This window comes from Candoia aspera, chromosome 5, assembly GCF_035149785.1.
Source record: "Candoia aspera isolate rCanAsp1 chromosome 5, rCanAsp1.hap2, whole genome shotgun sequence".
NCBI lineage: Eukaryota > Metazoa > Chordata > Lepidosauria > Squamata > Boidae > Candoia > Candoia aspera.
Window position 1 is genome coordinate 93300454 of NC_086157.1, and position 72089 is coordinate 93372542.

Sequence of the window (72089 nt, forward strand, 5' to 3'; positions counted from 1 at the left end):
CATAAATGTTATCTTGGGGGGGGGGGCGGAATTGATTAGGAGGTGTGTGTGTATGAGTGTGTGTGTGTATATGTGTGTGTGTGCATATATATATTGTGTGTGTGTGTGTGTATGTATGCATGTGTGTGTGTATTCTTTTAATATAAGGAGAGGGAGCAACTGTATTTAGTGATTTTTATAATGTGCCAGTGGAGTGATTTATAGAAATAATGTGATTTTGGTTTAATATAGAGTAAGGGATTGATTATGGAATATTGTTTTATATCCTTGCTGTTAAAAGTCCGAAGTCGCCTCTTTTTGTAATTTTGAAAAAATTTCTCTTATGTTTCTACACTTTTTAATTTTTTTTCTTTGTAGTTTTTTTTTCTGTAGCTTTTATCTTTGCTTGAAACTTAATAAAATTCTTATACAAAAAGAAACGATTGTTGTTGTTTTAAAATTGCTTAGCAATTAGTGAATACATTTAGTGCCTTACCTCAGTCATTTCAGTAACAGCATATAGCAGTCTGCCTTGCTGAATCAATAAGGCTTTTCAGAGGAAGAGATGCTCTTGCATAAGAACAGAAATGGTCTTGGCAGTAGGCAGGAAGCTATAATGGCTGGTTTACCTCCTGCGAAGTCCTTTGTACCTAATTTGGGAAGGTCAACTCATAAAAGGAGCAGAAGATGTAGATTCAAGTCTCATCTGAGGGGATTAAATGTGGCTGCCTCAAAGCAAGGCTTATCATCTTCCATTCAAAATTAATGTTGCCATCCTAGCTGCCCAGCTAAAGCAGGGAGGGCCCTTGCTAAAGGAGGATGAGCTAAAGGCAGATGATCACTTTGGTGACAAGAGCAAAGGCATCATTTCAAACTGTGTGGGGGAAGGCAATGATAAATCACTCCTGTATTTTACCAAGAAAACCACATGGAGAGAAAACATAAAATGTTCCATGATAAGGTGTTGAATGATAGACCCCTGAAGTTGAATGGCGCTCAACATGCTACTGAGGGAGAGCTAAGGAATACTAATGGTGTTTATGACATGGCTGGAGTAATGCCTTTGGCACATCTAGTTATTGATGGAAAAGAAAATCTAAAGCTGCAAAGACAAAATTACAATGGGAATATGGAACATAAAGAAGCATGAACACGGGAAAGCTTATTACAATAAAAGATGAAATGAATCAACTGCACATTGACATCTTAGGCACCAGCAAATTGAAATGGACTGGAATTGAACACTTTCTGTTAGAAGATCACACTGTTTACTACTCAGGATGTGAAAAAGAAAGAAGTAACTTTGTTGTTTCATAGTCAGGAAGGATATAGCAAATACAGTACAGAACCTGGATTCAATGCAGTCAATGGCTGAACAATATATTAGACTTCACACAACCATTTAATATGGTTATCCAAGTTTATGCTCCAACCACTGACACATAAGAAGAGTTTGATGAGTTATATGGTTAAATGCAATCTGAAATTGACAGAATATGTAAACAAGTTGTGCTGGTTGAGGTTGGATACTAAAATGCCAAAGATGGGGGGGGGGAAGTAATTGCACTTTATGGCTTAAGAAACAGAAAAGAAGCATGCCTCTTCTGTGAACTCTAGGACTTAAGGGAAGTCTTATTACACAATTACTTAAGGGAAGTCATGTTTACACTCTAGGACTTAAGGGAAGTCATATTCTCTTTTATTGGAATCGTATTACACACTCCACACATATGAGAATAGTGCTTACCTACTTTCACAGGGTTAACATCTGTGAATGGTTTTTTAAAATACACACGTGTGCGCACACACACACATATACAAGCCTGTGGACATAGCACTCTTTCTGTTCCATTTATGACTGGTAGCTTTCTTATGCTACAGTGACCACTCTGCTTCTGAAGGTTATTTTTTTTAGTCAGTTCATTCTTGACAGCTTTTTAAAATTCCACCGGTTTGTGGGTCCCAGCCAGCTTCTTTTTGCAGGTCAACATTGTAAACAAAACCAGAGGTCTTTGTGTGCAGTGTATCTCTAGATCTATTACACAAGAGAATGGTTTAGTTATTCAAGGACAAGTGAGTTCCATCCTCCACGGTGACCCTGAATTTGGCATCCACCTCCTGAGGGTGAGGTTCCTTCCACCATGTCATGTTGACTGCAGATATTTCACAACCGAAGCAGGAGCCGATTGTATAGCACCCAGGCACAGAGGCCGCCAACAAATGCAGGGCGTCCTTGTCAAAAACTAGTCAGCCTGGGTGCTTCGATCTGATCAATCGGCAGACGATTAGTGGTTAAGAAGTTTTCAATGCCCTCTCCCAAAAGCAAACAAATGAAGATAAGCTATCTATATTTGCATGGCTATTATTTACTCTCGCCACATACTTCAGGCAACTAATTGGGAATCGACGAGCCACTCAATCTTATCGGCGGACTGGCTTTGGTAATCACGAACCTCTCACTTTTATAGCCTTCTGCCCACAAACTTGGTCGTCCTCTCAGTTGAACTGATACTGACCCGGGGTAGTCACCTAATCCCGAATATTTTGATTTTTCCGATTGCCTGAAACGGTTATCGCCTCGTTTTGTAGCTCCTTGACCCTGGTCGTCAATGAAACGTTTCTTTTTCGCATGTGCTGTATATGTCAGGTTCCGGATGGGAGAGAAAGGGAAAGTGTTTTAGCCCTACGACTGAAAACCGCCAAATCAAATCTCAGCCCCGTCAGATAATGCGCTTTTGATTTTAGCAGCAGGGAATTTCCAAGCCCTTAGCGACGGCTGCCGAAGGCGTAGCTGCCACAACAGCCAACAGCGGCCAAAGCCAAAGTTGCATCACGAGGAGAACGCGGCCAGATTTCAAAACTACAATTCCTAGGATGCTGCGCGAGCGGCATGCGCTGCTCACGTCTATAATGAGTGGGCGGGGCCGCGCTTGATGCGTCTCCGAATAGCGATCTGGAGGCGGAGCCAAAGAGGCGTGGGGGATGGGGGCGTCGGGTCAGTCTTTTCCGTGCTGTGTCCCCTTTTCTCCGCTCGGCGCAGACGCCATGTTGGCTGGAAGGGAAGATGACAAGAGGTGGCTGCAGGAGTAGCGGCGGCGGCGGCAGGCGGTGAAGGGTACAGAGGAGCAGCCTGCATTGGGGAAAGCTCTTCCCAGCCCTTTTTCATTCAACGGGCTCTCTGGTCGGCGGGAGGAGAAGGAGCTGCTCCTCCGCCTCAGCTGCGGGGGGCTTCCGTTAACCATCTGCTGCTGAGGGAGACCCCGGAGGAGGAGGAGGAGGAGGAGGAAGAGGCGGAGAAGCGACTGTGGAGAAACGAGCCGGCGGCGGCGATGAAAGCCGAGACCTGAGGCGGAGGGGGCGGCGAGGGCTGCTGCTCCTGCTGCGAGAGGCAACTGCAGTTTAAATCCCCCCTTGAGCTGCTGCTGCTGCAGTTTGAGGGGGGAGGGTAACATTTCTTTGTCCCTTCCCCTCCCTCTTTCCCAGCTCATTTTAATGCATATATTTTAACTCAATATTATAAATGCTGTAGGAAGCACCTTTCCAAGGAAGAGAATCCCCCACCCCACTTTCACTTCGTGAGAATCGGGCGAGATCACCCGCCCCCCAAAGAACTTTGGCCTCAGGGAAAGAGGACGGTCGCTTGCTTTACTTCATTGAGTGCCTGTCGCTTTTTTTCTTCTTCTTCGTTTTAATGAGGAGGTGACTCCGACCCAGAACTATCCTCTGAATCATCTTCGTCATTCATTATTGGTCTAGGCTGGAGAGGAAGAGCAAGAGAGACGAAGAAAAGCGCTCGTACACAATTCATGTTGTTGTATGTTTTTGCCTGGTCTGTCTGGCACAACTGGTATTCGTGCTGCTGCTGACAGGAATCCGTTTCTCTCTCTGGTTTCCCTGTGGTTTCCTCTCTGATCCAGCCTTTTAACACCAACTGGATTCTTTTTCAACCCCAATTGTCAGTTTCCTTGCTCTGGGTCAGGTGTTTTTACTGGAGGAAGCAAAGGCACAGAACTTACCAGGAACAAACCAAAGATTGGTTAGCTGGAAGATCTTTTTCCTGTGTTGTCTTGGCTGGCTTTTACATTTATTTTCTTCTGTGTTTCTTGAAACCAACAGCATAATATCAAGATGTCTAGCAGTGTTCCGTCTGATATGGTAAGTTCAAATTTGACTTTATTTCCAGAAATACAAGGAGCTGACTTCCAAAATGGGGGGGGGCAATTAGTTTGGGTTGCAGCAAGAAGTGTTTTGGTATGCCAAAGGCCAGATTATTATGGTATAAGCTTTTGTAGGCTAGAATCCACTTATTAATAATATTTATTAAGTTTATTCACAGCCTTTTCTCCAGGAGCTCAAGATTGCTTACACAGGGGTTTCCCTTCATTTTATTTTCATTTATTCCTACAACAACAGTCCTGTGACGTAGGTTGGGCTGAGAGTGAATAACTGGCCCAAAGTTACCCAGTGAATTCCTTTTGGTGAGGGTGGACTTGAATCACCCCAGTTCTGTACTACATTGATTCTTCCTAACAGACCTGAAAGGAAAAAACATCCTACTTTTAAGTGTAGTAGAATTAATTATCTGCTTTGTTTTATTTAACTTTTTATAAATATTTGAGATTTAACTTGAGCAGAAGTATAAATGAAACAAAATTATATTTTCATTAGACTTGTTTTGTCTGAATTAATCAACATTTTATTACCTTTCTGTCCTGTTACAATTTTATTATTTGAATCCAATTAAAGAGTGCTTAATAACCTCAAATGGTCTAGAAGGCTATAATTTAATACATTATATTGGGTGCAACATAAACATCTAGACACTCTTCTCTTGAGCCACATCTTTCTGGGATAATGTTAGAAATGTCATGCTAGTAAAGTGCTGAATTAGTGATCAGAGTATATTTTAAAGTCTGGACAAAAGGAAGCAAAATCATATGCTTGAGAGAGTACCACCTACAGGTATTCTTATGAACAAACATGTCTGAATCTGAATTATTTCTAAACTTTGAGATATAATTAACTTGGTTCCTTTTTGGCACTAAATAAATATGTTTGGTTTTCATATTTAAAAACTGCTTATGTGGTTCTATTTAAAAATAAATGGCAATTGCTTTGTGGCATTAGTATGGTGTTCCTGCTTTGTACATGTGTACAAATCGAATCTCAGCTTTCAAAGCTGCAGTTTATGCTTGTAGGAGATTGTTTTTGGCTTTCCATAACAGGAAAACAGTAACTTGTGACCAAGTCACTACTGTAATAAACGTTGCACCACAGCTTCAAACTTTTGCTCACAGTGACTGGGCAAAGAATTAGAGAAAAAGGACAGAAAACAGTGTTGATTTCAACTTCAAATTTTTACTTGATTTTCTTTGTAATGCTGTGGCATCTTCTCATCTTTCATTATAGTATTCTACATTTTTTCTAACAACCTTCTTGAAACTATGAGCTGTTTTTGAAAAATACCCCCTACAGTAAGTTAGTAATAAAATAGATAGCAGTAAACTCTCAGCATTATCCACTGGTAGTTCAGTACTTTTGAGATTGTATTATGCTGGAATTTAATTCTGAATGGACGTCAATTATTGTATGAGAAGCACCATTTAATAGAATAAATAAAGCATATCCTTCTGTACAAAGTCCTGGGGGTGGGCACAGAAAGGTAAACAGTGTTTCGTTTCAAACCCAAAGCAAACACCTCATATTCTGGGTGCTTTGGCGAACCTTTATGGATTGGCTGCTGTCTGGCAGAAACAAAACTTGGAATGTTTTTGTTCTGTGTTTCAACTGAAACCAGTCCTACAGCAATCCCAGAGTGATTTTTGCTGGGTGGATAGAGCAAAGCTGGTGTCCGTTGGCCCCTTTCTCCCCTCCTCCTGAAACAAGGATACATTGTGTCACTCTTGCCTCCTCCACATGGCCTGTACACCCACTCCCAAATAGTCTCAGTTCCCATAGGCCTGCCTGCTCACCCTTGCTCTTCCTGATAACTTTTTCTTTCCTGCCCTCCTCTCTCAGCTGCTGTCACTAAACAAACCCCTCAGCGTTGGCATTTCCCCCCACATTTCCCCCACTGAAATTCTTTTGGGGAAAAAAAAGCATTTCAGTCTGTATCTGGAACAAAACAGCCCTGCTTCATTCCATATCCATGTTTTATATTGGATATAAGCCAGCCAAAATCAGCTGTTCTGTGCATGAAACTGTACATGTTTTTGCATATTCTTAAATGTTGTAATTGAAATTTGGAACTTAAAAGTGCTTCACTCTGAATGAACCTTCATTAAAATATATTAGAAATATATTCTGCTTTGTTGTCTTTTGCTGCCTGCTCTGAGCATCCCAGATGGGCTTTATATAAAGCAAATCAATGGCCATGTTGGCCATTGCAGTGAGTGCTACAAATTGCTTATGTGAATATATTGCGTGTTTTGGTTTTCTGCATAAAATGCTTTCTGTTTTTGAAGTAGTTATGTTTGACTTCTGCAATTATATTTATAACTATGTAGTGGTGCACATAACTGGCTCTTAAAATTACAAGTATAAGGCTACAGAATGCTTAGGAATTGTCCAGAAATGATTTGGAAAGAATATTCATTGCCCATTGTAATTTAAATTATAAAAAACCTTAATAGGAGAAGTTCATACTGAAACAATTGGTTCTTAAGCTGATTGCTTCTAAGAATTATATTTATTCAGGTATAAGTGATATTTCTGTACTTCATTCTGTGGGACACCGTCATCTTACCTTCAGAGAACTAGTTCTACAAAATGTTACTATTTTTCTTATACTAACAAAGTTTGCTTACACAATACATTTTGCAAAATAGCAACTGCACTTTTTTTTTAAAGTTTTCCAGGCCTGTGTAAGAGACTTGAATATAATCTTGTTAACAGCATGGTATGCTAATGCCATGGAGTAAATGGAGTAAAGCATGGTATGCTAATGCCAACATGCTAATAATCATGGTATCATGGAACTGGAAGCTCTTGAAGAAGTTGGAATCAGGGCAACTAAGACTAGCAGCTGATTCTACCTACTTCTAAACTTATCTCTTAATTAGAATAAAACTTGTCTTATCAGAGCAGTGGGATGAGGGGGTACCCATTACCCACAAATGTCCATTAAATTTGAGAGTAAATCATTTGCAGTCATTTAGTCTTTATGTAATGATGCCATTATGCAAATGATAACATAAACTGACACATAACACATAGATATAACAAAATAATGTAAATTAAAATGCTTTATCTAGATTTCTTCAGATGCAGTGGATTTGTTATTTTGTATGTTATAAGGATGTCTGGATGAAAATTTTGTCCATTGCATCCAAAGTTTACTAAATGGGGGTGGAGGGGTTACAGTAGTCCTCCGTTTACAACGATACTTGAGATCAGAGTGATGTGGTTGTAAAATGTGACATCACATGATGTCAGGTCTGGCAGTTCCTGTTTCTGTCGTTAAGCGAGGACCACACAGGTCATTAAGCAAGGGCCTCATGTGATCTCAACTTCCAATTTCCTGCTGGCTTTCCATTGACTTTGCTTGAGGGAAGCTGACAGGGAATGTCTGAAATTACGATCATGTGACCATGGCTTACTGTGGTGATGTAATCATGAGCCAGGCACCGAGCACTCAGATTGTGATCATGTAACCACAGGGATGCAGCAATTGCTGGAACTCTGAGGACCAGTCATAACAACCACTTGTTCAACACTGTCATAAGTTTGAACGGTTTCTGGACAAGTGGTCTTTAAACATGGACCACCTGTAAATAATTTTTTTCTGTATTATGAAACTACGGTAATCGACTGTATAAATATGTTTAAAATACCTTCATTATGTTGAAAGGTTTGATATTTACATGTGTCTGGCTACTTGAGCTGCATAATTTATCTGCTAAATAATTTAGTTAAAGGTATTAACAATTGTTCTCCATCATTTCCATTTCACTAATATAATCAGGTTTTCTACACATTCCAGACATACCAAGCTTGTGGTGTATAGCTGATGAAGCAAAATTGTTAAAGATTAAGGCCTAATCAGTCTGATGAATTGTTTCAGTTTTGTTTTAAGTGATCTTCATTATGGTGTCTGCACTTATTGATCAAGACAGTTACATTTTCTTCACCTAAGCATATTTCCAGGCACTGAATAAAATTGTCAACATTCCATGGAAAATACGGTTTTTTTAGAATTTAAAAATGTGTGGAACTAAAGAACAAGTTTTAATTTAGTAGTGTACAAAAATGAGAAGATTGGTAATAGGAAGAAATGTTTCTCCCTCCCTCTCCCTCTCAATTCCAAATTCTGTGTAATACTACTGCTGCAATATTTAGGTATTCTGTGCATAAAAAGGCTGCCATCTTCTTCATAATTGAATAAGAGAATGGTCAGTTGCTATTTGGATATATGGTGTATTACATTTTTTCTCATATATTTTCGAATGAATGAAACCCATGAGCATGGAATTTACAGTCTCTAGATTATAAATATTTGAAAATAAACAGAAATTGCATCTTAGTCAATTACAGCTAGATATACAGTACTAAAGATGTATCTAGATTTACATCATAGCACATACCTTAAATTTACAGAGTCATTACTGGAGAGGAAGCAATGAAGGAAGCTTCTTTTAGTTAAGAGTCACTCATATGAAATATTTGTAACAGTGGCTCCTCCAGTTATGGATGAACTTGAAATGAGTTTTAGCAGTCCAGACTATTTATGCTACTTTTTCACATGAATTAATCTTCTGAGTTTATATAAGGAGATAGAAATATATTAGGTAATATAAGCTTAAATAAAATCAGGTCTTTCTCAATTCTGAACTTCATTCCTGGTAACTACATAGATATGTCCCATGTTGTTTTCTTGGCAACTGCTGCTGTGGCAGTGCAAGCTTATGCATGGGACTGGGCTATTTCAGGGACAGCATCTATCTACCGGTCCCATTAGATCTGGCAGAAGACACATGCTCTGGGTCCTGTCAGGGAATGTCATCTGGTGGGGCCCAGGGTGAGAGCCTTTTCGGTCATGGTGCTCTCCCTTTGGAACATCATCCCCCCGGAGATTAGATTGACTCTGGCCCTCTTAGCTTTTTGCAAGGCCTTAAAGACATGGTTCTGCCACCGGGCTTGGGATCCAGATGCGTGGTGGAGCCTGTACAGTGGTTATATTGATTGCTGTTAGTTTCTTATAACTTGGCTGTTGATCCTGTTGCATGGTTTTTTTATATGGTTTATATTGCTTTCTGTTCTTTTATATAATTTTTTAAATTGTTGTAAATCATGTATTTGAGATGGGTGGCCGTATAAATTGAAATAATAAATTAATAATTAATTGGATTAGTTGAAGTGATGCTTGTTAAAGAACTAAATTCAGTGCATTTAAATAACAGTTAAAACTGAAAGTCTGATATATGTCACTGTTTACTAATCCCAGGTGAAATGAATTTAAAAAGTATGATTTCATCAGAAGCTTCAAAGTATTTTTGTAGTATTAGATATTCCTAAAATATGCAGTAAATTTAGAGCAAACCATTATATTATGAATATATAGTTGAAGTGTAAGAAAATGTATTTGTAAATAAGAAACTCTGTTAGTTCAAGCCAAGGATCCGTTTAGTTTCACAACATATTTTGTGATGGCCGACAAGATTTGTTTGTGGTACATTAGAAGCAACTGTTACACAGTGACATTACCCTAGAACCTAAAGTTCCTATTTAGCTATCATTATTAATAATTGCAACTCCTTTTAAACCTATCTGAGGTAGTGGAAACATTTAGGTTACCTTGGGTAACCTTGAGAAAAACAGCACGGTTGAATTAGATTAATTCCTGGATAAGAGATTCCAAGGACATCCCACAGCTATAGGCTAAGCTGAGAAGTTGAAAAAAATGACTTGGAAGAAGCAATAGCAAACCATTTCTGTAATAATAATAATAAGAACAAAAAATTTATATGCTGCCCAACTTCCAGCAACTCTGGGCAGTTTACAATGGTTACAACATTTAAAAAACAAGAGAACAATACAGAAAACACAAAAACAACACAAGGCAAAGGGACAACGATGGCAGAGGGGATTGGAAAGGAAGAAGGGGACATCAGTTGTCTTCTCCAAAGGCCTGGGTGAAGAGCCAGGTTTTTAAGGCCCTTCAAAATCCCAGTAGGATTGGAGCTGTTTGAATTTCAGGGGGAACCTTATTCCACAGGGCAGGCACTGCTATAGAGAAGGCACACTTCCAGGGAACCAAGAGGTGAGATTGTTTAATCGATGGAACCTGGAGCGTACCAACCCTGCTAGATCAAACCGGTTGGGCAGATACTATGGGAGACAGGTGGTCCCTCAAGTAACCAGGCCCTGTACCATGTAGGGCTTTATACGTAGCAACCAGCACCTTGAATTGGACCCAGAAGCAAACTGGCAACCAGTGCAGCTCTTAAAATTAGCAGAGGTGTTACATGGGCATATCGAGGCATGCCCATCATTGCCTGCACCACTGCATTCTGGACCAGCTGAATGTCAGGAAAATCACCGGGAGATTAATTTGACTTGTGGCAGTCTCTTAATATCTTATCTAGTGGCTTCTTATGGCAGTACAGGTAGTCCTCAACTTACGACCACAATTGGGACAGGAATTTACATTGAAAGTTATTGTGGTCATAAGTCACCACATGACCGGACCTGATTTTATGACCAATTTTACGGTGCTCGTTAAGCAAATCATCATTGTCATTAAGCAAATCCAGCTTCCCCAATGGGCGTTTTTTGCTGGAAAATGGTAAAAAAGCCGCAAAACGCGATCACATGACCACAGGACACTGCAACTGGTTGTAAATGTGAGCTGGTTGCCAAGCACCCAAAATACAATCATGTGATTGTGGGGGGTGCAATGTTTTACGATGCTCAGAAGTGCTTATAGGCTGTAAAGCACCCATTCCAAAGCTGTTGTAACTTCAGACTCATTAAATTAATGGTCGTAAGTCGAGGACTACCTGTAAATTCTGTCAACTGATACATGAATTTCTTAACAATTTGAATAGTTGCCCCTAATTATAGAAAATATCCTTCTGCCCCTTTATGTCATACTCATTCAAGTCCAATCCTTAATTTTCCATTTCCATACTTGCTATCACTGTAAATCGTTGGATACATCTTCCTTTTCCTGTTTTTGTGGTCAGCCCCCAAATGTGCAAATATGCTACTGTCAAAATGTGACTAAGCCACTGGAATTGCAGAACTGCTACTGTTTCCTAAGTAGAAATACCATGAATGAGAAAATCATTTGGCGATATAGGTAAATTAGAAGATTGACTTTAAAATGAGAGAATAATGCTGATGATACTGTATTTATTGTATGCAGACCTCAGTTTGAACAGTGCCAGTTGGTACTGGAAAAAGAAAATATCAACAGTGACATAATCAGATATTGCCTTGGGCTCTCTGGGAAGTGAGGAAAGAATGAGCGGCCCCATTGCATCAGCTATAGGGAGTTCTGTTAACTGTGTGCTGCTGAGAGATGTTCTGCTAATGATTTAGCAAATTATGTCAGATATACTGATGCATGAACATAATCTTTAAATAGACATGTTTGTGTTTTTGGGGGGTCATCGATGGGAAAAGAAAGGCGTAAACTACATGTGTTCCATCTAGGCTGGTTTCTTCCTGTTGTGTTAATAGTGAAGAAACTGCTAGGTGCCATTCAGTGACAGCTAAACTCTATTGAATTCTCATTGCAAATGTTATTTCTGCAAGTAAGCTCACTGAGACACACCTATATAAAACAACTATCAACAAGTAGTTCAGGATATCTTGGCTTTCAAATGAATTTGGGCCTTCTGGAGTCCTGCTGCTTTTGCATTTAAATTCTTTTAGGCTTGTGGTAGGAGCTACACTGGAGCCTCTTTCTTTGCAAAGGCACAGCCATGCCTGATTTTTTAAAAGTTAGAGTTGGGGGAAAACAAGCTCAGCTCAGATTAAACCCAAGGAAGACAAAGTTGCTGTTCATCCTGGTTTCCTAGAAACATCAGTTCTGGTATTAGCTCTAGATGGTGCCAGGTCTCCCAGAAGAGCAGGCCTGTGACATTGGGGCCTCCTGGAATTGTGGATCCTTCTTGAGCAGCAAATAGAGGCCATAAACAAGGATGGAGGGTTCGAGGATTGCTTAGCTTTGGCTAATCATGCAGTTGTAGTTTTGTCTGAATCAGGAGGTCTTGGCAACAGTGATTACGCCTATATCGGCACTTGGTTGATGTGCAGTGTGTTATATGTGGGATTGTCTTTGAAGATGACCCAGAAACTACAGCTGGCATGGAGTGCAGCAGCCTGACTGCTAGCAGACGGCACCTGCTACTGTAGAATAATGCCTGCTTTAGGGTTGCTTTTATCAATAGGTTTCTGGGCACAAATTGCTGGTTTTCACTTACGAAGTTTTACCCTCAGTGGTGCCAGGTTCTTGTTGCCTGACTTGTTCTAGATGAATACATTCATCCTATCTAGTCACCTACAGAGGACTTGCTCAAAGTTCCAACTCAGCAAGAAGTAAAACATGCTAAGCCAGAGGACGTTATTGTCCCAACATTCTGCTGTCCCCAACAATATGCTTGGCCTCTTTGCTCTTGGCATTCAGGGAAACACTTAGAACATTTCGTTTTAGGTAGGCTTTTGATGCATTTTGACGCGGTGGCGCTGCGGGTTAAACCGCTGAGCTGCCGATCGGAAGGTCGGCGGTTCGAAACCGCGCGGCGGGGTGAGCTCCCGTTGCTAGTCCCAGCTCCTGCTCACCTAGCAGTTCAAAAACATGCAAATGTGAGTAGATCAATAGGTACCGCTTCGGCGGGAAGGTAACGACGTTCCGAGTCGTCATGCTGGACTTTACGTCGAGGGAAACCTTTACCTTTTTTGATGCATTATGCCTAGCTGATGGTGTTGAATGACAATCTTTTTCATGTATTTCATGTATTATGTTGGTAGGTTGTTTTATTGGTAGGGTAGGACATTTGTCATGGCAAAATTGCTTTATTTTGATGTTTCTACCATCCAGAGTCATGTGATTGTGGCCCTCTAAAAAGTCTGTTAAGTAAATAATAATATGGCACCTGTCAGTGAATATAGCATAGTAATCTGCTGTGTTGAAACAGAGTGGAATGCTACACACTAGTACATTGTAGAACAATGACAGGAAAATGGTGTTTGAAGGGTCATATGTATTTTATCTGTCAAATGTGAGCATTGCAGTTACAGAAGTGAAATGATGCTGCTGTTCCAAGTTAGTTTTTTTTAAGAAGTCTGATGACTGCATATGCACCTATGCAGTTCTCTAGGAATGCAAGTAAAAAATAAGGTCAAGGAGATGGTAGGAAAAATGGTTGTAAAACAAGTTCTGTTCTCTCTGAGAAGAGTTACAGTGTTGTGAGACTAGAATATACAATTCAGTAGTTGACAGAAATCATGGTCTTCTTGTGCTACCCCTCTCCCTCCTTCCTTCTCAGCATTAAGGTAATTTGGGAGGAAAATAGAAAATATAAGAAAGTTTTAACAGAACGAGGTGGGTGAATATATACATTTTTTTTGAGTGAACATTATAGTACTATGTTAAAATACTAGCATAGAGGAACCATTGTTTGTTTGTTTGTTTGATTTGTATAGCCACCCATCTCATCTGAGTGACTCTGGGTGGCTCACAGTTAAAAATAACAAACAAATTAGATATGCAGATGTATTTAAACCACTAATAAACATTAAAATAAAAACTAATCATAATCAGCAGCAAAGCTCATCAGTACATCATATTCAACACAGCCAATGTAAAAGCTCTCCCCTGCTACTAGACCCCCAAGCTCAATGGCAAAGCCATGTCTTCAGGGCCTTCCTAAAGGCCATCAGGGTGAGTCTAAGGTTCGGGGAGTGATATTCTAAAGGGTGCCACAGCATAAAAGGTTTTCTTCCTGGGTCCCTCCAGATGACACACTTTTGTAGGTGGGACCTGTACATGGCTCTCCTCCTGGATCTGATGAGATGGGAAGATATAGCTGGGGAGAGGCAGTCCCTCAGATTACCCAGTCCCGTGCCATGTAGTGCTTTATAGGTCATTTCCAGGACCTTGAATGGAACCTGGAAGCATACTAGCAGCCAGTGTACCTTGCAGAGTACATGGGTAATATGCGCTGATCAAGGAGCACACATTTTGCATCTTCTACAGCTTCTGAATGCTCTTCAAGGGCAGCCCCGTGTAGAGTGCATTACAGGGATACATTTGAGAGATGACCAGGGCATGAGTGAGTGAGAGCAGAGCCTTCCTGTCGAGGAATGGGTGCAACTGGTGCACAACATGAAGTTGTGCGAAGGGCCTCCTGTCCATGGCTGCCACCTGCTCTTTGAGCAGGAGTCATGAGTCTAGGAGAAGCCCCAGATTGTGCACTGGGTCTGTTTGGGGCAGTGCCCCCTCTCCAGAACCAAAGATAATAAATCCCTGGAACTGGCAGGCCCCAAAACCCAGAGCCCCTCAGTCTTGCTAGGGTTGAGCTGAAGCCTGTTGTTCCCCGTCCAAACCTTTAACAGCCTCCAGACACCGGGACAGGACCTCGATAGCATCACTCGTTTCACCAGGGGCGGAGACACAAAGCTATGTAGCATCAGCATATCATCCCATGGCAAATTATTATTATTAATTAATATTATTGAAATAGTGTACACTACTTTGATTACAGCCAATATAGAAGGAGTAGGTCTTAAAGAAGTAATAGTCAATGGCACTATCTTTCTGGGCTTTGAATTCTTGGTAGTATACGGAGAGTAGCTATCTTTAAAAAATCATTTTAGATGGGCTTGTTTTATTTCCTCCTCTTTATTTACTGGGAAGAACCTTTATTTTTTTCATAAAAGGACTGTTTGATACCTATTTGCTCTTCACTATAGATATTTTAGCAAAGGTTTTTTCTTACTTTAAGTAAATGTTCAAATTCATGTGATGCCAGAAATAAATATGGCCTTGGTAATTCTATGAGGTGGAAATTACTTTGGTCGTTTGAACTCAATTTAGGTAGCAGTAAAAAGAATCTTCATTAAGATTGGTGTTTAATCCAATTTCTAAATATGGCTTTCCATATTTGATTAAATATGACTTTCCAGATAGTGTTGGTCACATGAGTAGAGTTGTGAAGCCTGGGGAGAACACCAGAAAAATGGATGAAGGTCTGTGGGGGAGGGTTGTTTTTCCCTGTTTACTTTTTTGTCTTTTGTTGTTGTTACGGTTTTTTCCAAAGAATTTGGAAAAATACAAAAGGTTTATGGAATACTTGCATTAAAAAATGCTGAAGGCATGGTAATAACATATTGAAGCAGTTTATTCCTTCAAAATGATCTATAAAACTATGCAAGAGGAAGATTTTTCTACATGGGATCGTTATAACGTCTAAACTAAAGAGAGTATTTATAAGAGCAGCATTTATTACTGCCTTAGCCATGGGGGTTGGGGAGGAGACCTTAGCCATTTTCACAAGAAAAGGAAGAGTCATGTGATGCTTTCTTAACTTGTGTGCTCTCTTGTTTGTTTGATGGGATAAGTAACTGGACTGGGCAGCATTCCATATATTGCTATAGAGACTAAATTGGAAACATGGAACTGATTGACCTGCTGGCTACAAGTTTTGGAGTTGGAGGGAACTCCTCCTGGTCTTGTAAGTCTGCCCATGAAATCCACAAAATGCTGAAAGTAAACACTGTAGGCTACTTCACTGAAAATTGAATTCTGAATTAATTATATTAGACCTCTATTTAACCAGGGAAATCAATTAATATAATCTATGTGAGCTGTGATGGACAAGAATTCAATTTTATATTTTGTGACAAAATTACTAATTAAGCCACAGTTTAAATGTTGGAATCAACCAAACTTTTAAACTTAATACTCAAGCATTATTTTATTATACGAAGTATAATATGCATCCGAAGTTATATATAACACATTTTGAATGTATGTGCAAGTTACACTAAGCCATGAAGCTTAATTAGCAAAAATGCACTAGCTTGTGATTGTTTTTAATGTCACCTGGGTGATATGGCTAGCAAAAAATCAATTCGTGGTTTGTTTAGAGATAAGGATTTTGTTCCAGATGTGGCCAGAACAAAACTTAAATAAGCCATTGCTGCATTCTCTGGTTAAATCTCAATGCTTGGAGCTTGCTTACTGTGTTTGAACAACATACTTATTGTAAATAAATCGTTGAGGGCTGTTAGTTTATGGATTAGCATGATGTCTAAGCTGGTTTTTATGTATCTGATGTACCTGTAAAAGGTACTAAAAATACTACATTTTTTCCCAAGTTTCCTTTTACTTAAAATACTTTTTCAAAAACTTCTGGAAATTTTACATTTCTAATTGAAGACAAGAAACATTTTGTTATAATATACATAAAATCAGAACTAATTAGAAAGAAACATGATATTTAAAACTAAGTGATATTTCCTCCCTTTGGTAATTGATAATCTGTAAGATTAAAATTTGCCCTAATTTTGTGTATGGGTTTATGACTTCTGACTTATTTTTTCTATAAACCTGTTGTCATACTACCTTCCTTCCATGCTCTTACCCAATCTATTTGAACATATCCCTGATAAGCCATTTATCAATAAAACACTTTATAACCCATAATATATGCAAGAATCATCTAAGATTTTGTTGACAAATATGCTTACATTTTAATGTCCTTTTTAAAAAATCAAGGTCTGAGATAAGGAAATAAAATTACAAATGGGTCTCTGTGAAAGCACTAGGTTTAGAAAGTTATTTTAATGCAATGTTTTCATTTCATTTTTTCACTCTAAACTCATAGTTTGATTCTAAAGGTATTGTTGTCCAGAGCAAATACACATCAGATTGTACAAAGGGAGGTGGGTCTTATCTGCTTGTTTCCTTTGTTTCCCTATTTATTATTTTAAAATATTTGTCTTTCAGAAAGTGTCCAATTTTTTAGAATGAATTTGCAAAGATATGTAAGGAGCTGTTAATAATAGAAGAGACAGAAAAGATAAATTCTATTAACAGAATAGTTGTTGGAGTCCATGCCTTGGATATCTTAAATAGAATTCTATTTAAGTTTTCCAGAGGTGTTATTTTTGGTGGAGGGGCCAAACCTCGCGTTGGAGATTTGTCTCTCTCCAACATTGTCTGCTTTCTGGAAAAAGCTGAGGGCAGAGGTTTTCTACAGGGCTTTTGGGGCTCTTTGCACTGCATTTGAGGTTTTATTTGAAGTTTATATTTTGTATGTTGTTGTATATTTTTATTTTGAAAGCCACTTGGAATCCTGTGACTGTGGTGGGATATGCTTGATTAATAAATAAATAATACTGTACATAAATTCTAAATTACTTCTGTATTTCTGTTTGGAACGTGAAAGGATAATTTTCAGAATATTTGTTAGTGATACCAAATAATTGCTTAAAGCAGTTATCTATAATATAAATGGAACAAATCCTGGTATTCTCTCACCTTGCTTAGTTTTTTTGTGGCCTCTTTCATTTTGTGACTATAATGTTTCTACTCAGAATGTTGGTGGATTTGTGGGTAATTGATACTGAATTTGAGCACTTGTGATCTGCAGCCAAAGAAAATTGATTTTTAAGGCTGTAATCCTAAATACTTGACAGTAAGACACATTAATCTTAGTAGTATTTCCTTCTGGATAGACATGCAATAGATTGTAACAATAAATTAATGCTGTGTTTCAGTTGAGAATTCAATTTGATTATTTAAATTGGTTCCTGTTAGTAATATGAATTTCCTAACAGCTAAAATAATTACAAAAATATTTTCAAAAAATTAAGAACATGCAGTATTTGGGAAATATATCAAAATTGCTACATTTTACTAATTTATACAAAAGTTAAATGCTACACTCCTTGATTAGTGGGTAAACTTGCTCATTATGAATATCAAGCTGCAGTGATTAAGAGTGTTCTTGCTTATTTATTAACTTATTTTAAAATATAAATATTTATTTATTTATTTACTACAAATATTTCTCTACTGCCCTATTTCACAATTCTAGAAAACTTACGTTTGTAATACATCTCTAATATATATCTCTGACATACTTGCCTCAATATCTACTAAATATCTTTTTCCTCTTCTTCTTGGATTCCTTTACTTCTATTCAGAGACTGGAATTAAAATATAAGCCTTTCTGTGTGGAGCACAGGAAACTTTTGGAAACCAAACACTATTAGTTACTGGGCAAGAAAAAGAAACATCTGTAGAGGACAAATGCTCATTATTTGAACAATTAAAAAGGATGAAGCAATTAGTTGCACCATCAACTTAATTAATTAATTATTTAAAAGATTTGTATGGCCTCCCATCTTAAACACAACTCTGGGCAGTTTATAGCAATAAAATTAATAACTATAAAATCGTAAACCATAAAATACAAAAACCAAAACCTGGCATCTCAGTTATCCACTTTAGATTCCCCACAACCAGCTCCAGATATCCTCATTCTGTCCCAGTGCCTGCGTAAAAAGCCAGGTCTTGATGGCCTTCCCAAAGGCTAAAAGGATGGGGGCCTGCTGAATCACTGGGGGGAGGGTATTCCATAAGGTAGGGGCAGCCACAGAAAAGGCATCCTTCTGAGGTCCCTCTAGATGACAAGATTCAGGGAAGGGACCTGGAGCACGCCTATGGTAGCATGGGCAGATACTCTCAGGGAGAGGCAGTCCCACAAGTAACATGGTTCCGTGCCATGTAGGGCTTTAAGGGTGATAAGTAGCACCTCGAATTGCACCTGGAAGGAAGCTGGGAGCCAGTGCAGCTTGCGCAACAGAGGTATAATGTGGGTGAACCTAGAATCACCCAATGCTGTGCATGCCGCTGCATTCTGGACCAGTTGCAGCTTCCAAGTAGTCTTCAAGGGCAGTCCCATGTAAAGCACATTGCAGTAATCCACACGGGAAGTGACTAAGGCATAAGTGGCCATGAGCAAGGCCTATATAATATTAAAATTAGCATATGTACATTTCCTATAATTTCCCATATTTTCTTATAATTCTAGCCATACTGGCTGAATATTGCACTAGATGGAACCTAACATACTTCAAGGCTAGCATGTTGAGGAGAACTATACTATAGGAAGGTAACAGACAATGATCAAAATTTGCCATTTCTGATTCTCACTATTAATCCCATAACTTGGTGGTAACCAACAATTGTGCTCTGTTTGTATTATTAGTTGCTTTTAATGCAGTGTATTAATGCAAAGCAGTTGAGTTTTAAGAGTAACTTTGCCTGCCTGCTATGCAGATTAACATTAGATCAAACTATTTTAAAGAAAGAAACAGTTTTTAAAAAAATCCTAAGGTCAACGTTAAAGTTCATAGACACCCAGAATAGATAGATTATCTTGACAGGACTTCTGTAAAACACATATGTTTATGTCTGAGAAGTTACGAATTGTGGACACGGTTGGATAACAAAGAAAAAAACAACATCGAAGAAAAACTAATTATACTGATCTAAACCTCTCTACCTTGCACCACCATTTAATTCATGGGGCTTTGCCAAGCTTTGCAACCTGACCTGGACCAGAAGTCTAGTAATGGTAACTCATGCCCTCATCACAGCTAGGATAGCTCACAGCAATGTGTTCTACACAGCGCTGACTTTGAAGACTACTTAGGAACTGCAGTTGATACAGAATATGGCTGTCCATGTGCTGAAGCATGAAAGTTATTACAACCATTTTTTAAATGTATGTACATATGTATGTATGTATGTATGTATGTATATTGCCACCACTGTGTTGGCTTCCAATAGGTATAATTTAAAAAGTTGGTTTTAATCTTTAAAGACTTGGATCCTCAGTACTTGTAGGACTGCCTGCTAAAGATACAGCTATCCAGTTTGCTAGTCTTAGTTGAGGATGTTGAGGGTCCCCAATCTACAAGAGGTGAGGTCTGTGGGAGTTCAGAAGTGGTTGGTTTCCGTGATGGCCTCCATATTATGGAACAGACTTCCCCCAGATGTCAGGATGGCATTAATTCTGATGACCTTTTGTAAAGCTGCCAAGATAGAATTTTGCGTAGGACTTTTGAGAATTAATGTTGTCCATTATAGGTTGACGCCATTTTTTGTTTATTATTGTTCATTTTAATTGGTATGTTGAATTTATCTTGTTCTTTTAAAACTTTATTTACTTACTTACTTCCTTACTTCCTTACAGGTCTTATATGGCCGCCTATCTCATATAATGATTCTAGGTGACTCATGCCAATCCATAAAAACATGGCTAAAATAAAGTACCCTTCCCCCCAGTCATCAGACCAAATATCCTCCCAGTTTAATCCCCATCCTAGCCCAATGCTTACCATGAGTGAGTAAACTGTTTGTCCCTCTACACATCAAAAGCAATGTGATTGTGCTGGCAGCTGTGGGTGTGCTATGCAAACAGTTTACAGTAGTCTCTTTAAATCTTTTTCTCTCTAATCTCTCTGTTCTGTAGTAGGGGGAGAGAAAAAAGCAAGTGATTTCTGTGGGCAGTCTCTCCTTTGCCTGATCCTTTCCTGCTGCCAGTGTGGTCGCATTGCTCTCACTGTGTAGAAGAGCAAACAGCTTACTCTCTTGAAATCTCTTTATCTCCAATCTTTCTGCTCTGTGAGGGGGGGGAGAAACAAAAGCAAGCAGTTTCTGTAGGCAGTCTCTCCTTTTCCTGATCCTTCTGTGCTGGCTGCGGGAAAGGGTCAGGCAAAGGAGAGATTGCCTACAGAAATTGCTTGCTTCCCCCTTCCCCCCTGCAGAGCGGAGAGATTGGAGACAAAGGGATTCCAAGAGAGTAAGCTGTTTGTGTAGCATGACCGCGGCTCTCAGCTTTGGGCTTCAGCGCCATTGCATTGCTTTTGGTGTATATAGGACAGTAAGCAGGCACTTGAGCATTCCAAAGGGCAGGAGAGTGGTTCCGAGGCAAACAAAAGTGAAGGTGTGAAACTGAGTAGTCTTGTCTCTTTCTAGCCGGAAAGCACAGTCACAGTCACATGATTTCCCACGTATATAATGAAAGTTATACTTTCAATGGGAGTAAGGTTGGGCAAGAAATAAATAAACCACTTGATTCTCAAACTTTGCAGTATTTCAGTTGCCGCTGCGGGATCATGCAGGCAAAGCATTGAGTGAGTTTTGATAGTACTCTCTTTTTGTCTAATGTTTTACTGCTCCTCTAATAAGATCAATTTAGTAGAATGATATACTGAGTCAGTTCCTGGCCTATTTAGACAACATTTTTTACACTGGTAGTGGTCCCCAAGATTCCAAACGGAAGTATTTCCTGGTTCTGTTACTTAAAATCCCTTAACTGCAGTAATGTAAGTTGAATGTGGAATCTGTGCTCTAACACTGAACTATGGAATTTCTCTGAACTTTAGAAAGGGCTAATTAATTCATTTTAGATTAATGTCTGCTGGCAACCATGTGGATGTTATTTTTTTTAAGGCCACATTCTGTTGAATAACTGTTAACACATTAAGAAGCATAAAATTATCTTATTTTAAAATTACTTCTTTTATTAAAATAATTATTTGATACATTATTAAACAGTTATTAAGTAATTATCAAATTAATTATTGAGTTGATAATTACTCTTTTCAAATATTCTTTTAGCAATTTTGGAAACAATTTATATGTATAAAATAGTTTATATTAAGAGAAACTGTTCTTTTATATTGGGTCAGTATTGTGTATTTCAAATCATAGTTGCTGTTTATATAGGAAGGGAAGTATACATTTGTAAATGAAACTGTAACCATGTGAGCTATTGTACTGTACATCTGAGAAATAATGTAGATATTATGTGTTTAAGATTTACTGTGTAAAAGAAGGAGAATTAGGACAGTTATAAAAAGTTGATTTCTCATTTCTTATAGTCCAATACAATCAAGTTAAAGTGAAACTATGAAACTTGCAAAAAAATTGTTCCTGAAGTTACAAGAAACATTTTGTCCTAAAATTTGAAATTTGAGTTATGAATTGAACTTAAAGTCATTCTTTTTTTTCACCCCTCCACCAAAAAAGAGGAGAAATCTTCTGAACATCTTATAAGGACAGATCAAGCTCTGGGCATCAATAAGTGTGACCAATGCCGTTTCCGTCCCATATCCTGGCCTGAAGCCTGACTGAAAGGGGTCTAGATAATCTGTTTCTTCCAGAATTCTCTGGAGCTGTAATGCCACCACTTTCTCAACCACTTTCCCCAAAAAGGGGAGGTGGGAGACTGGACAAAAATTATACAGTATAGTAGGGGGTCCAGCGATGGTTTCTTGAGGAGAGGGTGTACCAGCACCTCCTTAAAGGCAGTTGAAAACACCCCCTCCCTCAAGGATGTATTGTCCATCGCCTGGACCCAGCCACATGTCACCTCCTGGGAAGCTTTCACCAGCCAGGAGGAGCATGGGTCTAGATGATAGGTGGTGGCATTTACTGTCCGGAGGATCCTGTCCACTTCCTCGGGTCCAACAGGATCAAACTGTTCCCAGATAACATGGTAAGTACGATCCCTGGGTATCTCCACAGACCGTGCCTCACGCTTGGAATCTAACGGACAGATCCGAGTGATTTTGTCTTGCAGATGCTCCGAAAACTCCTCTACACGGCTCTGTAGGTGGGTCACTGTGCCCACCTTCCCCAACAGAGATTGCGTGATTTTAAACAGGGCCGTTGGGTGGCATTCTGCAGACGCAATAAGGGCGGAGAAGTATTGACGCTTTGCCGCCCTTATCACCACCAGGTAGGCCTTAATAGCGGCTCTAACCAGTGTTTGGTTGGATTTGGTCTTTGTCTTCCTCCAGCGGCACTCTAGAAGTCTCTTAATCCTCTTCAGAACCCTCAGCTCCTCCATAAACCACGGGGAGCATCGGGTACAATGAGGTAAGAGAGGTTGCACAGGCGCGATTCTGTCCAAGGCCCCAGCCACCTCTCTATTCCAGGCGGCGGCTAGGACCTTCGCTGGACTGTGCAGCAGATCCTCAGGAATAATCCCCAGCTCCCTCTGAAACCCTACCTGGTAGTTTAGTTAGTATAGCTCAGTTATATAGTTATATTTAAATACTAACTTTAAAATTAGCATCCCTTAAGGATTAATTTTGTTTTTTCTGTCCAGAAGTGGTTCTTCAGCAACTGCTTTATAATGATTGGTGCCAAATATTTAGCTCCCTGTCCTGTTTTAGAAATTCAGTTTGGTGTAGTAGATGAAACAGTCTGGATATGGATGCCCAGGACTGAGGTTCCTGAATGACACTGAGGTTCTCTGGATGGCCTTGTAATTACCTGACTAAATTATATTGTGTTTATTTAAAGCTTTGATATTTGGTAATTAGTAATAAAACAATTATGCATTTGGCAAAACAGATAGACTGATTGGCCCAGTGAGTTAACTCTGTTTAAAGGTCTTTCTTTTGTGGTGCATAGTTTATGAATCATGCATGGAAGGCAAGATAATTACAGTGCTTTATGCATAACTGTGAAAAAGCTTTATCAAAGTTCATTATTACAGGGTCATTCCAGGGAATCAGTAGCACTACCTTTTATCTTCAACTTACATATGGTTGATTTGTGAACATTGTGAATATTCACAAACTTATTGAGAGAGAACTTCTTTGGTTTTTGTTTCATTCATATCTGGGCTACTACTACTGCTAAAGTAGAACCAGCTTTTTACTTCTTATGTGCACAGAAATAAGGCAAACCATACTTTTACTCACAGAGTTTGTTTTTGTGATATAAATATTTGAAAAATTTGACTAATTAACAAGTTACTGCTTGTTACAAATGCTATTCATCTTGCATTGTACACAAATGTTTACATGAATTCAAGCAATACCTAGGGATGGGTCCTTAGAGATTGAAGAAGATTGGATTGATAGGGGTCTGAGGGTTGGGGAGGAGAAACATTATGATGGTGACAAGCAGAGGGAGATATGATGAAAGCAGAAGACAGGATGTTCATGGGGAAAGGGGATTTGGTATCTTCTGCAATTCCCACTATGCTCATTCTAGTACCAGGTCATGAGATTCTCAGTGGCCATGGTTGCCTGGCTGTTGTTTGTTGCCTGTAAGAAGTCCTTTTTCATGCACAAACTCCTGGATGAGAGGCAAACCTGGTGTGTATCACTATGATCTTTGGAATTCCCCTCAAAGTACTGCCCATCTGGGATATGGGTGTGACGGCTTGGTGTTATTGTTGGGCTGCTCTGGAGTTTCGTAGGCTGATAGTTCTGGGAAATGTTAATCTGCCTTCTCTTGGAGTAGGGCATGAAGCAGCTTGGAAGTTTATGTTGTCATGACCACCATGTATCTGGCCAGGTTGTTGAAGGCCCAACCGACACAGGTGGTCAAATATTCTAACTTTTTTTTAGGGGCAGATGAGACATGATCTGAGGGTAAGGGATATTAACATATCTCCTTATAATAGTCAAATCAGTTTCTGGGTGCTGTGGTGATATCTGGTGAGACATCCTGCCTCTCCCACCCCCTGCAGGAAGGATAGGTCTATTTGATCTGCCCCAGGAACCTGATAGAACAGTTTGATTTCCAGAGAGTGCTTGAGAGTTTCCTGAGTCCCTGGTGGAAGCTCAGCTGAGATCTTAGTTGCCTCCTGGATCAAAGGGGTGGAAGGGTTGGATAGGACTGCTCATAAACAGCCTCTCTGTAAAATTATCCTGAGGCGGAAGAGGGGTAGTTCTGGTTCTCTGAGGAGTTCTGAGAGATGATAGATATATGAGGCCATATTAGAGCTTATGTTGTATGCAAAGGGCAGGAAAGTGTAATTATCTATCTATTCTGGAGAATGTTGACCAGCTTTTTAAAGGAAATCTGGATCGTTTAGGGAAGGAGGAATCTCCGAAGTGCTTCTGTGAGAAATATTCTAGGTATTAGATAAAATCACTTGGCTCTGTTCTGAATTGAATTCTGGCTGGGCAGGTTCTATGGAATCAGCTGAGGCAAGGTCTTGCCATGCTATATAAGAAGAGTTTGAATCTATGAGTCTTGAGGAAGTAGATGCCCTTGGAGGGTTTAGCACAGCCATCTAACTGCACCTTAATTCATGTCCCTTCTGACTGGTTAAGGTCCTGGGAGATGACTAGAGGCTGGGTTCAAGTGGTAGTAAATTTATCCTTGAATGAGGGTTGTTTCCACCTGCCTTCAAGGAGGTAGTGGTATGTTCCCTCATTAAGAAGCCATCTCTGGACTCATTGGTATTGAATAATTTTTACCTGTCTCTAATTTTCCCATTTGTGATATAGTGCTGGTGAAGGTGGTGGGCTGCAACTCCAGAGGAAGAATATGTAAAGATTATTGATAATACATTACATGGTAGAAGTTCTTGATTTAGCCGTCTATAGCAATTTATAATAACTGAGCAAAATGGCTTTACTTCTGAAACTAATAAGGGAATTCCCAGAGTGATTGGGCAGCTCAACAATTCCTTTTATGAAACATTTGATGTTTAATAAGTCAGGAAACTATATGGATAGACAAGATAGCAAAGTTGTATAAACAGAAAAGAGAAAGCTTTGGATCTGGAAGTGTGCTTCTAGCCCCAGAGTAGAGGATACTGTAATGCCAAGAATGGATCACAAGCTATTGGCAGTGTGGGAGAAACACAGAATGAACTGTGCAGCAAATTATCTTTGCAACAGCCCAAAGGCTACATCTGGTTCCCTAAGTCCTGTGTTTTGTATTCCTTAGAGTCTCCAGAAATTGTTCTGTTCCAATTTGGCAGGTAATTATAAATAAAAGAGGTGAGATTTCCCACTGATCTGCAGTGACAAAAAACAACACAAAAAGTCTGTGCTGGCCATTGGTTTAATACATTTTAAAAAGTAATTAATTTTTTTTTCCAGAGTACCAAGTCCATCCACATGTACAGTTTGATATTATTGTGCCACTTCCTTAAACACTGTCAGCCCTTCCTGGTAAACCAGATAGGAAACACGAGTAGATGAACTAATTCTACTTTATTGTAAGGCTACATTAAAAGAATCTTGAAAGTCTGAAAGTACAAATCTCCCACCCTCCCTATTTATCACTTGAATGTTCAGGGTGGGTGTTTCCTAAGTTTCTTCTTTAGACTGTTACCTTGTTCCCTAGGCAGCATCTCTTCGCTCTGTTCCCCAAGGTCGCCCTCACATTCCATCACACTATGATCCTTGGCTGCCCAACTGTTGTTTTTTTTAAAATACCATAAAGATATGGTAGCACTGGTTGCTGAAAAATTGCCTGTCCCTGGTATATACTGTGCCTTGCAATCTTATTAAATGGCTGAACTCAAGATTAGGTATAGAATATAAGACACAAAAAATTATTCTGCTGACTTTGGCTGGAATTAAACAAATATGCAACAGCATGCTTCTTGGAATTAATAGAACACTCTCTTGATTTTATGGCTGTTTCTTTTTCCATTCAATCGTGTTTGATTCTCAGAGACTGCCTGGACAAGTCCCTGCAGTTTTCTTAGCAAGGTTTTTCGGAAGTGGTTTGCCATTGCCTTCTTCTTATGGCTGATTATTATTTTATGATTTATTTTATTTTATTTTATATAATTATTTTATGATTAGGAACAAGCAATAACCACTTCCTTAATGTCCATGGATAGCACTGTAACCTAAAAATTTAACTGGAGATAAAATGCTTCAGAATTAGGAGATACTTTTTATCAGGACTTTGAATTGGCAGCTCAAGTTTGAACTGAATTATCATGATTATGACTTAGTAGTTAAAAAGGTATCTGCATATATTACAAGTTGCCATGCTTTATATACTTCCATGAGAACAACTATTGATTAAATACAGTAAAGAACTTATAGGTTAAGAACTTAAGTATGCTTGATGCTAGTAACATGCAGCCAACTGCCTGGAACATTCTGCTCCTAGCTTGAGTATTGCTCAGTTTGCTTCCCAGAACAACATAAATAATTAGCTAATATTTTCACTACAGTAAAATACAATTCTGATTTCAACAGGAGAATATTTGTATCTTTTAGTATAATACTGTGTCTATATCTTCTTGGAATATAGGCAGTATTGTTAAGGTTACTTTAATTCAGATAGCACCTGAGATTTTGGGCATACCAAACCTTTCAAAAGAAAATTAGAAATGTGTTGTATTTGCCATGCAAAAGCACATTCTCCATAATTTGGACAGCAGATTGCCTGTATCCTTTTCTCCCCGCTCCCCAATATTGTGCATTTGAACAGGGTTTACATTTAACATTATATCTGGAGCAGAGAATGTTTTCTTAGTCTTCCTAATGAAATAATCTGTGTCTTCTGCTTTATTGTGGTAAAATTCATCTTTTTGACCTTATGAACATTCTTGGCTACTTTTACTACAAAAACTATTACTAAGTTAATGTTATGAGAGGTGGGGTTATGGTTTAAGTCAGTAAAATTAGTATAGGAATGAAATTATTTATAACCTATAAACAGCCAGCTTGATTTTATGAACAGGGAAAATGTAATTTCCCACACAAATGCATTTTCAGTAGTGGCAACCAATCCACCTTTATTTGTGGTTGGCAGCATAGGCTCATTTTTCCCAAAAGTGTTAAATCATAACATGGTGCTGTTATTGTTATTTTTATATCATACATTTATACCTGTTCTTTATTCTGAAGACCTCAAAATGGTTTATTTTTGTTTTATAGTTACAAGAACAATTCCATTTGGTTGGTTGGGCTGAGAGACAGTAACTGGCCTAAAGTCAGTGAGCCCTGTAAATGAGGAGGAACTTAAACCTGGGTCTTCCTCATTCAAGCCCAGCACTTTACTATATCTCAATTTACCTGCCCTCTGTTTGGTGAAGTATTCTCTCCAATTAAACTTGGGCTTTTCTTCAGATTATTTCCATTGATAAAGGGAGCAAACCAGAGAGCTGGGAAGGGATGCCATTTAAAAAGAGGTTATAAGGTAAAAGTCCAGATAATAAAACCACAAAAAGCATGAAATGATGATAAAACTAAAATCCAAATAGCTCTTTCTATTATATGATTTTTTGTGCTATTTAAGTTTACATGATTAAAAAAAATCCTTATAAACAGTAATTGGGATCAATGGCAAGATAGAACTGTGTGGAAAAAAATCTTTGGTTTTCGCTTAATGCATTGTTTGACTCTGTCATTGTAGTTTTTAAGCCCTATTAAATGGTTAGTCAATAACTGTATTTAAACCTAACCCGTGATCATGTCTTTCCTGTGTTTTTCTTAATTTCATTGTTCCTCCATGAATACACTGTACCTTTAACAGTCATTGTCTACTTACAATGGCTCTGCTAGTATATTTTCCTAGGATTTATAGGTTAAGATGAACTGGCTAAAAAAATAAAGATGCAATAAGTTTGTAAAAAGATTTACCCTAATTTTGCAGAATTATTTTTTTTAGAAGGAAATGTGGCAGTAGCAAAAATGATGTTTCAGCTAGAATAATATTTGACCATGATGTCCTTCTGGACCATCTGCAAGATTGGGGATTGGAGCATTGTTTTACAGTGGTTTTGCTCCTTCTTTAGGAAGAGTTTTGCTCGGTCATCATGAGGGAAGAGAGGTCAACTTGGTAGCCACTCCTTTGTGGGGAGATGTAAGATTCAGTCCTCTCCCTCCTGCTTTTTAAACATATATATGAAACTACCGGAAGAGGTAATCTGTCATTTCAAGGTGAGGTGTCATCTGTCTGCAGGTGATACTCAATTGTACATCATAACTCCATGCCCATTTCCCAGCTTGCAACAACTTAATAGAAGAAAATTCTATATGTTTAAAGATACAGAAGTATTTTATGAAAATAAATGACTCATGTAAAAACTGTACAAGTTTTTACTATGACAAGTTCCTAACAATCAGAAGTTTACTTTTGGGTAGGGAGAGGAGTGACTTGATTTTGAAAATGTCAGATTGGCTTTGGATTTTTCCTGATCTAGAAGAATTATTTTATATTTATCTGTTTAGCACCATTTTATTTATTTATTCATTCATTCATTCATTCATTCATTCATTCATTCATTCATTCATTCATTCATTCTCACATTTACAGGGCCACCCATCTCACATAAGGCAACTTTGTATATGGCTTTCAATCTAATGACACTCCTAATTGCCTGAAGTATTATATTAGATACTTTCTTACCTGGTAGGAAAAACTAGGACACCGTCATTTTTTAGATTTATAGGCTTATATATTCAAACAAACATACTGTGCTTTTAATGACAATTTATAACCTTTAAGTTATCCACTTAAAGAAAACCTGTGAAATGCCATATAGCTATAAGGATAAGGGAAGTTATTAAATAATTTGGATATAAAAATCCATAAATATTTGTAGCTATACATTTACAGCTTTAGCTTTTTTAGTGTTGGAATATGGGGTATTCACTTCAAATGCATTACAAGATTGTATTTTGGGAAAGGCTGTAGCTCGGTAATAGAAGACATGATTTATATTTTTAAGTTCAGTACCTAGTGCCAAATCAGTTTTAGAAGAAATACAACCAGAATGTTCCCTAGAGGCGAAGATAACTAGGCTTGGACTCTCATACTTCGGGCATATCGTCAGGAAAGACCGTTCGCTTGAAAAGGACATCACATTTGGCAAAGTCAAGCGCCAGCGGAAAAGAGGAAGACCTTCAGTGCGATGGATTGATACAATTACTGCAACAATGGATGCAAACACTGGAACAGTCAGGCATATGGCACAAGACCGAACAGCATTTCGTTCTGTTATACATAGGGTCGCCATGAGTCGTAAATGACTTGACAGCAACTAACAACAACAACCACAACTTAGTGCCTGTAAGAACAAGTACCAGATTGATAGAAGGTTTTCTCAGTATCTTTCAGGAAATAGTTGGAGTTAACCATACTGGGTTAAGTGTTCCAGAACCAAGTGATTTAAAAGTCTTCTCCCTCCTGCTTTTATTCATATCAACTTGCCTGTACTTAAGAATGAAGGATGTTTTCATTGTTCTTTTTTGAGGCCTGTTAAATTGATTAACAAAAGAGAGAAGACTTCTTCTACAATAGCCTTCTGTCAAATCTTTTGTCAAGGGTCTGTCAAGTTCCCTTGTTTTCAAAAATACTTAAATGTCTGCGTGTTCTTTAAGCTGTTTGCCTGAAACAAGGTGTGTGCTTGAGTTTTAGCTATATCAGTTGATGTTTATGGGTTTTATTAAAGTTTTATTTTATTATTATGGTACTATGTAACCTGCCTTGGGAGGAGTTTTGCCTTTAAATGCTATCTAAATATATTTTAAATAAACAAATACATAAATATGCTGATGGTCGTTTGACTGAAATAATTAGGAAAAAATTATGCCAATTAGTCTGAATATGTCTCTTCTGGAATTGTTAGTTTTTAACTGTTCTATCATTCTACTTGTTAACGCCATCCAAGATATTAATATATTTTACAATTAAGAACAAATGTCTTTTGAACCCATTTGTTGACAATAGTACTATTGCTCTTCCTTGTATCTTCTGTGGGGTAGGGATTCTTCCCTCCCACATCCTGTCTTATTCCTCTCAAGGGTTATTTCTGGGAAGGCTCTTTTGTTCTGCCTTGTCTTACCCTACCACTGTATCTCAGTGACAAACTAGTTATTCTGTCCTAGCCATTAAGAAGTGTGGGTGCTCTGAATTCCAGAAGAATTGTTTCTCTGGGGAGGTATACAGTAGCTTAATTGGGCATGCGCAGTATTCTGTTATCATCAAAATTTGGATGAAGGTTGGAATTTGTTTATTTATTTATTAAATTTTGCCACCGCCCATCTCCTGCCAAAGGGGGGACTCTGGGCGGTTTACAACCAGGATATAGCAGGCTGTCCTGTTGCTGCATATGTAAACATCAAACCCCTGAAATTATCTCTCTACTTAAAAAGTGATTATAGTGGAAGGTGCAAAAGCAAGAATTGCTTGCAAATCTGTTTGCAGTTGTAAGTCCCAAGGTGGATTGTAGAATGGGTTGTGGTCTCTGAGGAAATCTATTAGCTCTTACATTTACAGAAGGCAATTCAAAAGTTTAAGGAATTCCTGAGTCTGAAAACACTTGTAATCTAGTGCTTGAAATTCATTTTAAGAATGTAGCGAGTCAATCATGAGAATGTTCAGAAAAAATATAGATATCAATATAAAGATTATGTTGCAAGAACGTGACCATGAATATGTGACATGTAAAAATAAATATAGTTCAAATAAAGAAGTATATATAAATATGATAGGTTTATATTTATGTTTTACCAAGAAATGTCACTACATGTTGTATAGAAATAAAAGGAGAGAGAATTCATTGGCAATTTTATTTCGGTTTTGAAAACTGTTCAGAACTACAGTGTGATATTGTTGACATGTTTAAATCAATATTACCACTATGCAGAACCAGTTGTTCCCAACAAAGGAATGACTGCTCTATCTATATCACATGTTAGACATGTAGTATAAAGCCAGAAATAATCTAATGTAATGTCTCAACTTTACTTTTTTTGCTTTTTTTTTAAAGTCATGCAACCTAAGAAAACGCTGCATAGCACCATCTTGTGTGCCAGTTGTGATCTTTCATATATGATGTCAGCAGCTTTCCCAAAACTATTAAAAAGTTACCTGAATAAAAAAAATGAATTAAGATTAATTTGGCGACATTTGTTCTTGATAAATGATGCTGATTTCTGGTAATTACCACAGTATTTTTAAGGTACTTAAAGAACAATCTCTTTATGATCTGCTCTAGAATCTTCCCAGGTATTGATTTCAGAATGACTGGCCTATAGTTCACTGGAACTTCCTTTTTATCATTTTGGAAGATTGGGCTGATTTGCTCTGCTCCAGTCATTTGGCACTTCACTAGTTTTCCAGGATTCCACAAAGATAAAGGTCTGACTATACTATTGACTTGTTCTTTCAGTACCCTAGGATGCACTTATCTGGTCGGGGAAATTTAATTCAAAGTAAAGAGGTATTCCCTGATCATTTTTCTCAAGCTTCAACCTTGCCCCTTCATCCTGCTATTCCTAATTTCCCAGTGAGATACAAAACTTTTTTTTGTTAGAGAAAACTGAATAGGGGTTGAGTACCTTTGTGTTTCCTTTGTTATCTGTTAGCATGTTGCTATCTTTATTGAGCAGCTGGTATACTACTTTTCTTTCCCTTTTATTTTGAATCTTAAAGGGGATTTTATTATTCTTAGCACTCTTCACTAACTTCAGCTCATTCTAAGATTTTGTTTTCCTAATATTATCTCTACAGTTGTGAGCTACCTGTTTCTACACTTCTTTTGTGACCTGGCCCTGTTTCCATTTCCTCTATGTATCCTTTTTGGTTCTGGATAGCCAAATCAGCTGCTTCTGCTGTCCTCCATTTTTTTCTTCTCATTGAAATATTTTGCAATTGTACTTTTGGTAGCTTTGATAGCTCATTTTTTAGGAATTCTCACTCATCTTGAGCTCATTTTCTCATAGGTTTTTTCTGTCATGGGACCTCACTTAGTATTGCTCTGAGTTTATTAAAATCCACATTTTAGTCTAAAATATAAAACTTGACTATCCTCAACTTTAGTTTATCTTCAGATCAAGAACTCCATCATTACAGAGTTACTTTCCCTAATGTTCCTTCCACTTCCTCAACTAAGTGTTCTTTATTGATAATACTAATCAATAAAGAACACTTAGTTGAGGAAGTGGAAGGAACAAGCATACAATAACTGATCATCTGGTGCCTGTGAAGGAGAAAACTGTGAGCAAGAGAAGTCTGGAATTTCCTGGAAAGACTGTGCTTCACAGTGTTTGTCCTCCACTAGATGTCAGGGTAATTAAAGTTTTCCATCACTGCAACTTCATGCATCTTTGAAAGATGTGCAGCTTGCTTTTGGAAGAACTCATCCACTTCTTCTATTTGGTTATGAAAGCAATAGTAGGCACCAACAACAGTACTGGCCTTCTTGTTCCTCTTATTTTAATCTGAATGCTGTGTACAGTGTTGTCAAACTCATTCATTCGGATTTCTGAGCAAGAATGGGTATTTTTAACATACAGTATAACTTTTCCCTTTCTTTTGTTTTTGTTACTTTTGAACAAATGTATCCTTCAGTTACTTTATTGTTATGGGAGTTATTCCACCAACTTTCTGTTATACTTATTAAATCATAATTGGCCTTTTGTAGTAAAGATCTTTTTTTTTATTTATTTCCCATGCTTCAACCATTAGTATACAGACAAAAGGCTATGTACTCTGCGAGCCAATTTTCATTTTTTTCCTGATATTTCTTGAGTGGTTTCATTATTTTTCACCCACGTTTCCAACTTTTACAGAGCACAACTCTATTTTCTTTTCCACCGCCTATAGAATTTGATTTACACTGTGCTAATCAGGATCAAAGCATCGTGATCCTGATTAGCAGTGTAAATGATACATTTTTATCAGTCCTTGGGAGGTATAACCTCATGCCAGCAGTCCTTTCATATGTATCTTATTCTATATCACTAACCATGGGAATAAGTTGGATTTTCTTTGGCTGTATATGTCAGTGTGGTGTGATAATTTTCAGTCGAACACATATTTGTATTTGAGCATAGAGGGCACATTTGACATGTTAAATAACTAATCATTTAAGCCAAAATGTTTAAAAATAATTTAATGTTAGTGAATAATGTTACATAATGAGTTTTTGGTACTGCAGAATCATATTTGATGTTACTTTGATGTTATCTGTTCTGTGTCCTTCTAAAATCAGTTAAGTCCCAGTATTTTAGACTGTTACACTTCTGCTGATTTTGTTTTCTAAAAGGAATAGTTAATACTTCCTAATCATCCCGGATGGTTTTTGTTACAGTTGTGTCTTTCTTTCAGCCACTATCTAAACTTATTATTGAGTTATGTATCAGAAACACAAGAAAAAGAAAAAAAAGTAGGGCTATCACCTTTTCATTTAGTACCTTTAATTCTGTTACATTATTGCAAACACTGTCTTTTCTACAGTTCTTTCTGAATACAGTGCATGTATTCTCATGTAATTCTTTCAGTCTTTAATGAATGTTTTAGCCACTTTTAACAAAAAATTACCTCTATAATTTAGGACAGATCTTCCTGATATTTTACTTTCTCTTGCAGATAAATTTGCGCCTCATTTTGGTAAGTGGAAAAACGAAAGAGTTCTTGTTCTCACCAAATGATTCAGCAGCAGACATTGCAAAACATGTATATGACAACTGGCCAATGGGTAAGTGCTAGAATGTTGATGTTTATTATTCGATCAGTATTGCATGGAATGAGGAGAAAGAATATTTTCCTCAAAAATAAAACTTTGAAATGCTAACGTATGCTGTTCATTATCAGTTCTCTATGGGCTTTATCCAGTGTGGTTTTGTTTTCCCCCCGTCTAAAATCAATGAGTGTTGAGTAATACTGGAATGCAAATAGCAGTAGAGCCCCAATTGTACACTAGAACTATATTTTTGAGAAGCGCACATTTTGAATTCTTATTGAGCAGAGAAAATGGCAAGAAGGAAAGTGCTAGTGGAATGCAAAGTGGTTCAAAATCAAAACAACTTATTTTGAACTGTTTCACAATCAAAGCAGGTATTCTTGATTGCTTTAAAAGAGTGTTTTGAATGTGACATGGTTCACATTTATAAGATTTTGCATATTGTTAGTAACTGTACATCTATAAAGCCGTTGCATCTCTTAAGAAATTATATTCTCCACATGCTACTTGGAAGGAGGAAGGAGCAACCAGGCTTCTAAAGACAAGTTGTCTGCTAGGCAATATAGTTCTAGCTGTAGGATTGGTCCTGTGCCCCTGTGTGTGTGTCTTCATGTGCACATTTATCAACAGATAATGTTTAGTTGAAACTTTTAATCCTGAGCCCTTTTGGCATGGATAAGCCTTTGAAATTGATGAAACCTAAGTGCATGTAAGTAACTGCCCATGTGATTGGAATTAGCATTAGCGTTGCTCTCTGCTGCACTTAAGTATAATTAAGGAATATAGTGACACTGCCATTAAATCATATTTAGCAATATATGTCCTACTGGCTTTATAATTAAACATTTACAAAGAGGCGTGGAACCCCCCCCCCCGCCCAAACCATAATGGCAACATTAAAAAAATCTGTAAAGTTAAAATGCCTAAGCTGGTAGAAATAGTAAAAATAAAAATATGACAGTTGCAGCAGCAACAACAAAGAAAGTAATGAAAATGATTATTTTAAAAATTGTGGGTTTTTAAAAAAAACAAAACAGGTTTTAGTCTGGTACCTAAATTTCATCTAATTTGGGGAGTTCTGTTGGCAAAATATCATCCCAGCAAAGGTACTTTGCTTAATTGCTCTTATCTCCCTTATAAAAGATTATCTCTGTTGCTTAATGGTTGAGCAATTCTCAGATTATGCAGTCCCTGATACATCTGGGCACCAAGTCATATAGGACTAGCTAACATAACTTCTGTCCAATCACTTTGAAAACTATTAGCATTGCCTTTTAAAATGGTAAAATTTCAAGCAACTAATTATGGTCAGTTGTTTAACTGGTATATATTGAGCAGTTTCTAACTGTTTTTCAACGACTGCCCATATATAATACGTTGTAGTAGATTTATGTTAATGTTAGCAGTGGGTACCTAATATTATCCAGAAAATGTACAGTTGGTATATTAGCTTCTGTTACTGAAAGGTATTCCTATCACAAATGTCTTTTGGGTATTTGTAATCTAATACCGATGATTCAGATGTGATCTCAGAGGGGGGCACATATGACCCTCCAAGTGTTGTTGGGCTGCAGTTCTTGCCACCCTTCACCAGTCTCCATGCTGACTAACCGCTGGTGGGAGTTGATTAACATCTGATCTGTACAATCTGTGCTTGCTTGTTTGTTTACTGAATTTATACTCTGACCTGTTCTTTTCCGGCATTCATGGCAACATGGCTTACAAGCAAATGTCCTAGAGCTAAAAAGAGATTGGTTGTCTCATCAAGACAACAATCCAAAATATACTTCCAGATCAACTTTGTGGTACTTACCAGAAATAAAAATAAAGGCTATTTAGTGATGCAGCAGAGTAGAACTGGAAAGTGGGAAGGTGATGTGACCGTAGTCTGTACAAATTCCATCTCACTGACTGGAAGCTCCATCTGAGAGTCTGCCGATTTTGAGCATTTCCTGTTGCGTTTGGATGGTCAGAACCTCTCCTTCAATTAATCTGCCAACTAAATATTCTACCACTGGCACACTGTGTACCTAACAGCCGGTCCATAGCACAAGCTGCTGAGGAGTTTGGCAATGTAACAGAGTTGCAGTTTGTCTATTGTCAAATCAACATAAATATTCCAACTGAATAATTAACATAGTTACCATGCTAAACTTGTTTCTCAGGGCTTTTCCCCACTGCAGCCTTAAGCTGCTAGGCTCCCATGTGTAAAGTGGCTGGAAATGAAGCTGGCTAAAGAAATACCTTTCCGGATGCAGTAGAATCTCGGTTAACCGGCACCCACGGGGATTGGCAGATGCCGGATAAATGTAGTTTCTGGTTGCTTGAGGGTTACTATTAAAAATAGGTGTGCCAAGTTTGGACTTACCTTTCTGCTAGAGAGGGATCAACAGATCCCTTTCTGGCAGGGGGGGGGGGTTTGGGCTTGGTGTGGTGCGCCGTGCCGATCCGGTCCCTTTCTAGTGTGGAGGGGTGGATTTGGGCTTACCAGGTGGCTTTCTGCTGGAGGGGGGTTGGTGTGGCGTGGAGCGCCAGGTTTGCACTTGCCTTTCTGCTGGGGGGGGTCGGCGTAGTGTGGCAGGTTTGGCCTTGCCTTTCTGCTGGGGGGGCATCAGATCGGCACGGCGCACCAAGTTTAAACTTATCTTTCCGCTAAAAAAATATTTTATTTAAATTTTTATTTAACATATTATTCCTTTGTTTTTGTGCCGGTTGCTTGAGAGTGCTGGTTCCTTGAGTTCTGGTTAACTGAGATTCTACTGTATCAGCCCTTTCCTCTGCTTTGGCCATGGTGATGGCTTGATGTTTTATCTGGATTTTGTTTACCATGGCCCATGATTGGTGGATTCCCTGCTTTTTTACTCCTCCTGAACTAGTAAAAAAACCACAAAAGAAGAGAAAAACAGTTTTCATTGGTTATGTAGATCAGTTCTGAAGCAAACTCATATTTGCTAATCAAACTATGGTAACCCAATTTGATTTAGAACTGAAACCTGGTTAGTGTTAACCATTGTATAATGGCTGCTATGTCAGTGTCCACCACCAGAGAGCATGAGTTCATACACAATCTTATGATGCATCCATGATATTAAAGCATCAATCTTATTATGCCCTATACTAATCTGTGTTTCTAGTGGGTTTGTTGTTAAAGTAGAATACAAGGATATATTCTTGTGTGTTTGTAATACTAATGTGAGAACATAACATTTCCCCAATATTGAAAGCAAATTTTCATACATTTATTTTTGCACCTAATAGTAGAATAGTAAGCACAGTGTATAGGCAGCCCATTCCATGTCATATAGGACAGTGCAATAGTTACAAGCCACAACTCCACTTCAAATTTGATAAGCACATTTTCCTTTCTACAGCTAACGTGGAAGACACTGTGCATACATTCAGGTACCTCACTTCCTAAAATTTGAGGTTTGATCCTATTTTAATGAAAACGAATGGCTAAGTTCATAAGCATTGTGCATTTTAGCTACAACATACTTACTCTCCTACATTAGTTGATTTCATGCTCTTTTTGTTGTTACTTGTGTGTGTGTGAGCACATATGCCTGTGTATCTATATACTATTAAAACTCTCCTGTTTGTGTGTAACCTTTAACTGGGTGAAACGGTGCATCAGAGGGGAACTGTTTTTGAATCAAGGTACCTCAAATGGGGTAACTTACAGAATGCGTCCACAATCTGGGACCCATGACTCCCGTGGAATAAAAATTTGGCAAATTTTATAAAACATTTTATGACATAAAGATTATCACAAAACGTTTTATGACATAATACAAAATGTGATAAAACATTTCCTGTGATCAGCTCCTGATGTTTGACTATGCTGTTCAGTTCAATATGAATGACACGGGCTATTTTCAAGGCAGATACATCTCTGAATATCTCCCTGAATTTTTAAGAACTTTTCCAGTGAAGGCAGTACATTAGAAGCTCTGCCATTGTTGAAGGCATTTAGGAATCTGGTAAGGAAATATCTCTGAAATGAAGACCCAATGGGTCATGGGTTGTCTAGTATGTTCCTGAAATGTTTTAGTCATGGGAAATGATTGTGGCTTGGGTATATGTTTTTTAGGCTCCTCCAGTAGTCCCTATGCAAATGGTGTGAATGGAAGGCAGATCTATGCAGGAGCTGGGACCCATTTTGGTTTATAATGATTTCTACCTTTGCCTCTTACTTTCTGAGGTTATCTGGAAAATCAGGTTTAGTAACTTCAAGTACTGATGCTATTCCTTTTGAATGTTAGGAGATTATCTAATAAATTACTAGCAGCCATAGTCAAAGAGCTGGTTGTATGTTTCACAAGAACCAGTCAGGTTGGGATGGCAGCCTTAATGGCCGTGAGTGCTGCCAGCTATGGGAGAGAAGTCATTCTGCAGTGGTTCCCCTTTTGCTTCTCTGGGCTCGATCAGAAGGTGATATTGGAAGTCATCTGTTTGACTCTGCAAATTGTCCTGGTGGATCCCACAAGGTTTCTTCTTATTTAATATTTATATGAAACCACTGGGAAGGATCATCTATCATTTTATAGCTACTGTTGTTGTGGGGAAAATAGGAGGAGGAGGAAGGAGTATTAGGTTATATTTGCCGCCTTGAGTTATTTATAAAAATAATAAAGGCAGGATCGATAGATAAATAAATAAATAAATGTCACCAGGAAACTACTTCTCTTTTCCTGCAAGCTTAGTATTAGGCATTGTGAGAGCTAGCATGTAGCTCCAAGCTGTAAGAGACTGTGAATAGGAGAATAAGTGGAAGCTGATTTGGACAAGATTGAGTTCTATCTGATTCTGGGGACCGGACTTCAGGTTAGGCTGTTCTGGATGGGGTCACATTCCTGGTTAAGAAATAATTTCACAATATAGGCATGGTTGTTCTAAAGCAGGGAGGACATCGTTATGCAAATGTGGCAACTTATGTATTTGGCATTAGATGTAAGTATATAATGGGATGCAAATCTATAATGGTAACTTTTGTATGATGATGTCTTCATGGGATGCTGTTTTGGTGCCATCACGGTTTGCTGCAGATGCAAAAGGGGAGCCTTTTTTCAACATAATATGCTAATATATCAGTTGTTCCTCTGCTTAGAGGAGAAAAAACTGGTGTTATGACACATGTACTTGTAAGTGGTAACTTCAAAGATAGATTCCTGCAATGTGGAACGGGGTTGTTCTTGAAGACTGTCCATAGATTTCACTGGTTTAGAATGTGATGGCACAGGTGGGGAGTGGCAGCTTTCAGAGCTATAACATTACCCTTGTGTTGAATAACCATGTTGTTGTTAGATTTTTATCCTACCTTTTTTATATATAACTCAAGGTGGCAAACAAACCTAATACTCCTCCCTCCTCCTATTTTCCTCACAACAACAACCCTGTGAGGTGGGTTAGTCTGAGAGAGAGCGACTGGCCCAAAGTCACCCAGCTGGCTTTCATGCCTAAGAGAAGCCTAGAACTCACAGTCTCCTGGATTCTAGGCCAGCACCTTAACCACTACACCAAGCTGGATCTCATGGGCAGTAGGAATAACTTTGAGGAACAGGAGGACGAACCACAACCAAGGCAGTGGTTTGATAAATAAAACCTGAGTTGGGGGCAGAAATATAATTTGAGAAAGCATCTCATACATGACCCTTCCTAGATCTCACAAAGATAAAGGGGGAGGGGAGGCACATTCAGACTTGCAAGATGCTGTTACTGTAACATTTTAATAAAAGTAGTACCTGTAGTACCTTATAAATTAGCATTCATAATTCTGGTTTCCTAGTCTGGTCTACCTTGAAGGGTTGACATGTACTGGTTCATATTACTTTCTCAGATCAGTTTAAAATGCTCTCTTTAGTATACAAAGTTTTACATGGTTTAGTCCATGTTGCCCTCAGGAGTTACTCCTGTCCTAGGTCTTCTAGAGGGCACCTATGAACATCACATCAGGAATACATCTAATGTAATTAGCAGAGAACCAGTTTTGGTTTTTTGGAGAATTATCTTATGGAGTACTTTTGAACTGCCCCCAGAATGGTCAAATTAGTATGATCTGGAGAATTCTCCTGAGTTATGATGTGCACTTATCTAATAGATCAGTGTTACTAAACCCTGGGAACTTGAAGATGTATGGACTTCAACTCCCAGAATTCTCCAGCCAGTATGGCTGGCTGGGGAATTCTGGGAGTTGAAGTCCACACATCTCCAAGTTCCCACAGTTATGAAATGCTGTAATAGATAGTAGTTGTGTCTTCATGGAATGAACCATTGCTGGAGTTGAGAAAATCTTTTCCTTATTGAAGTTAGAAAGGGGCATGAAATATTTTATTCAGGCATTTTAAAGTTTTAGAGATTTTGCACTTCTGGTCTTTATATGTTTACATATATCATTTTCACTGTTTATATCATTTTCAAATAAATAATACATGTATTTTTATAAAATACAAAAGATTTGATATATCATAACTTAAATCACAGGATAACATTTAAAATAAATCTGACATGCATTTTTTTGTATTGTCCAGTATGCTTTACCACCTCATGTGCTCACCATATTTTCTAACAAAGGTGATGTTTACGTTTATTGTCTTCATTATGGCTTGTATTATGAGTTTGTAAAATTCGGAGTCTTTGGGCAGGTTGTCATTTTCTACCAACAAAAACTTTTGATACTTTTTTTTAATCACTCAAAAGAAAGCAGCAGTGATCAGTCAGAGTACTATAGGCATCTTTACAGTAAATTGAACTGTAATTCTGAAGATGGAATTATGTATTCACTTGATTCTTGGAATGAAAAACAAGGTAATATATTTATAACATTTCATACTGATTGGGCCAGAGCTTAGAATGGGCAGCAGTCAGTGTGCAGAAGAGGAAATTCCATGACTTAAAACATGGTGCTGTGGTGACCTTTCTGGGGTAGGCTTCTTTTCCAGTGGTAGTAATTAACTCTGTTTGAGATTACGTTATTTTAAAAATAGCATGGTCTATTGGTGATATTCCTGTTGAACAGAATAGATTTTAAAAAGAAATCTAAACTGAATTTTATTTTTCTTTCATTTGCACAGCATATGCTGACCTTCGTTACTTTTAACCATGGATAGTTTTTTATGGCTTAATGTGTTATGGGAATTCAGCCTGTTTGGTTAGTTTATGATTCAGCATGTTGTATGAACCCAGGAAATTCAGTAACCACGTTAAGTATGTTGTGGAAACGTAGTCAGAAAGTCTATTGTCCCTTATATTAAGCCCTCCACCACAACTTAATTTCTGCATTGTAGCTGTTGCCAAATCATTTTCTTGTGATTGTTTTTAAAACTGAACTTATTTGGCTTATGGCAATCTTATATTCTTTGGGAGATGAATCTCTTTTCTAATGTTTTTTGAACATATAGGACTTGTGCTTTCTTTCTCTATAGTCGTTCTACTTTTATTCTAGTTTCATTCATTTATTTTCTTTCATGCCCATTCCCATTTCTGCTCTTGACCCAACCAAATGATTCGGCCCTCATCTGAAACCTTTTATCCCCCTTGAGTCCTTCATGAATTATCTCAGTGTTTCATTGAAAACAATAAAATCAAATGTGCTTTTAGAATCATTCCTTTGTGATGTATACATGTGAATAGACTGGTGCTTAACCCACATAGTTGAAACAAACAGATCTTTTTCTAAGCAGATACTATTCTCATTCTTAATCCCCAAATGGCCTACTTTTTCTATATTCTCATCTCATTCTCACCCAAATGTTAATGTCAATTAACAAAATAACATTTTCAATATAAACAGTTATATTTATCTTGAGTATTTGTAGATGGAATTGCTGGAGATTTTCTAGTTCTGGCCCTTTTCATTTGCCTCTTTAAGGCTGAAATTAAAGATGTATCCATCTTCCTTATGACAAGAAAATAAACATACTCAAAAGGATATTTATAAACTGTGTTATTAGCCTTGCTGAAGTTTATAAGAAGCAATATATAATTTCAAAATTAGATAATTAAATTGTTACTTTTGTTGTTGCTTTTTCAGATTGGGAAGAAGAACAAGTGAGCAGTCCAAATATTCTGAGACTTATTTATCAAGGAAGATTTCTACATGGCAATGTCACACTAGGAGGTAATGGAAGAAATTGGCTTATAGAAATATTCTGAATGATCTAAAAATGCAAAAAATGATAGGATTTCATTGGTATGGGAACAATCCAAAGTTAAAATACACTTTTTGGGAAGTTCAGCAAATGGTCTTGTTGAAATTGAAATAGAAAGTATTTTTAATATGAATTGTATTTTAATTGGAGTTACAGCAATGCTATAATTTCAGTTTTTATATTGCATAGGAATGTTAGAAAATATAAACAAAATGAAACTAAGATTAAGGAAATGTCCTGCTTATAATTATGAGTAAGAAAATGTTGAGAGCTGAATCAAAATAAATTTTCTCATATCTAGCATTGCTTTTCAGATACACATTACTAACTAGTTCAGGGTTTCTCAACTGGGGTTCTATGGAACCCTAGGGTTCCACAAGAGGTCACTAGGGGTTCCCTGGGAGATCATGATTTATTTAAAAAATTATTTCAAATTCAGGCAACTTCACATTAAAGAGGTAAGTTTCATTCTTTATTTTTTAGTTTAAGAACACTGTTAATGCATATATGCAGGCCTACACATAAAACAGATAGAATATTTTTGTAACTTGTGGCCTATATTTGAGCCTGAATGTGCAGGGGTTCCCCGAGGCTTGAAAAATATTTCAAGGGTTCCTCCAGGGTCAAAAAGTTGAAAAAGGCTGAGCTAGTTTCACAAGAATGAAATTATCTCACTTAGAATAGAAAAGCTGTTCAGTTGTGCCCCCTTGTGGTATACCTCACTTTTTAACTGAATGATGTTTGTCTAGTACTTGTCATGTTATTCTGAGATAGTTAATAACATCTAAACATGAAGATTTTTTATCTTACTCTTTAGCCAAAAACCCAACTTCCAGAAAATGAACAAAATTGAATGAGAAAAATCCTGCATTTAGGCTTATCCTGTTAGCAACATATAGAAGGAAAAGGGACTGGGACAGAATGACGGCAGGCATTAATTGCTATTTACAGAGTTCTTATGGAAGCAGTTAAAGTTTCCTAGTCTTTCATTAGAGCTGATAAGCTTGCTTCTATTTCTCTACTACTTTCCCTCTACAATCTAGTGTATTATTACTGTGTTCCATGAGAAGGAGTAGCATGATGGAGACTGATTCTCCACAGGGCCTTTTTTTCCTGCTATTATCCCTGAGGAGAAATTTTTTAAAAAAACTATTCATGTGGGTATGCTTTGAATTACAATATTGTCTCAATAGGTATACTCTGCAGAAGTAGTTGGGCTACGTTATGTGATCATTATTTTTTTAAAATAGTATATTTTATAAGGTTTGACAGTATTACCATATTTACAGTATTAAAAAGTTTTGAAAGGTGAAGAAAAATTATTTTTTGGAATGTTGGTAGCAGTGGGATTCCTGATGTAGGCTTTTCCCAGATGATAGGCTTCATTACTTACTTGCTTTCTATAAATAGTTTGCATTCTTTCAGGACATTTTCTGCATTGCACTGAATGCTTTTCCTTGTAGCACTGTTAATGTATTCTTGTCCCAGTATTTAAATCTGGGAATTTTTCCTACCTTTAGTGGCTTCTTTATAAAAGTGCCCCACACAAGGCATTGTGACTCAGGCCTGAGAAGGGGACTAGCAGACCAAGTATCTTTCAAGCAGACCATCAGGGATGTCAATTGAGAAGCTAGAATTGAAAGAGAGCACAGGTACAGCGCACCTGAGAAATGGCCCTTTCCTGTCCGTTCATCTCATAGCAGGAAGTAGAAAATCTTCCTTGGCAATATAATTCAGTCTAGCTACAGGAAGTACAACAGATGCTTGTGTTTTTCGTTTCTTTTCAGCTTTTTAGTTGCTTCTTCCTTCTTTTCTTTCCCAGCCAGTGAAACCAGTAAGGGGGAATCATGAAATCCATGCTTCTCAATTTTTAGAATAACGTTCTGAAAAATAAACCTGGCAGATATTGAAGAAGTTAAGATGGAGCAGAATAAACCTGGTGTATTTACATTAGGGTTGTGCAGGTATTTGGATTCAAAGTGAGAAAAGCTGCTTCCGATCCTGTGTGCACTGAATGTGCCCACACCAGATAAAAAGTACCTTTCCCTATTTGGGTCCATACACCTGCACCCTACTAATTTTTCAGTATGGTAGCAGCAACTGGCCAATCTTACCTCAATTTCAGAAGGTAAGTAGGGTTAGCCATGGTTACTACTTTGAGGGAAACCTCCAGGAAATACCAATGCTATAGGTTAGGCTTGGAAATTGGAAAGTCCCAGGAGAAGGCCATAGCAAGTCACTTGTATACTGCTATCAAGAATACTACTTGGACAGGTCCATGAAATCAGCAGGAATCAAGCCCAACTTGAAGAGAGTCTACACACACACACACAGAGAATCATCACTGGATTATTGAATCCATAACTATTGAAGGCTAAATAAAATAGCTTCCAACAATCAGTTTCCTTCACCTACATTGTATTATAGTTTCTTTCATTCTTAGTCGACACAATAATTTGCATTTGGTAACAATCGGAATTATAGAGCAACCCATATGAAGGATCAATGAGTATCAAGTGATATAAAACAGCCGTTCAATTCCTCAGCAACCTCATTGACATGGAAGTGTTTTATTATCTGTTACTTTAATTGAATCAATTATGGCTACATTGACTTTTAATCTATCCTTTCCACTCAATAGATTTGCAAAAGTTAATACAATATTTTATTCTGGCTTCTACAACTTTTATTCTGTAAGTGGCTTGAGAGAGTCAGTTAAAGAAAAGCTAATATATATATTTTTTCAGAAATATACACTGTAAATACTCTATTAGCAGAGTCAGAAAAGAATTGTAATCCAATTGAAATTGTGGAACAACATTGTGCAAATTTAGAAGAGCATTACAAAACATTTTTTTCTTCTTCTTTGCAGCATTAAAACTGCCTTTTGGCAAAACAACAGTGATGCATTTGGTGGCTAGAGAAACATTGCCAGAGCCAAACTCTCAAGGTAGGCTTAGCAAATTGCAACATATTTTTAAATCTGTAATATTCATAGATGCAAATTAGAAACAAAACAACTTTTTGTTAGTTGTAAATATGTTACATTAATGATCAATTATTGTTTTCTTGGATTCTTTTGAACTGTTGAATTTAAATTCAGAATTGGACATTTAGTTTGCTGGAGATAGATAGACAGACTGATTGATTGATTGATTTATAGGGGTTGTTAGGCCATGGAGACTTGAACAGTATATTAGTTATAAAACTTTTGTTCTGTCCCTGCTATCATTGGTTGGAACTGTATGATGGGAAAGAGGGTGAGGTGAGGTAAGGGTTGCCCATTTAATGCTGCCTATCTGATACACTGTTTTTAAATTGTTTATTATTGGAAAACTAGTGTTCATAAACCTGCATTTTCTTTCTAAGCTTTGAAAGCAGGTTTTCAATTGCAAAAAATCCATACCTTGTATGTGCATTAGGAAGAATGCTCAAACCAACTGTCGCATTAAGAATACTGTCGGATTCTTCATACAGGCTTAACACACACGCACACAAACACAAACACACACACCCATATAATCCCTTAGCCAGTTTTCAGTACATTGGATGGTAGATAATAATCAGAGTGGTCTACCATCTCATCTACTTTTGTAACTCAAGAATGAAAAACAAGACAACAGGGTACTTGTTGCATTTCCCATTGATTCTTTTGGTAGCCTTTATTCCATCCGAACACAGCCAATTCAAAACATTTCAATGAATCTTTTGAGAGAGCAGGAAAGCAATTTTTTCATCCCCTATAAAACCCTATTATTGTGTTATTCAGCCTTATAATAATATTATAAAGCTTTTATAATGCATATACAGAGAACAGTGTTTTGCATTAATTATCTTGAAAACATTTTGTTTATTCTATAGGGCAGAGAAATCGTGAAAAAACTGGAGAGAGCAACTGCTGTGTGATCCTGTAGAAGCGCCACTGTATCTGCTACTTGTGATGTAGAATAGTTTCTGTCTTTCATGCTGCAGGATTAGAGGAGACCAACATTGTTTCAAAAACCCTTTCTGCCTATCTGTGAATCCACTGAACTGAAATATTACATGAACCTGGTCACACTTCTTTTCTAGAACAATGAACACTTTTTTATTTCTACTGTTTATGTTCTTGAACAAGCTTATTAATTCATCATTTCACCAATGAATTTTCTCTCCAAGAAAAAGTTAACTGTACTCTTCAGCAAAAATCATTTTGCTACCATAAAATCATTCTTAATCGGAACTTTAACCAATCAAGAATTCTAGATGCAATTTGCACTAAAACAGTTGACAATATATAGACCTCATCAACAAACATTATTAAGTATTTCCAACACCAAGAAATGAATCAGCACTGAAAAATAAACCATAGTCTTTTTCTTAAATTCAGTCATGGCCAGTTGAAAGCAGGGGGATGGACGGGTGGGGAAGAATAACTACTAAGTAAATTCTACATAAGTCACCCTTGATGGCCAAGTGGCACAAAATACAAACTAAAATTGTCTTCACTCTATATATATGTGCCTGTAATTTTAAAGCACTCTGTAGAGGGCTCTTGCAACTAATTATTTTTTAATTGATGTGCACTCTTCTTTTGTACATTTGTTGAGTGCTTGTTTAGACAGCACAAATAAATGCAGAGAGTGCATTTCCTAGCCTTAATATGGGAGGGGTAATTTCCTGTAGTTCATAGGCTTTTATTATTGTGCATAAATATTAAAGACCTCATTTACTAATCAATTTATGTCTTTGAATATCTACAGTTGTTTTTCAGTCATCCTTATTCATCTGATCTTAGTGTCCAGTGTCATGCTTACTCAACAGTGATTTTAAAGAGATAATTAAAAGAAAAGGAGGATAAAATAGAAAAATTTGCTATATAATGAGTTCATTTGTTTGTTATTTGCATTTGATATTAGTGCTTGCAATTGTATTGGAAATCAACAGCTGTTTTTTAAAAGCATACATAGTTACAAAGGATGCCATTATTTTATTTCATGTAATTTAAAAAAAAAGATATGCTAAAAAAATTTGCACAGCACTAAAGCATGAGGTAGTTTCATCTAAACTGTAAAAATTATATAAAGATTTTATATTTTTTCCACTAGGGAGAAAACTTCCTAGTTGAAAGTACAAATGTGTAGAATATATTTAATTAAAAAACTTATAAAAACATGGCTATAGAACATAAGTATAGATTGGCGTGTAGAATAATACAACAATAAACCATATAAATAGATCTAGGCTTTTAAAGATGCAGATTGACATTGTGTTCTGTATTTGAGTCCATAGCCCTTACAAATGTTCCGTGTTTTGAATGATCTTCATTTAAATGTAATCAGGATATTTTATTCAATGTTACTGCTTTGACAAAATGCTTTATATGCAGTAGGCCTAAAAAGATACTGTTCATAATGATCAAAATTAAATTTGTATAGAGCAGAGTTTTAAACAAATTGTAAATAGCACTAAACATTTTCCTTCTGCAACCTGTACTGATAGATTCTTCTGTAAACTAAATAAAAGAAGAATATTGTAGTGCACCTCGTTGTGATTTGGGGAGCTTGATCTAACTTGCACCAATATTTTAGTTAGTTCCATTGTATCAGAGTTCTCCTAGCGCGCGCTTTCTCTCTCTCTCTATTATTATTATTATTATTATTATTATTATTATTATTATTATTATTATTATTATTAGGTTTGGAATACCAGGAGTGATGTGAGGCTTACACTTTAGTTTGAGTTGATTGTATTTGTTTCATTTTTACCAACCTTTTCTTTGGGAGCTCAAGGTGATGCACAGTCAAGTCTCCTCTCCCATTGGTTTCCGTAACAAGCCACTATGATGTCAAAATGACATCATCTGTCATCACTTCATTGTGCAAATAATGTAATGATGTACTTGTCTTATGACATCTGACACAAGTTGCATGCATCATTTGCATAATGTCATGTCATGATTTGCCCCCTTGTCCCAAGGAATCCTGTGACCTCCTTATTTTATCTTCTTAACAGCAGCAGTTTGCACAACAACAACATCTGCACAAAGTCACCAACTGAGTTTGAGTACTGTAGTAGGAGTTTCAGTCTTTATTTTCTCAGTTGCAATTCAATATCGTAGTAATTACACCTTATTCTCCCTGTGGTTTTGACCAAAGAACAACCATCATTCCTCATTTTCACATATCTGAACATTTTAGAAATTAATTTGACATAGCAAAGAGAGAGCCCAGAGTAGTGAAATACAAATGCATAAATGGATTTGGGGGGGAAAGCTAATTAGAATACCTTTTTGAAATGGAATACTATTTTCAACTATAGCTAACAGCTGTATGAAGCCTAAAATTGCTCCTTTCCCCATTGCTAGAAAAGATAAAATTTGACTTTTTGCTGGAAGCTTGTGTTCCCTCTCCTGAGCAAAGGAGTGCAAAATTGCTCTGTTTTTCTGTGAATGGCAGGAACAGCGAAGCTATTTGGGCTCCTCCTGGCTTTTGCTGCCTTCATCTATCTCCACTGCATACTACATAGCCCTGGCCACCTCCTTGCAATTTACTAACGCTTCCTGGTCACTTCAGCCAGTCTTCAGGAGAGCTGTGTTAGCCACTGGTTGAGAGCTGAACATGAACAATCTAGAGCAGTGTTTCTCAACCTTGGCAGCTTAAAGATGTGTGGACTTCAACTCCCAGAATTTCCCAGTTGACGTCCACATACCTTCAAGCTGCCAAGGTTGAATAACACTGCTCTAGAGTCTGGGACTCCAGACTAGGACGCAGGGATAGGCTTTGGTCTCTTAGCTAAAAGGAACAGCTGACTAGCAGTAAATGCTAGTTTAAAATGAAGAATGCAAGGGGAGCGTCCATGTTTTCGTTGCATCAAGTCTTGGAAGAAAGCGGTAGGAGAGGGGAACAGGTGTCTTGAGGGTGTGGTAACACTAAATCTCTAACCTGAGGTCAATCTAATGCAATTTGAGGCAAAAGATTGCATTTTGTTTCTTGCTATGCCCAGAGCCACACTCTAAGAAGCATAGGGCTAAGTTTAAGAAGAAAGAAAAAAAGGGGTAAAAACAACACAAAAGAAAAACGGGTAAAAACATACATGAAGAGGGATAGAGAAGGATCAGTTCAGCTTCCAGCTGATCTATGAAAGTCTGTGTGTGTTTATGCTCATGCAAACAGCACCACCTCTTCTCTCATGGACCTGGAGACTTAAACCCTTCTGCATGCCAAACATATGCTTTGTAACAAAACTATAGCCGTTAGCTTCTAATGATCCATGAGCGTTGCTAAAACAACACTGACATCTGAGATGCTTGGTAGTGTAATGGTTCAAATTGCTGTTGGCTTAATAAATACCCTAAAACCTCAGAATAATGGGAGCTGGTACTGAGTTCCCAGACAAGCTGGAACCAGACTGAGGGATGGGCATTTACTTGCCAAGCAAAGTGGATCAGTAATAAGTAGGATAGGCTGAATTGCATCACAAACTATAAATGGGGGATGAACCAGCTCTCCCACTTGTAATATTTGGCTGGTTATTAGGGAAAAGGGGTTAGAAAAGCAAGAAGGGAAGCCAACACAAAGCAAAAAGGATAGTTTGCGTATTGTGCTTGCTTAATTTTTCTAAAGCAGAGATGTTAGTGCCCATTATCATTAGCACATGAGAGGCCCATTGAGATCCTTTTAAAATAATTCTGCCATTAGATCTTAGAGTCATTTCTGTGAGATGGGTGCCACATGTCCCTCTTTTTATAGATAAGGAGCTTCTGATAACAGATTATGATGTATTGGCTATTCCCAAAACTTAACTAAGAAGAATCTTAGGTCACATTAACAATTTATCTAGTCCATTGTCATATTTCTTAAGTTACCAGCTACATAGCTAATGTAGAGCCTTTAGTAGGACAAGAGGGTGGCTGTTTCACAGCATGTCGTTTTCAGAGATGTGATAGCTATGAGCACATTATATGGCAATTATGAGAAGGAACAATTGATAATGTTGCACCATAAACTTGTCAAACCCTTTAAAGTCATTCAAATTAGACGTGTCATGAGTAAGAATGGCGAGCAGGGGGCTCCCACCCAGACTGTCAAGCGCATGCGTAGCACTGAGGAACTGTTCAGCCATTCAAAGAGACACAGATCGGGACCGCCTTAACCTTTGGGGTTTATATGGCTGGGTTTTTCCCACGCTTCCTCAGTTTGTTAGGATTCTTGTTAAGTACTAGTAATAAATATTAGAGACCAAGTCATTGTCTCAGTGTGTTTCCTGGTAGTTAGGACAAGACGTCATCACATAGCACTGAATTCCACAGATCAATTATGCAAGTGGGACCAAATCCACAAAATCATATATCATTTATATGCCTCTCCTCCCTTCCAAAATCCTTCCTGATGTGGAAGACTGAACTACTTTTATATGATAATTTCCAGGATACTCTTAATGCAATAATTTCTGACAGATATTTGCAAGAACAGGCAGTTAACAGTGTCATGGCAGCTCACCTGGGCTTTATATTTTTAATTATTTCTGGATTATCTTCTTTTTCAATTATATCACTGCAATCATGGATATTGTCCCATAGAAATTGTGCTTTACAGCACAGAATCAGTAACGTTCTGGGAATGAGTCAGGTGTGCCTAATGATACCCCTCTATTAAAATGCTGTTTTAATTCAATCAGGTTCCAAAATTAACGGTTACTATAAAGACAGAGTTATTTGTTATCACTGTTACTAACAACATAGCAGACAGGTTGTCCTCTCCTGGCCAAATGTTTCAAGGATATAGGCTAAAAATTCATATTCAGAATGAGTAGGAGAGGAAAATTTTGACCCTAGTGGGAAAACAAAGCACTGTCAGAACCTCTGAGAGCAGTGCAGAAAGCTGCAGGCTAGGTTAGCTCTCAGTGTAAGAACTATTGTTCTAGCACCTATCTGTGTACAACTGAGGCATTCTGAAAGTTGAAAATCCAGTTTATTCCTTAGGTTTATTTCTGCTTGCTGCTGAATGTGGACCTTTAAGTACTTTAAAAATTAAGCAAGCACAATAGAATAGAATTTGGACTTTATTATTTATTTATTTATTGCTTGAAGCATTGAAGTAAGTAGGCAGCTTACATATTAGGGTTAAAATAACAAAGTGGTAGAAATAACAAAACAATAATACTACATAACTATATGTTGGGATGATAACCAACTCAAAAGGATTGAACCCATCAGAACAGACTAGGTAAAGGTAAAGGTTTCCCTTGACATTAAGTCCAGTCGTGTCCGACTCTAGGGGGCGGTGCTCATCTCTGTTTCAAAGCCGAAGAGCCGGCGTTTGTCCGTAGACACTTCCGTGGTCATGTGGCCGGCATGACTACACGGAATGCCGTTACCTGCCCGCCAAAGCGATACCTATTAAGCTACTCACATTTGCATGTTTTCAAACTGCTAGGTTGGCAGGAGCTGGGACTAGCAACGGGAGCTCACCCCGTCACGCGGATTCGAACCGCCGACCTTCCGATCGGCAAGCTCAGCAGCTCAGCAGTTTAACCCAAAGCGCCACCGCGTCCCTTACAGACAGACTACTAGAAAATAAATTATTACACTCTATCCCAGGGTCTGCTGGAAGAGCCAAGTTTTTATAGCTTTAGGAAAGCCCAACAGTGTTGGGGCCATTCGAACTTCAGGAGGGATGCTGTTCCACGAGGCAGGCAAAACTACAAAGAAGGCATGTCTCCTAGGTCCCACAAGGTGACTATGCTTCACAGTTGGCCCTGGAGTAGGCCAACTCTACTATATCTTTTTGGTCAGGTGGAAATGACAGGAGAAAAATGCTTCTGAAGGTAACTAGATACTAAGCCTTTGTAGGGCTTTATAGATGATAGCCAACACCATGAATTGCACCCAGAATCCCACTGGCAGCTAACAGAGCAAAAATGTTACATGGGTAAATCAAGGAACACCTGTAATTGCTCATATGGCCACATTCTGGACCAATCGTAGTTTCCAGGTGGTCTTCACGGGTAGCCAGACAGAGTTCTTTTAAGTAGGCCAGGCAGGATATGACCAAGGCATGAATGACTATGAGAAGGGCCTCCTGATCCAGGAAAGGATAGTCCTCCTACCCATGGCTATCACCTCCTCATTGACAAACCCCAAATTACATATAAGTTCTACCCAGGAAATGCAATCTCTTGAAGAACTAAAGATGATAAATCCTTGTGACTGGAAGGTCCTTGAAATCAGAGTCACTCAATCTTGCTAGAGTTGAGTAGTCTCTACTGTACAGTAGTCTCTACTGTAGTCCAGATTCTTAAATTTGCCAGGCATGGGACAGGATCTCCACAGTATTGCTTATCTGGCTCAGGGTCAAGATATAGAACTGGGTATCATCTATATACTGATGATATCTGACTCTTTGTAATGGATGACCTCATCCAGTGGCTTCATGTAAATAGGAGTGGGGAGAGTGTCAAACCATGTGGGACCCTGAATAGCAGATGCCTGAGACTAAATCTTTCCCTGCCTTACAACCTCAACTGAAACTGGCCCTAGAGGAAGGAGGAGAATCATAACAATACAATTCCACCCCCCCACCCTCAATCCCCATAGGTGGTCCAAAAAGGTACCATGATTGATGAAGGCTGCTGAAAGAGCAATCAGGACCAGGAGGTTCATACCATCTCTATCTCAGCCCCTACATTTACAAGAGCAATCAATGCTTCCTTGGTGCTGTACCGAGACTTAAATCTGACTGAAAAGGGTCCAGGTAATCTGCTTTCTCCAGAGCCTCCTGGACTTGCTGCACTACTACCTTCTCCACCACCTTCCCCCAAAAGGGGAGATAGAAGATAGGTTGGAAATAATCTGACACTACTGGATCCAATGATGGCTCCTTGAGGAAGGGATGTACCACTGCCTCTTTCAAGGCAAGTGAAAAAAAACCCTCACTCAAGGAAGACTTAATCACTGCTTGAATCCAACCATCATATCTTAGCAAGCTTTGATCTGCAGGTGGCAGAATCTACTGTATACCCAGGTGGCAGCACTAAAATCTTGGAAGATCCTCTCCACTTTCTTGAGACTCACAAGCTCAAACTTTTCCCAGATCATAGAGCAAGAACCCTCCTCAGTCATCTCCATAGGACCTGTCAAGCTAGAGTCCAACTCCAAAAATATCCAAGCAATTTTATCTGTCAGATGTGTGAAATACTTTTCCTTTATTTGGGTAAGATTTGCTTGATTTCAGAATTGTAAGAATGGTAGTGGAAATCTTTAGCTTCATAACAGTCTAGTGTTCCCACCCTTAAACTTTCTGAACTTCACTCCCCCACACACACATTAAGCAAAACTTTTTTGCCACTAATCTGCCATTTTGTACCACCAAAGCCCCCTGTGGGGACCACAGGGCCATTACAGTTCCATTTCCTCCCCTAAGTATCTAATACAAAGCAAACATTATGCTGCTGAAAATCTGCTATTTGCCATCACACTCTGGCAGTATGATCCTGGAACACTTGGAGGCTGGAAGTGCATACTGGGGAGAGGGATGGGATTTCTTCCCACTGAGCTATGCAGTATGAAACCAAAGTTACACATTACAAAAATAAGAACAAATAATTCCTGGAAGGGTGAACTCTGAATGGGCATTTCTGCTTCCCTCCTGAGATCCAGAAGTTCAATGTTGGCTGGGAATGACATTTAAAACAGCCCCACCTTCTTAATGGGACAGCATGACCTGTTAAGTCAAAAAGAAACCCAGTGCTCCTGCGGTGGGTGTGGTGACAAAGGACCTGAACAGGGAAATGAGAAAAGCCTCCAACTCAAAAGTGGGCAAACTTAGTAGATGACAGAAGGAACAGCAAGCCTTGGAGAACCAAGATGTGCTGAGGTACAGCCCAGCCCAAAGATGTGGGCGGGGGAAAAGACCCTGACCAGCGCCTGTAAAGAAGCAAGCAGAACAAGCCCACAGCGTGCAACAGCCCAGGTGCAGAGTTTTATAAACCAGTTCCAGGAAGAGAGGATTGTGTGTGGTTGGGTGGGGGGAGGAAGGAGGGAGGGAGAGTCGAAAAACTCTGACACCACAGGTCCTTAGAGAAGGAATGAAAGGGATGTTCACATGTCCATGGACAATTTGGCTACAGGAGCTGAGGAGATGGGAAATAAGAAAGACTCAAAGATCTAGGAAATAGGATAAGAAAAATATAGAGATCAGAAATGGGAGGTAGGAATATGCAGACATAGAACCTAGACATTTATAGATTAAATAGGAAAGACATTTTATGAACCTTATGGCAATAGAAAAAACATAGATGAAAATAGGCAGTAAGAAAGTAAGAAATAGACACAAGAGTATGGAGCTTTAAGCAGTAGAGCATTAAGATTATACAGACAGAGAAATTACACATGCTTTATTTTTAGTATAATAAAACAACCCCAAAATTATATTTTATATAATAAAACAAACAATACTATTTGTATAATAAAACAACAATAAGTGTGTGTCTGTAATCTGCACCAGCTCAACAAAAGCCTACTGTGATTGCATTGGTGAAGCAAGTTACACTGACCACCAGGAGGCAGTATGGGACTGGTTTCATCCTTAATTGGGAATCATCAGACAAAGGTAGCCAGAGCTGAGACCAGTGTTTCTCAACCTCGGCAACTTGAAGATGTGTGGACTTCAACTCCCAGAATTCCCCAGGCAGCTTGCTGGCTAGGGAATTCTGGGAGTTGAAGTCCACACATCTTCAAGTTGCCATGGTTGAGAAACACTGGCATAGACTATGGGGTTCCTACCCACTACCAGGAATTGAACTTATGGACCACTGCACTTGGTGAAAAAAGTCTTTCCTCAACATGTTCTGAAAGCAGTGGAAGGAAATGGAATTCTAGCTCAAACAAAAAGAAGTTCCTATGTTGACTGCCTATAGCACAATCTTTGGCATATTTATTCAGAAATAAGTCCCGCTGTGCTCGTTGGGGCTTCCAGTTTGGCACTGCAACCTAAACTTAGTTGTCATTACCTTTAACAGACCTATTATTTGTGTTTTGTGTAACTTTCAGGGAATGAAGAAATGGGAGTGTGGATTTGTTACATAGCTTCCAGCTTTTGTCTCAGATGTTGTCCCCAAGCTTTTCACTTAGCTATTGACCTCAGCACGAGCACCCAAGCAGGGTAGGGAGCATTAAAAAAAGGCAAGATGGCAGTCATGGTTGAGCAGTCAAAGCCCTGCCCCTTCATACATGTAACATTGATGCAAGTACAAAGAGGCAGGACTTCAGTTTCATTGCTGTGACCATCACCTTGTTTTTAGATGCTGGTGGACCTCGAGCTGTAATTGGTTAGAGCCGATAGTCTGGGCAAATGCAAACATGAGTAAGTCACAGCTAGTTAAGGGACAGGCAACCATTTGGCAAGCTACACAGTGACAGGACAGATAACAAGCCATTGTGGTCCCATTTTTGAAATATCAGGTTTGAACTGGATTTGGCAAAGGCCCTCTTCACCTAGAGGCATCCAAGGTAATAAAGTACAGAAAAAGAGTTGTTTTTAATATCATAAAATAATTGCATCATAAGGCTAACCAAGCTGTACACTCTGCAGTCAATTTTCCATTAGCCAGAGCTATTGACTATATGAAAGGATAATCTTGCTTTATCCTAATGATAATTCTGTGATGTAGGTCAGGTTGGATGAAAGCAACAGGCAGATCTGAACATAGCTGAAAAGAAATTTATCAGATTAGCAACACGAATTTGAAAAGGTTTGCTTGAATGTAAGACTCTATGGTTTCAATAGGGAATTGTAAATGAATAGGGAATTGAAATATAGGTTTTGATATTTTCTCAGGAAAACAAGTACAGTTCAAGGGCAAAGTCCTAAGCATTATCAATTCTAGGTCCAAAATAGCTGTAATGGACAGAGCGTGTAAAATTGGGCTGTTATGGGGATCTACTCCAACACATGATTATATGTGGGTGGAATCCCTAAATTCTAAGGATCCTGCCACCCCTTGAGCACAACTGGCCCCAATCAGTCTTGATTTGAAGAATTAGACCGCTGGAGGCTACAGTCTACTTCCAGATCAGCCTATGCCAAGCAACTGCATCCTCCTCCATTTTCTCTGCCTCCCTAGAGACAGTGAAGTTCCTGTGGGTTGGGTGAACTTGGGGTCAGAGTTGGGGTCTTCAAGGAAAGAATCAAAGGCAGTAGGCAGTGGGGGACAATTTTGACTCAACACTGATGCTGGGGACTGGCCTTTCTTTGCTTTACCACGTGTATCATCTTGTTCCACCTCTCCCTTCTCACTCAGAATAATTTATGACCCTCCATCTTAGCTGTCCAAGAAAGAGGACCAGACTTTGTTGTGGCTTGCATTTGAGCTCCCAGCTGGATCAGTGTCAGAATTCTGTTAATCACTATTCAGGTGCTTATACTATAGTAAATAATGTAGAATAAAAAAAACAGAGTAACACCTGATTTAGGCAAGGGATGCACAAAATGGGCAATGGTTCATTTTCTTATCCCCCAAACACCTGTATCCCATGTGCACAATTGCTATAAGTTTGTCACAGGAAAGGCTACATTCATCATTTTCCTGGTCTGTTCAAAATGGTGGGGCTACATCACACATATAGGCAAGGCTGCTTTGTGGGGAGAGTTGGAGGGGGAGTCTTTATTTTTTAAAGAATGTGATGCACCTATTTTCATCTGTTTTCTTCCTCAAAATGATGGAAGCTGGGTTCTCAGTTGTCAACATTCATAGTCAGATGCAGAAAGGGAATGCAAAAGATTGTGAGCCATACTTTATGGAGTTACTCTCTGCTGGAGCCCTAGCTGTTTACAGTTATAACAACCTGGAATTCACTGGGAAATTAGGCTAGACTGATGTCAGGGAAGAAATCAAGTCAGTCACCAAAAACACTCACTGCATGATTTTTTTGCATGATTCACTGCATGATTTGCTGTTTGCAGACTATGCCACACCTTAGTAATGATTTTGGATTAAGGAGTGGAAGGTTGCTCTGTCTTCCTAGGGCATCACACCCTATAACGTTTTCACTAGCAACATGGAGGCAATTAAAGAAGTAACTAACCTCTATTATCTTTTGCATCATTCTTGCCTTTGGTTACAATTATTTGGGATGCCTTTAAATGATCAAAGAGAAAAAATGGCACTTAACTATGCTGATGTCATCAAAAACATTGCTTTGCCAGTTCATTCTCCAACTTGCCAAATCTGAAAAGAGGCTATGTTTTGGAAACACATTCCTATGCCTCATCATAGGGCACGTTTTCCAGATACAGGAACTCCTTTGAGCTACAGTTAAACTCTGGAGATAGATGTTACTTATGGCATAAATTGGCCACAAATATATGGACAACTGCAAGATGGCAGCAAAATGTTAGGTTTTTCTGTATCTCTTTGCTAATAGTTATTCGGCTAAAAAGCTGGGAATTATGGAACACAGAGGTTGACTAACAGATTTCTCATTAGACTTCCCATCTGGAAGTCTTGGATGAAGCTCTTTCTGTCCAGTAGGTTTACCTCAGTATTCCTAACCTGTCACCCTTCAAATACGTAATCCTTAGAATTATTGTTGGCCATGCTGCCTGGAAATTATGGCAGTTTTAGTCACATACCTGGAGTTAAGGTTAGCATCATGCAAGTACATGAATACTAACTGACTTGCTTCCCCATCATGACTATGGGCTACTGGATATAATTAGCTTGCCAACAACCATAAACTTCATAGAGTTGACTCTGCCTCCATTACAACCCCCCAATGATATCACAGATAGGACTAAGCCTGCTGACAGTGCTGGAGAGAAGCTATGGGGAACTCACAGTTCTTGAACTGTTACTGTTCTATGGCTCTCAGTGTCCCTCAGTCTGGCTATCCTGGCTCAGACAGTTCAAAGTTGTGGTTCAACAACACCTGATTTGGGGGGCCATCTCTTGCAGATAGAATCTACCTACCCTACACAGTCCAGCAGACAGGGGGCATTCTCTGTCTTAGTATTCAGAGAATATTCTCAGTAGTAGCCTCCTCTCTCTGGAACAACATGCCCCAAGATCATGTATGCCTCCACCCTTATGACTTTTAGAAGAATGGAAAAGATAGCCTTATTCTGGAGGGCACTGAGGCAAGAAGATCTTACCTGCTATTTACTGTGAATTGTTTTTATTTTATGCTTTTATGATGTTTTAAAGTTTTATACATATAAGCTGTCTAGAGATGTATGAGTAGGCAGCAGACAAATATGTGAGTGCAAACAAAGAAGCAAATAAATAAACTGGAGTTCTTTGCCTCTGCTCAGGAGCCACTGTTTTCATTCATTTTTAAAAGGATACAATGGACCCTGTTTTTTATTCCATGAAACCTGTCATTCATTTCCGGCTTTGTATTGGAAAGGACCATATTTTGTCCCAGATGTTGTCCCCAAACAATTGCTGAAAAGCAATGGATGCAAAGCACCTGTTACAGAAATTACAGTGACTCAGACTAGGGAAACAATTCATCTTATGAGACTTGAACATTATATGACAGCCATTGCAGTTACACTCATTTATTTTGTTCCACTGTTATTTTTGGTTCAATTTTGCCGTCTTCGAAATTCTTCTAAAACTTGACAGGTATATGAGCCTAGGATAAATGGAAACATTGCAAGCAGTGACTTGCTACCATATGATATTCAAGCACTGGAAAGAAAACAATAGCAACAATAATATGTCACTGGGAGTTGGGCGGCATATACATTTTAAATTATGATGATTATTATACCCAGCACCCCACAAGAAAATACTGTCTGTTTTTTGTCTCACATTTAAAGCAAGAGAATCCTTATCTTTCAGACAGAAGTCATGTAAGCATATGTGTGCATGCCTGGTGTGTCCATCTCTCTCTTTTTCCAGGGATGTGACGTTGGTTTAAAAGGGGAATTTTGCTTTCTGGGATACACACTTTGTACAAACATGCACTGTTTCAAAAATCTTCAAAATCTATTTGACTGAAGATAAGAGTAGTATGAAAGAAATGTGTGGGCATCAGAAGAATCAAAACATTTCTGAAACCAGCTCTTCTAAAACAATTGTCTGAGCCATTCTATAAGCCCTGGGCATTTCCATGACACAGCTCCCAACTCATGCTTAAATTATGATTAAGGTTTATCTAATGTTTTCTGCACTTAAACTCCACCCCCCCCTCCTCCACATTTCCCATAAAACAATACATTTGTGGAATCTTCAAATGTCAGACAATCCCAAATGCTGCTCCCTTTCTGGAGTGTGGTCTTGTGTTAGGCGAAATGAGTTAATGCCTTCTCCAATCTTTTAATTTACTCCATAGCTTTGCAGGTCCTCAAATACCTCTACCACATGCTGGTGAGATAGCAGAGCATTCAACTTATCTTACTTTGCCTCCATTTCCTTCTCTCCTTTACCTATTTTGTATAAAGCAAAGCAAGACACAAGTCAGAATATTAAAGATGATACAGATAAATCATCCTCAAAACCTTTTCTTTTTAAGATGCCATAGAAAGGACTGGGTAATGCTTGGAGAGATTAATTTGGAAAAGTCCTCTGCCTTGAGCCAGAATTATGTTAGAAAGTGGTTTTTTTCCTCCATTCAATTGTGTCTGATTCTTGGAGACTGCCTGGACAAGTCCCTGCAGTTTTCTTGGCAAGGTTTTCCAGAAGTGGTTTGCCATTGCCTCCTTCCTAGGGCTGAGAGAGAGCGACTGGCCCAAGGTGACCCAGCTGGCTTTGTGCCTAAGGCGGAATTAGAACTCATGGTCTCCCAGTTGCTAGCCTGGTGCCTTAACAACTGCACCAAACTGGCTCTCTAGAAAGTGTTAAAAATGTTTGATAAAATTTTTGCCAACCAATCTTTAAAGGCAAACTGTCCTATTACTTTGGCTCTGTTTTTCTTTTTAATGTATTCTAAAATAGGGAAGTTGCAGATTTTCCAGCTTGTTTATCAGTCAGTTTCATTCTGTCTTGCCCACTAAATTAAAGGCATGTCTTTTCCTAGTGATGCATACCTGCACAGTCTATTGATTTCAGAACTAGTAATCAGGAAAACAGGACACATATTTTGATTTTTTTTTCTGGCATTTTCATTATTAGCCAAATAAAAAATGGATTTTTCTTGGGAATAACAGTGACACTGATAAAGCTGTCTTACTGAATACAATACTGAGTTGCAACATAAGTGCAATTTCATAGGAAAGCTATGGAAGAGAATAGCAGCTGTCAAAAGAATGAAAAAAGTGTGGTGGCAAAAATGTCTCTGTTTAAAATTCACTGTGGCAGTGAACTTGCAAATACTTTTCCTTAACAGTCTTATAACAGAAGTCAGTGAAATTAAAAATAATCCTCGTGTATTAGTCTATCAGCCTATTCTTCTTCTTCAGGGCTTGGCTATATTAACTGGGAAGATTTAAAAGCTCCAGGACACAGTAACCTTGCCATGTCTTCCAAGAGAATATGATTAACAGAAGAGTGAAGAGGTATTTGTGGAAGGTACTAGAATTAGACAGAGGATAAACATGTGTTTATTCCTGTTTCCTCACAAACTCTATTCATTCATTCATTCACTCACTCATTCATTCATTCATTCATTCATTCAATTTATATAGCTGCCCACCTCACTTTTACATGACTCTAGCCAGCTTACAATAAAGTAAATAAAATACATAAAATACACAATATAAAAAATTTTAAAAAAACAATGAGAAGACAGGACACCCTGGAGAAGATGCTGATGCTAGGGAGAGTGGAAGGCAAAAGGAAGAGGGGCCGACCAAGGGCAAGATGGGTAGATGATATTCTAGAGGTGACAGACTTGTCCCTGGGGGAGCTGGGGGTGTTGACGACTGACAGGAAGCTCTGGCGTGGGCTGGTCCATGAAGTCATGAAGAGTCAGAAGTGACTGAACAAATAAACAACAACAAGAAAGCCATGTATTATCTAACCAATCATTCACATAGCCAGGAGACAGGCCCTATCCCACACTCAGGGGCCCAGGCTTGGACACAAAACCATGTTTTCAAGGCCTTATAAAAGGGCAACAGGGACAGGCCAATCTAATTTCAGGGGGGGATGAAAGATTTAAACCAAGTGAGCTCCCCACACTCACACATTGATAAACAAAGCATATTTACACTTATACGTTTGTCAAAACATGAAATTCAAATTAACTATTGCCCTAACCACATCATATTCTTCCATAGGTAAAGGTAAAGGTTTCCTGTCCTAACAGCCAGGAAACATGCTGAGACAAGGAACTGGTCTCTAATGTTTTATTGCTTGTACATAACAGGAATCCTAACAAACTGAAGAAGCGTGGGAAAAACCCAGCCATATAAACCCCAAAGGTTAAGGCGGTCCTGATCTGTGTCTCTTTGAATGGCTGCCCAATTCCTCAGTGCTACACATGCGCTTAACAGTCTGGATGGGAGCCCCCTGCTTGCCATCCTTACTCATGACATCACCCTCCCCTCCAGATTCACATTCCATTTCAGCCCCCTCCCCTCCCGAGTCTTGATAAGATTCGCCGTCTGCTTCTAAGGTCCCATGGGAACTGGGCAACGATGGAAAGTCTTCAAAGGAAAACTCCTCCAAGGACGAATCAGTGCTGCTCTCCAGGTCTGATAATGCTTCTGGCCCAGGTGGCTGCTGCTGGAAAATAGCTAGATAATTAGAAAAGTCATCCCCCCTCCCCCCTGGGAAATGTAAGCCCGAGGTGGAGGGCTGTGGTTCCCCCACCTCCTCTGTAACTGGAGTCAAGGCTTCAGGCGGGGGTGGGGGGGGAGGTGCACACTCACGAACTCTTCTGCTTGGGATTCTTCGGCCTGCTCAGCCGAAAGAGGAATCTCGGGTAGATTGCGAGGCTTGGGTTTGTGAGGAAAAAGCTGATGGAAACGATGACCCAGTGCTAGAGCATGTACATCTCTGGCATTCTCCCACGTGCGCTCTTCCTCAGGGTACCCTTTCCAGTGTATGAAATATTGGATGCCCCTTCCCCTCCTCCTAGAGTCCAGAATGTCCTCAACTTCGTATTCCTCCTCCCCCTCCACAATTACTGGAGGTGGGGGGGGCAGTTGCAATCGCAAGGCACTTGGGGGAGGGTCTTTGGCTAGCAAGGCTCTGTGAAACACTGGGTGGACTTTCATGGATGCTGGGAGCTGTAAACGATAAGCCACTGGATTTATCTGCTGCGCCACAGTGAAAGGGCCCACAAACTTAGAGTCCAATTTCTTGGAGGGTCTGGTAGAGTTCAAAAACTTGGTAGAGAGCCACACTTTGTCTCCTACTGCAATCGCTGGCCCCTCTTGTCTGTGAGCATCTGCGGCCCTCTTGTAAGCACTCTTTGCCCTGTTCAGCTGCTCCTTTAACAACTCCTGTGTGGCTTGTTGCTCTTTAAGAAAATCAGCCACAGCTGGAACAGTTCCCTGCTGGGAGGAGGTGGGCAACACCCGAGGGTTAACCATGTAGAGTGCCTGGAAAGGGGACATCTTGGTAGAGGACTGTACAGAATTATTATATGTAAATTCTGCCATGGGTAGCAGGGCTGGCCAATTGTCTTGCCGATAAGTGGTGTAACACCTGAGATACTGCTGTAACCATTGGTTAATTTTCTCGGCTTGCCCATTACTGGCAGGATGATGCGCTGATGACAGGTGGATCTGGACCCCTAATGACTGGAAAAGGGCCCTCCAGAACCTGGAAGTGAACTGTGGGCCTCTGTCACTCACCAACTGATTCACCATGCCTCTATACCTAAAAACGTGGTCCATGAACAACTGAGCTGTAGCTGGTGCAGATGGGAGGCCCTTGCAAGGAATAAAATGTGCCATCTTTGTGAAAAGGTCCACCACCACTAGTATGGAAGTCAGCCCCTGGACTGGGGGTAAATCAGTGATGAAATCCATGGAGATTGTATCCCAAGGCCTACTGGGGGTGGGTAGGGGTTGCAAGAGTCCTGTGGGCTTCTCTGGGAGAGGCTTGCTCGTCTGCAGGTATGACAAGAAGCAACGTAACTCTTTATGTCTGCCCCCATCTTAGGCCACCAGTAGTCTCTCAGAGCTCTATGGAGAGTTTTGAAAACACCTCCGTGGCCTGCCGTTTGGTGGTCATGGCAAAGTCTCAGTACTTCTTCCCTCAATGAAGGGGGAATATATAACCGCCCACTATGCCAGAGGATTCCTGCCTCCACATTGAATGGTGAGGCAGTGTCTTGCGGGTCCCTCTGGAGGTCATCCATCCTGGCCCTGGCATACGGGTCCTGTTGCTGCTGAGCTCTGACTCTTGTAAATAGGTTCTCTGCTTGTCTGCCTGCTGCTAAAATCTCTGTCTGGCTCCCCCTCATAGACTGATCAAAGTTGTGAGGTTGTAATATGGTAGCCTGTACCTCCTGGTGAGTGGTGGGGGTTGCCTGAAAGGATCGAGACAGGGTGTCTGCCAAGCAGTTTTGCGCCCCGGGCACATAAGAAATCACAAAATTGAAATGGGAGAAAAACTGGCTCCATCTGGTTTGGCGTGGGGTGAGGGATCTGGTGTTTTGTAGAAGCTGTAAATTCTTGTGATCGGTGCAAACTTTCACAGGAAAGACTGCACCTTCCAGCCAGTGCCTCCACTCTTGAAATGCTGCTTTAATTGCCAGCAACTCCTTGTTAAAAACATCATAGTTTCTCTCTGCTGGTGAGAGCATGCATGAAAAAAAGGCACAAGGCAGCAATGTATTCTCGGTTTTGTTTGTATATTGCAATAACACTGCCCCAATGGCAATAACTGAAGCATCTGAATGCATTATAAATTGCTTCGTGGGATCAGGGTGTCTTAACAGTGGCTGGGATGCAAAGAGTTGCTTAAATTCTTGGAAGGCTGCTTGCTGTCTTTCCCCCCAAATGAATTTTGATCCCTTCTTCAAAAGCTGTGTGAGGGGTCTAGCTCTGTCACTAAAATTCCTTATAAAACACCTATAGAAATTGGAAAATCCTAGAATCCTTTGTACATCTTTAACATTTCGGGGAGGTGGCCAAGAGAGAATTGCCTGGACCTTAGCAGGATCCATGGATATGCCTTCTGTGGATACTATATAGCCCAGGAAATGTAATTCAGTTAAATCAAAGGCACACTTCTCTAGCTTGGCAAACAGCCTGTTCTCTCTCAGTCTTTGCAAGACATTACGTACATGGGTTACATGAGTTGTAGCATCCTCAGAGAAAATTAATATGTCATCTAGATAAATGACCAGATACTTATCTAGTAAATCAGAGAAAACTTGATTCATAAATCTGGAAAATATGGCTCCTGCATTAGACAAGCCAAAGGGCAAAACAAGGTACTCAAATTTACCAAACCTGGTGTCGAAGGCAGTCAGATATTCGTGCCCCTCTTTCACCCGGATCAGATTGTACGCACTCCTGAGATCCAACCTGGTAAAAATGTGTGCCTTCTGTAAGCGATCTAGCAGATCCGAGATTAAGGGCAGAGGATAGGATTCTCTTTTTGTTTGTTTATTTAAAAAACTGAAGTTGTGAACCACTCTCATGGGTGTCTCCTGGGTTGCAGGTGCCAACGGGTCAGGCTTCTTTGGTACGAAGAAGGTAGGAGCAGACGCTGGGGAAGTAGATGGTCGGATGAATCCCTTTTGGAGATTGGAGTCCAAGTAATCCTTTAAGGTGGCTAGTTCCTTGGGAGACATGGGATATTGTTTCCTTGCTGGAACCCTGGCTCCTGGTATCAACTCAATGGTGCAATCACAGTCCCTATGGGGGGGTAGTGCTGTGGCCTCTTGTTTGCTGAAAACATCTGCAAAATCTGCATACTTGGCTGACAACTGGACCCCCCCTGCTTCCGTGACTGCGTTGGTTGCTGGAGAGTGTGGAACAGCCTGAATCTTGTGGTGCTGGCATTCCTTAGCTGGGAAGGAGATTGCTGCCATAGTCCAGTTCAGCAACGGGTTGTGGATCCTCAGCCAAGGCCTGCCTAGGATTACCGGCACATTAAGCGATGCAGTAACATAAAGCTGGATCCACTCAGTGTGGTCTCCCGTTGTCAGTTGCACCGGTTCTGTGAGTCTTCTAATCGGCCCTGCCTTGAGGGGCTGGCCGTCAATGGTCTCCAATTCTATGGGGCATGGCAATTCTCTGGTCGGGATGTTGAAGTCTTGTACGGTCTGCACATCAATAAAATTGGTTGAAGCTCTGGAATCCACGATGGCCTCTAGCTTGACCTGGTGCTCTGGGCTGATGTGCATGATTACGGGTAAGTAGTAAAAGGCTTGCCTGGAATCCTCGGAATGAGCCCTCCTTAATGGATTGATGGTCTCCCTGCTGAGCTCTGTGGAGGGAGACCGATGGAGTTTCCCTGGTTGGAAGCAGAGGCGGAGATGGTTCCTGTTTCGGCTGCTTGCCTTGGGGGTCTTCCTGAAGTTGCTTGGCCTCTCGCTGGGCAAGCTCTCACCATGTGCCCCTGGTCTCCGCAGTAGAAACAAAGGGCTCTCTCTCTCCTTCTCTGCCTCTCAGCCTCGGAAATAAGCCTCCTGCTCGCCCCGATCTGCATCTGCTCCTTTGGTCCTGAGTGAGTGGATGCTACGGAGAGAGCTGGAAATCCTGGAAATGCTCTGAGGGTCCTGTTTCTCCCCGGCTGCATCTGCCTGAGCTCTTCTAGTCTGGCATCTATGACCACCGATAACTGATATAAGGCTTCTAGGGTAGCTGGTGTTCCCTGGCGCACTAATTCATTCTTAATTTCCTCATCCAGCCCGTTTGAATTGGTCTTTTAATGCACTCTCATTCCAGTCCAGATCTCCTGCTAACAACTTGAAATCAGCAATGTAGATTCCCACCCTCTTGTTACCTTGCTTGAGCTTCCGAATTTCCCGGCTGGCCGTGGCCTCTCTGATCGGGTCGTCAAAGTGTGCTCGGAACCCTGCCAAAAAGTTCTGGTAGTCATTGAGAATCGGGTCGTTGTTCTCCACCATGGGAATAGCCCATTTGGCTGCTGGTCCCTTTAGCAGGCTTAGGATGAAGGTGACTCTGGTTCTGTCTGTGGGAAACTCTGCCGGTCTGCTGCCAAAAAACATAGTGCACTGTGTGAGAAAAGTTCTCAACTGTCCTGCTTCTCCTCCAAACTTCTCTGGTAGACTGCCCTGGGATCTCAAGACTACTGGCGGAGCTGCTGCTGCTGCTGCTGCTGGCGCCGGTTGTGGGTTAATCGGAACTGGGGTTGTTGTAACTGCCGTAGCATGGCAGCTTGTAATGTGTTGATCTGGAGATCTATTTGTTGGTGGTGTTGTTGCAGGGCTGCTGCCAATTGTTGGATGGCGAGCCGCATTTCTTGGTTTTCTGAAGACATTTCCAAATGTCTCTCCTTAATTTCTTGTTCCTCCCTCTTTCGATGGGAGTAGGAGTTTGTTAGGATTGATGTCCTAACAGCCAGGAAACACGCTGAGACAAGGAACTGGTCTCTAATGTTTTATTGCTTGTACATAACAGGAATCCTAACAAACTGAAGAAGCGTGGGAAAAACCCAGACATATAAACCCCAAAGGTTAAGGCGGTCCCAATCTGTGTCTCTTTGAATGGCTGCCCAATTCCTCAGTGCTACGCATGCGCTTAACAGTCTGGATGGGAGCCCCCTGCTCGCCATCCTTACTCATGACATTTCCCTTGACATTAAGTCCAGTCGTGTCCGACTCTAGGGGGCGGTGCTCATCTCCATTTCAAGGCCGAAGAGCCGGTGTTTGTCTGTAGACACTTCCATGGTCATGTGGCCAGCATGACTACACGGAATGCTGCTACCTGCCCACCGAAGCAGTACCTATTAATCTACTCACATTTGCATGTTTTCGAACTGCTAGGTTGGCAGGAGCTGGGACTAGCAATGGGAGCTCACCCTGTCACGCAGTTTTGAACTGCCGACCTTCCGATCGGCAAGCTCAGTACTTAAATCTCTTGTGATTGTTTTTGATACCCCGTCCTCCATGGATGCCCCTGAAGTACAGATAAAACCAGGATCAGCCCAATAAAATGCAATTGATTTAACAAGTCTTAGAATATACACGAATATTTAGGGCTTTTCTGCAAGCCTGTATGAGGGATGTTACACCCCAGTTGCCAATGTTCTTGATACAGCCTAGACTCGGGACCAATGCTGAGAAAGCTGTGATGAACACTGACCTACTCTAGCCTTGCTCTGTTTTGGAACCTACCAGTGGGAGAAATACTACCAGAAGAGCACATTTGTGCATATGAAGCTCTTTTTAAGCATACTGGAGCTACTGGGGAATATGGCCTCCTAACCAGTCACCTCCACCCAGCAAATTTATTTATTTATTTAAGTGTATTGTAGCCACCCACTTCAGCAGCTATACTATTTAAGGTTCAGGCACAATGAACTGTTGCAGAGTAGATCAGTCATACCAGATTGTCATCGTCTTATTGTTATTTTAAGAGTATGGAGCTTGTTTGTTTTGTCCATTCACCATTTATAATGTATAAAATGAACAGGCACTACTCATTTGTTCTAGAATATGCAGTGTTGTTCCTATCAGTATACTGGGAGAAGAAAGAAGCATTGGGAGAAAGATCAAATAGTTGCGTAAATTCACTTGACGTTTGGACCAAGGGGCTGAATACAGAAGAGGATAAGACTTGACTTCTAGTTTCATCTCCTGTGGTTCACAGACAGAGCTGACTTACAAAAATATTTCCAGTTACAGAAGAGATATTATTCAAAGCAGTAGCATTCTAAAAGATTCAGAATGAATGAGGCATATGATATATTGAGTGATCCTATTATTTATAGATCACTGATTCTCATCAGCACATCTCAAAAGAAAAGAAGTTCAAATAAAAGGAAAGTAGATAAAGAGGAGTCAAAGTGGAATAAGCATAACTTGTGCCAGCTAAAGAAGTTAAATCCTTTCTAAATTGGTGCTAAATTGCATTACGCCATTGGTTTCAGTTTGCTTTACTGTGGTGTAGAAAGTCAGCCACTGTGTTTTACCTCTTAGTACACTATATGAGACAGCCAGTTTGGTGTAGTGGTTAAGGCATCAGGCTAGAAACCAGGAGACTGTGAGTTCTAGTCCCCGCCTTGGGCACAAAGCCAGCTGGGTGACCTTGGGCCAGTGACTCTCCCTCAGCCCTAGGAAGGTGGCAATGGCAACCAATTCTGAAATCTTGCCAAGGACTAGTCCGGGCAGTTGCCAGGAGTCAACAGTGACTCAAAGGCACCAAAACAAACAAATGCCGTATGACCCTATTTTTAAATTTTTAACCTATTTTTAAAATTAACCATGGCTTAGCATAGTGTATTAAGCTAGTCATTGTGAAGAACCAAGTCCTAGTGACTGACATGAGTTAGCCTTTTGATGTATCACTGTTTGGGAATATTAGTTGTCCCAGTGCTAAACTGAAGTGTCTGCCAAATGGTGTACGTGAAAAGCCCTAAACAAAGGGTCTTTTGCCATCCGCTCTGCATTATAGGTTTCACAGAAGAAACAGCAATAAAATAAACATCATCACAGACAGATGGCTTAGAGGTACCGTTTAAATTTCCCACAGTAATACCTAACAGAGCATAATGTCATGAGCTTTGGGAAATGTTCAATATATTTGGAGGACACCATTTTTTGACTTTGCTGCATATACAGTATACGGCTGAAATATAGACTGCACTCCCACCTACACATTTAACCACAAATCAGTTTTGACTATGGGTCAATACCTTGGATAAATTGTGCCACCATTGGCAGAATCTTGCACTCTTTAAATGAACTACTCAGAACACAAAACATTTGGCAACAAGATGAAACTTTCAGGAGTATTAAACAACGGTTAACCAAAACCTCCGGTATTGAGTTCAAATGGTTGGTCATCATGTGCGTGCAGTATACCTTCCACATTTAACTATTTTTCAGAGAAAGATTTATAGTTTTAAGAGATTAGAGGCAGAGATTAGTAGGGATTAATTCCTGGACAAAAAGACGCCACTGGGGGCTTGCCTCCTCTGATCAGATGACTCCAACTGAAAGAGTCATTCCAGTGACCACCACAGTCTCTGCATTGCCTCAAGCAGCTTTTTTTCCCCCTTCACTCTCTTCCTAGCATCTTGATCCTTCTCAGATCTCCTCCATCATAATCAGTCTGAATCCCATCTGCTCCTCCTCCTCTTCTTGGCTCTGTAAGTCACAATTCATTCCCAACCAAATTCCACTGGGCAATTCCCTCATGGGTAAAATTTCCAGATGTTGCCAAGTATGCCAACTGATCTGAATCCCTGGCTGGGTACTGTGCTGAAGGAAGAAAAGTCTCATACTTATGTCTTTTTACCTCTTATTCATGAGGAGTCTTCTCCCTTAACTTGAAATATTTATTTCTTCTTTGATCTCTCCAGGCTGGCTCTACCTAGCATTTCCTTTCCTTTTTCTCCTTCCTAGCTATTAGGCTAAACTTCTTCCCTTTCTCCCATGTATGAGTGCCTCTATATAGGTCTAAAACTTGCACCCCAGGTCCAGAGCTTATTATACTTTCCTCAAACTATGTGGGTCATTTTTTCACTCTCTCTTCTTCAGGACAACCCCTTTCTCTTTTCTGGAGTTCCCAATTCCAATTTCCTTGTCTGCCAGCCACCTCAATTTTCCCTTGCATTTCCTAATTCTTCTTCCCTTTATTTACCTTAGCATTTCTGAGGATCCTGTTTCCTCTGGTTCTGACTCCTTCCAGTCACATGCCTGTATGCCGCTAGACACTTAGCACCCAAGTTAACTTTCTTATTTCTCATGGCAAACTTCTTGCTGGTTTGTACCCAATTTACTTACTTCCCAACCCTACTGCAGCTTTCTGAATTGCAGTTAAATCCCACTGCCCAAATGTGTATTAAATTATGAGATCAGCAGGAACAGTCAGTAACAGCAACTGGGCAAGGACAGTCTCAGATAACTTGATCGTATATTGCCAAGGCTGACAGTAGCACAATTAGAAGGAAAATGAGATACTTGCAGTTAGTTCCAGAGAAGTGGCAGTCTTCACATTCATAGGAAGTTTCAGAAACAGAGTCAAGCAACATAAGCTTGCTAGAAGACCAAACTCCAGGATTTAGTTAGTATTACCTTAGAATAATATGCAACCACCATCACCACCACCACACCAGGCTCTTCAAGAACAGCACCTGCAATTTCTAGAGGCAGAGGCAATGGAAAGCCTGCTCGTAACAGAGACTAGTTTATTGTTGTAAACAATAAAGTATTTGTGTGTGCTGGCACAGGAGATAGAATAAACCTCAGGTTTTTATCACCTCAAAGTTAAGTTTAAAGTTTTAATGATGCTCATTGCGTATTGTACTTGATGATTCCAAGAATGGGGAATACCATGACATGGATTCTAATCAGTCGAAATAGAATGTTTAGTACCTTAGATAATAAAGAAAGCTTAGAAAGAACAGAAGCAGGAATTAGCTAAGTAATTAGGGTTCTATTAGAGAAAGCAGATTGAAGGACTGTAAGCAGTGTTATCTACAGTTGTTGTGAATAAACTATGTTATTACTAAGTGAAAGTCTTTGGCCAGTTTATAAAGAACAAAGAAGAAATGCTTGGCTCTGTAAACAAGGATACTCATAACCTGGACACTGAAAAAAGAAGGGATAAATGGCACTAGCCAGTGTTCCCAGGTTACCTGCTGCTCTGAACTAGGAAGCCACCTGGAACCAGATTCCACTTCACCCAAACCATGTCATTTACAATGTTTGGTACAGCAATTTTTTCCTGTGCTGACATCACGATGCAGGTACAGGTAAGAACAGAGGGTGGAATGCTGTGAATAAGAAGCCCTGGAGGCAGGTATGTGAAACCTGACATGCTGGTAGATGCCAAGTGAAAGTTTTCATGCCAGTATATTTTGCCTTTGTTATTAAATACTCCAGACAAAGAGGCATCATTAGTTTTCAGCAAAAACTAAATCAGATTTCAGGTCTTCTCATGATCTGGTCATTGTTGTTCTTGTTATTATGACTCTTCACTTTCCTAAGTAGGGTGGAGATCCGGAGAAATTATTGAAGGCATTTTATAGCAAATGGGATTTAAAAAAAACAAAACACAAATGTTTTAAATTATGTGAAACCGAGTGTAGGTGTCATGAGTACTGATGGTGAGCAGGAGGGGGCCCCTATCCAGGGGGGAAAACGCATGCATAGTACTGAGGAGTTAAGCAGCCATTCAAAGAGACACAGATCAGACCCGCCTTAACTTTTGGGGTTTATCTGTCTGGGTTTTCCCGCGCTTCTTCAGTTTGTTGGGATTCTGTTTTATGTAGCAGTAATAAACACTAGAGACCTACTCCTCGTCTCAGCGTGATTTCTGACTGTTAGGACATCAATCCTAACAAACTCCTACTCCCATTGAAAGAGGGAGGAACAAAAAAAAAAGGAAGAGACATTTGGGAAAATGTCTTCGGAAAACCAGGAAATTCGGCAAGCCATCCAACAACTCGCAGCAGCCCTGCAACAACACCACCAACAAGTAGATCTCCAGATCAACACATTACAAGCAGCTATGCTACAGCAGTTACAACAACCAGCCCCGGTTGACCCACAACCAGTGCCAGCAGCAGCAGCAGCAGCTCCGCCAGTAGTCTTGAGATCCCAGGGCAGTTTACCAGAGAAGTTTGGAGGAGAAGCAGGACAGTTGAGAACCTTTCTCACACAATGCACAATGTTTTTCGACAGCAGACCGGCAGAGTTTCCTACAGACAGAACCAGAGT

General features: G+C 39.4%; 1 protein-coding gene across 1 annotated transcript; it reads left to right on the plus strand.

The window, feature by feature from the left end:
• The first annotated feature begins 2949 nt into the window (after positions 1–2949).
• UBL3 (ubiquitin like 3) lies at positions 2950–47866 on the plus strand. The gene is made up of 5 exons (XM_063305723.1): positions 2950–4134; positions 34109–34217; positions 42232–42318; positions 45222–45299; positions 46211–47866. Exons 1-5 carry the CDS (start codon positions 4108–4110, stop codon positions 46261–46263), a joined length of 354 nt encoding a protein of 117 aa, XP_063161793.1. The 5' UTR covers positions 2950–4107; the 3' UTR covers positions 46264–47866.
• The last annotated feature ends 24223 nt before the right edge of the window (positions 47867–72089 follow it).

Excerpts from the sequence above, each read along its gene's own strand:
- UBL3 (XM_063305723.1), top strand. The coding sequence starts at position 4,108 with ATGTCTAGCAGTGTTCCGTCTGATATG. Across the intron at positions 4,135-34,108 it reads GCAGTGTTCCGTCTGATATG|ATAAATTTGCGCCTCATTTT; the intron begins GTAAGTTCAAAT and ends TTTCTCTTGCAG. Across the intron at positions 45,300-46,210 it reads GCCAGAGCCAAACTCTCAAG|GGCAGAGAAATCGTGAAAAA; the intron begins GTAGGCTTAGCA and ends TTTATTCTATAG.